Consider the following 71,921-nt stretch of genomic DNA (forward strand, 5'->3'; position numbering starts at 1 on the left):
GAAGTCAGGCTTCCATCACTGGGACTAACTCAGAAGCACATACTACCCACCTACATCAAGCAGCAGCTTTACCCTCATGGGATCTCCTTCAGTGTCTCACAGTCTAGTAACCAGCCTGCAGCAAGGACCAAGGAGCATCCTGGACTAACACCTCGGAATAACACTGCTTGAATCAGGCGGCTCCAAACACACACAAGAGCTTTGTTTTCCCCTTGTCCTGGGTCTGAAAAGAGGAACCAAACACTTGCCAAACAGCAGAACTCAACTGCCAAATATTAACCTACATTTACACACCTCAACAGCAGAAAACAAGTCAACCCAAACTCTGCAACAGCCCACCAGGATCCCCTCTTACCTTTGCTCTTGTACATTGCCTCCTTGCTGCCAGTCCTCTACTTCTTAGCACACCCCAAACCTCTCTTGATGCAGCCTGAGGTGTTAATGGCCCCAGCAAGCACATACCCAGATGAAGAAGGTGCTCATCACCCTTCTTTACAGGCTGAAGTGCTATTAAGCCTCTCCTTTTATAGAAGAGGGACCTGGAGACACTCAGAACTACTAAGCATGGGCACCTGGTGAAGGCAGAAGTAGGCAGGACTATCCTGGATCTGGTTATACATGGGTAGGTTGGAGGAAATACGGGAGGTGGGAGTTTGGCTGATTGGGAATACCAGTTCAAAAATGTGTCTTAACAACTGAGCAGATACTTCAAATTGATCCTGGAAATGGGATTCCACCTGCTTTTTTTGAGGAAACAGGGACATAGGGGTGTTCTGGAGCAATATCCCACATTGCATCTCCCAACTGTACCTGATTTGTTTCATCTGCTTCTTTTGATTGAGGGAAAAAACCCAGAGAGGCCCCAAGGACTTGTCAAGTGCTCAGGTTAAAGTGACAATAAACCTGACAGTCAGTTTTAAAAGGGGATGCTGCCTTTACTTTGCCCTCTGTAATAATCTCTGGCAAAGTAAGATGGTCCAAAAGAAGGAGGTGGAAGCTGTGGAGAAAGGCAACAACAAGGAGTGACACTTGTCCTGGGGAAGTGCTGGCTTCTGAGCTGCAGGATTGGCCAAGGGAAGGAGGGAACAGTCTGCTGTGGATAAGGGCTGGTAGGAGAGGGCCTTTTGCTTATCAGGGCAAAAAAGCAGGGATACAGTGTACAGTATCAAAGAAACACAAGGGAAAGACAAGCAAGAACAATGCCTGGAGAAGTGCAGGATGCTGTGGTGGCAGCTGTCACTTTGCGGGGGGGGGGGGGGGCTGCAGTGGTCCCCAGCCCATATGCAGAGCCATGGCAGGAACAGGCACATTCTGATTTATGCAGATGCTTCTTGTCAATTAAGAGGCAGCAAATGTGCAGATTTTACACTTGGAAGTCAAATGTATTCTAGGGGATTCTCTTTTCATTAGGCATATGATGCACGTCCCTGAATCCTCTGCTGGAATATTTAAATGGCGATTTAAGAGAGTAGTTCTCCTTCAGCATCAAGTAAATGGCAATGAACTGACAGAGGAATAAATGAAATATAAATCAGTCCTGCCATGATGATGATGCTTTTCTGCAGGCAGCAGCTTTATATGGCTTTATACAGCCCCTTTGTGTTGGGAATCCTTTTCCATCCTCAGATCCTTGGGGTGATGGGGAGGAACTGGGTGGCAAGGGATAGGAAGGGGGATTAAGGGTGAGGTGTGACACAAGGGGAGGTTAGATCCAGAGACAACAGAGGGAACAGCGTGAGCAGGGAGTGGGAGAGACAACAGGGAGGGAGATTCTGATGAGGTCAGCCTGGGAATCCTCATGCTGTAATGAACAGGCAGCTGGTTTCTATAGAAACACTGAGATGGGAATTAACACATTAAATGGACACGTTTTCATGTCAGTGTTTAATAAAAAACCCAATAGAGATACAGTGAGGGAATCCTTCTCACACGTGCAGCCCATGGTTTTCCTCCAGTGTGTCAGCAGCATGCTGGAAAACAAGAAATAATAGAAAATGATTTTAAAACCTTCAGCAATTACTCACAACAATGCCCATGGTTTCCCTGGCTCTGCAATGTAAGCATCCTTAAACAGTCAGCACCCAAACCACTCTGTGATACTATGAACAACTGCCCCTCCATAATGTCTAACATCCCCATTCCTCTTGGTGGAGATGTTGAGCCCCCTGAGAGGTCGGCCAGGCCCACGTTGTAAGCACTAAAACAACTTAAAAGCAACCAAGAAGGGGATTTGTTTCCTTTTCCTTTAAAACCCAAGCGAGACAGCAGCTGCTCTGATGTAACTTGTCCTATCGTCTTCCCCAAAGAAGTGCAAATTAGAGCTGGGAAGGTATAAAATGCAATCATCTTGCCTTAGCAATAGGAGGCTGCTTCAGCACAAGGAGAACAGCTGCCCTCTTTAAAGGTGTCAGCAAAGCCCTGGAGCAAAGCAGAGCTCAGCACAGCTCCCAGGGACAGGCAGTGGGCAAGGGACACCCATTAGGGTGTCTCCTCAGGGTCCCAGTTAGTTCTGGGCTAGCATGGAAAAGTTGCAGCCCCAAACTGCTGCTCGTAAGACAGGGAGAGGAGATGGGACCAGCCATCATCATCCTCAAACCCAACACACTCCCATCCAGCTCCTCAAAACAAGGGGGCTTGTGTGTGTGTTTGCCTTGCTCCATCTTGGTGGATGAATCCTCCTGATGCAGAGCATGTCTTTGCTTCTCAGACTGTATTTGCTTTTGGGTATTCACAAACCCATACCACGATACCCTGCATCCTCACCAAGAGCTGGAGGAGGGAACCTCTTCCTCTGGCAGACATATGTGACACAAAGACCTCAAAGTTTCTGAGGACATTGCTGTTTTCTCCCTTATCCAGCAAAGCTCTTCCCATCCCACACCCTCCAAGATGCAGCATCAGGAAATGGGACCTTCTTGCTCCAGGTTCTTCCCTGAGCTCACACCCTTTGGGTGGCACCAAGATCTCCTCTGCAGGCACAAGCACACACGAGGGGCTGCAAAGAAGGACCAAGTAGTCTGAACTTCAAAATGAGATTTGCTTTCCAGCCATGGGCAAAGCCACTTAGAGGGAATAAAAGGAGGGCTAAAGTGGCTCTTTTGCAAGAATCATTTGCTAAATTACAGTATCTCTAGAATTGTCCAGGAAATCAAATCATGCAATGAACTGTTGGCAGACAGCAAATCCCACTCATGGGGATGAAGGTTACAGAAATCAATCCAAGTGAACAACGTTCTTAGAGGTCTTGTCTAGGCAATGGAGCAGAGGAGGGGACCATCCTGGGCACAGCAGGAGCTGCTTCTGTCCCTCATCCCTGGCACATCCTATGGTGTGCATGGGACTCCAGTTCAGCTCAGGTTTGCTATGAGGGTGCTGGGTTCACCACCACCTTCCTCTGATGGCAGGTAAACACGGGAGTGGGACAGCTTTTTGCAGGAGGCATTCCTTTACAGTACAGGTGATCATAAGAGCAAAGTATCTTTTCTTTTCACCATAAAAGTGCTTTACAGCATTCAATTAAAGCCTCTGAGATAAACCCGTTTCTCCTGGGTGTTCTCCCTTGCTCTTCTCTTTCTGTCGGAAGTCATTTCAATATTTTACTATCTGAGTAATAAAAAATACATAATGGCTTGTGAGGCAATATTATTTCAGCTGCTTGCTCACTATATGAAGAAATTCAGAGCAGTCTTTTGCTTCCCTTTATACTGGAGAGAAAAACATGAACTCAAGCACCAAGGGGCTGTGATGGGAAAAGGTCATTTATCCGGGTTGCCACAAAGGCTCTGGGCAACCAGGGAAAGCCAAGCCAGATTTCTGTCCCTAAAGACCATGGGTAAGGCATTGCAAAGCCAAACTTCCAGCTCTTCATCAAAGTACACACGAAACAAAGAAGAAGGGAGGTGCATAAACACTTCTGTAATTATGAATTAAGCTCTATCCTTTAAAACACTATATGCTTAAGTGGTCCCAAGTGGAACGATGTATCTTTCTCCTGGTGTTAAGAGCAGCAATAAATCGACAATTACTTTATTACTCAGCCCTTCTAAAAAATGCATTAAGCCCTTCTAGCAAATTTGAGTTTTATAAAACAATTACTTGATTCTGACCTTAGAATGAGTCCAAGTCAAATGAGATGTCGCTGGATGCTTTTCAGCCCCCACATGTTTCATTTTGAAACTGATCCTCTATTCCTGGTGTCACCAGAAAGATATTCCTTTAGTTAAAAAGAGTGAGGCATGTCTAGGGTGAGTATCAGGAAAAGAACTTACAGGGAACTGGAGGTCCACAAGAGAAAGGCCTGCTTGTGTTCAAGGAATGTGTGTGTGTATGTATACAAGCATATATATGCACACACACGTACAAAACCCCCTAAAACTACTTTTATACACATGTTTTAAAACTCCCTTCTGTTAGATGTAATGGTATTTTCCCTTCTTGTGCAAGAACAAAGGGATAAAGAGCCCCCCAGGAAACAAACATCCCATTATGTCATGCAAAGGCCTTATTAATAAAGAATGAGTGAAAGGGAGGGCAGGAGATGCAGGAAACAGGAGCCTAATTACACCATTCTCCAAAATTGCTCAGGAGGCATTGGCTAAGGTGGTAAATATTTTATAAGGGGAGCTCCCTTTCTCTTCATGCTTCTCCTTAGGCCCTCTCCTGAACAAATTACTTTCCCTTGTAGAGGGAAACACTGCTAATTTTAGCTTTATTGGGCTCTGCATGCAAAGCAAGGGATGTTCCCTGGATGACTGGCAAAAACATTCTGGTTCCTATCTGATAGCAATGGTCTGTGTGATAACCTGGCAAATGTGACGTCTTGGATATGGGGGAATCCCTCATTGTGTGATCAGGGACAGGGCTGGGGATGTGGCAGGAGCCATCCTCAGCAGCTGGGGACAGCACAGTCCTCTCTACTTGTGTCCTCCAGTTCCCATTGCTCAACCACTATCTCTACTGTGCACATAAATCATCCCATCCCATCCCATGCACAGCCTTGGAAAAGAAGAGACAGTGGAAGTAGCTACTGAGGAATTAAAACTGTTAGCACCAAGAAATAAAGAATAAGAGGGAAAGAAGAGGAGGAAGAAATACTCCAGCCTCCCATATTAAAGTCACTTCGAAATCCTTCTGCTCTTCTCCTGAAAGCATTTGCAGCTCTAATGGAACAGACCTGGAGCCAGGCAGGTCGCAAGGGCAGTGCCTGTGCATGGGAACATGAGGTGTGGAGCATGGCTGTACAGGCAGGTGCACTGAGAAGCTCAGACAGCTCTTTCCCTGACCTGCCCACTGCTAATGAAAGGAGTAAAAGGGGCTTAAAGCAGCCAGCACAAACTGGCTATAAATTGGTGTTTCTGCATGTTCCCTGCTGCCTCAGCATCCAGCAGCACCTTCAAGGCCAAGGCCAGGCTGAGGGAGCACGTGTGGGCTCCAGCACAAGGCTGGAAAAGGCTTCTTCTCCATAAGTAGCTGCCAACAGGCTCGGAAGAGGATGGACTCAGGCTCCCCACTGAGCCCCAGCTGCATCTGAACCACAAGGCTGGAGGAGACCGTGCAGGTCTCAGTTTCCTCCCTGGAAGCTCAGACAAGCTTCTCCATCTAAGCAAGGAGCTGGACCAAGGGTCCAGCTGAACCCTGCCCAGCAGCAGGAGTCTGTGGAAAAGTACAGACCAGCAGTGGTGGGTCCGTGGTACATAACCCATCAGCCCACACTGTGCATCCTGGGACCTCCTATTCCCTCTGCTTTTTTCCCTATTCTTTTGACAGCATGGCTCTTTGATATCTATCAAAGAGGCTATCTTACTCTAACAGCAGAAAGGAGAAAGCCTCAGGGGTACTAGCATCCCCCACCCTATCTTGATCTGTCTGCCTTGTCAACAGGCTGACACTTGCAGACCAACACTGACCATTTAGGGCATGATCCTCCCTACATTTTGTTCTGAATCCCAAGAGATAGAGGACACTACACACCAAGCAACTGCCTGAAGCACTGGGGCAAGACACCCACCAGACCCATGGGACTAGTTGCTGCTTGGTAGGGAAAGCTGCCTCAACCCCACCTGCATGGCTGAGAGTGTATTTCAGTTCTACAGACTGGGATTCACCTTCTTATTACCTCTGTCCTGCTTCATCCATTGCTTTTAAGGCTTCTCAGATGTTTCACCTTCATTTGTTATCTCTCAGATTTCAGCACACAAAGTCCCAGCCCTGGGATTGCATGGAGCTGGCAGCATTCCTGTCGCACCCAATTCTTGTCCCTTTGCCATGGCAGGTGCTTCCCCCTTTAGCAACATGGCACAAAGGAAACAACACAAAATCAGCAACTGCAAGAAGTACACAACATTTCCAGTGCATCCAAAGTATATTTTTCCTTTCCTCTTTGAAAAATACTAAGGAAGGAAGGAATTGGGACAACAATTTGATCTGTGTGTGCCCCCCCTTGCCTTTTGTGCAGGGATTTTTGCAGCAGATCTGTCTTGAAGCCTGGCTCATCCAAAGGACTCCCTAACTGAGATGTAACATTTCCCTTGACTCAGAAAATCCTCACTGATCTTTTAACAGGATTTCCCATGGGTTGGCTATAATGTGGATTAAATAGGAAAAACCCATCCAGCTTTTCCTTTTCTGCTACGGGCACTTGCTCAGTCCAGTGTCCTTTTGTGCTAGGGAGGAGAATCGGGAGCTGTGAGGTTGCAAAGCAGAGAAATGGTCTGATCTGCAAATGCACACTGAATCCCTGTAAACTCCTGTAAGTTTAGAGCTTTCTGTGCTAGACTGAAGAGCTGCCGCTGGAGGAGGAGAAGGCATTGTACCTGACTGCAAACTGATATTCCACTGATGTTCCACCTGCCTTTCCACTGATGTATATATGCACAGATTATGAAGAGCAAGCCTTTTCATGCTGATAGCATCTCCTCTTTACTGTATGAATAATAACTCAGTACTAGTAAGAGATGAATTTTGTCTTCCATCCTCATCCCCACCGGGTCTCCATCCGAGCTGCTGTCCACCGTTGCCTGGACTCCTGTCTGATGTACACCCCTTCAATAACACATGGGCATACTTACAGCTTCAAGAGCTTTCAGCAAAACTGTCCTCTCTGCTAAGCCCAGGGCCAAAATGATGGGTCAGAACTGCGTGGTGGGGTGGGATTTTGGGGCTGGAGCAGCCACAATGCCCTGGATGCAGCCAGACCTGAGGGACCCTTGGAGCCTGCACACCAAAGAAAGGCACAGACACACAACAAGAAACCATCCTACTGCACTACATGCTCTGGGGAACCCCCATCAAGCCCCTTCTGTGATAAAGGACATGCTCAGGGCAGGGAGGAGGGCAGGATGTGCTTTCCCCCTCCTTCAAGCCCTTGTAAACCCAGAGCTGTGGAACACAGTGATGCAGAGCTGGCCCCACCAAAAGCATCAGAAATAGCAGGGAACTGGGACCAGTTGTCAGCTGTGAGCCAGACCCAGGATGTTATAAACCCCTCCTGCTTCTGCCCCAAAGCCCACTCCAGAAATCTTCATTTCACTGGATCTACCCCAAAGCACAGCACAACCAGCTGTTGCTTTTACCCCCTGTGTGCATCAATAGCTAAAAATCACCCATCAGCGACAGCCAAAGAGCTCCCCAGAGCACTAATCCCTGTGCTACAATTACACTTCAGGCCAGATGAAGAATTCATCACTATAGCCTGGTTATGCTCATTAATCCCCCCGAAAGCTTTCCTTGTCTCTGCCCCTTCTCCCCCCTTCCCTCTGAACAGGAGACAGAGAGGAGGGCTGGGACGTCACCAGTCATGTTCATTCCCTTCCCTCTTTGAGACAACTAATGAGATCTGCGTAGGCGAATGTCTCCTGCACTGTGTTGGATCTACTCTCACATGGATCAAGGCATGTGATGGGAGCACCGTGGGGAGGGAATGTGGATGTCCGTGTGCTGGATGCGCTCACACTGAGCCGGGGGCTGTGTGCACACAGCAGACGATGCAGCGCTGCGCTCTCCTCCCTTAAAGGTTAAACCAATCCATTATCCTCTTTATTAGGCTGTTGCAGGCTGGAATAGATGTGCAGAAGAGGGGGGGGGGGGGGTGTGTCTCTTCCCCTTCCTGGAGCTGTCAGTAGAATGAACTTGATAGGATTCAAGCTTTAAACCCTCATTCCCCCCTCTCCCAGATCTCTACCAACATGCTGCCAATTCTCTATCCTCCCCCTCCACAAAAGCACCCAGAAAGGAGCAGCAGTAAGAAGCTTTTTTGCACACTGGTGATACCAGCTTCCAGGCTGGGAGCAAGTTACACACTCACAGGAATATGCATCCAATACTGATATAAACTACACATTGCTTCTTGCTGCATTGCTGCCCCATAAAAGCCTTTTCTCAGTGTTAATCTGTCCCTCTCCCCCTTGGCAGGCTGGAGAGATGAGCTCTGCAACACATGAAATGAGCTGGGGAGGTCTCAGACCTTCCCATCACAGACATGCAGCAGGAACCAGAACCCACCAAGAACCTCAGGGAGGAGGTTTGGCATTCTAATAACACTGACTTTATCATATCAGGGACAGGAGGAGATGGACAGCTTAAACCAACTGGAAAAGATGGATACCTGATCCTGCAGAAGAGAGCAGGCTGAACACACGGCTTCTCATTTCTAGACATATTTAAATCAACCCCAGGCTTACATTTCTAGAGACAAGTGGAGAGTTGCTTAGGGCTGATTGGTGGTTTTCTGTCACCATGATTTTGTTTTGATTTTCAAGCTCTCAGCCTCTGCAGAACACAAAATCTCCATAAGAATATTTTCCATCAGTTTTTCATCAGAAAAATCAAAGCACAGGATCAGGTTAACACTGAAAGAAACCCAGTGTTTTCTCCCTTTAGCCCAACACTCATTTGCTGCTTGGAAACCTCATGGACATCTTCATTTGCCAGTCTCCACGACTGCCACTTCATGCATCCCTCCCAGCCTTTGGTATTTACCTGGGGATGGATTTGTTTGGATCAGTACCTATTTCCCCAAACTCTCTATTAAAAGCAAGAGTTAAAATTTTATACTTAATGACCTAAGAAACAGGACACCCAGCAAAATATCCATTTATACAACCCCCCAGTGAATGCTTTGTCTAAAAATAAGCTCATTTCCTGCAGTTAAACCTCATACCTGCTGCCGGAAACCTGCATCACGCTGCCAGCAAGATATCAATCTCAAAACACAAACAGCACCTTTGGCTTTTGAAAGCTATTTGGAGATCAGGGGGTGGATCCTAATAGGTTACATAAACCACGCTGGATGGACCACAAATGAAAACATACGTGGCAAAGCCAGTGCAAATCAGAACAGGGTGGATTATCCGTCTGTGGTCAAACAGCAGGAATCCATTTACTTCCATGGAGCCCTGTTGATTCATAGTAGCTGATCCATGTTTTCCCTTAAGAAGCCTTTAATTTCAGTCAGTGTGAAAACAGCAGGTAGTTTTTAAGTCAAACATGTGGGGTTAAGGGCTCTACCCACCACCAAAAGCTTAGTGGAGGTGAGGCATTAGGTGGTGCTCCTCTTGAAGAGGGGTGGATTTCTCCTACAAAGATTGTCCTTTTCCATGTGCCTCTGGTGGGCTTCTCACAGAACACAATCACCTTCTAACAGAATCAGCTATAGCCTAGCTGGAAAATGTGAACGTGCCATTTCTTTAGGAGGCACAGTACCAAGTTCCTTTACTCAGATCCCAGCACATACCCAAGTACAGCTGCTCTCTTCCCTTCCTTCAGTTCACTCTGTAATTATATCACATAAAAGCAATCAAGTTCACTTGCCAAGATTTGTTCACTTCATCCTCCAGGGTCTAATCTCAAACCCTCTGTGAGTGTATTTAAGGCACCACAGTTTGACTGTTGGAGTGTCGGGCTCTGCACAGCTCCTCGAGGGAGACAGGCAGTGCTGCTGTCCTTGGGCAGCTGGTAGGAAGGAGACAAGAAGGATGTGGTTCCAACCCACCTCTCCTTCATAGATTTCCTCCACATACAAGGTGGCCACCAAAGCCACCTTGTACCCAACTTCACCTGCCTGGTACCCATATGGCTCCTTAGAGGCACCATGTCTCTTCAGGAGAGCACAGAGAGGTGCATCTGCAGTTCCTCCTGGCCTTTATCCCTGGCATGGCAAGGACAGAGTCTGCCATTTTCCACCTAGTTTTTATTCTGTTCAGGTCAAGGAGTTATTAATCACCAAGAAGTTCTGATGATCCTTTTAGGCCACCACTTCTGCTTTTGGTTTTCATCACTGCCCTGCCACTTTCCCAGGACTTCAGGAGGAGGTTGCCTCTCTCCCCTTTCCTCTTGGCAATGTCCAGTCTGATGCAGGTTTACTTTTCATCTCACCACCATCACAGCTGCATCCAGCCGTCAGTCTGGAAATGACTGACATTTGTGAGCCAGTTAAATTAATAGCTCAGGGTATGCAGGTCCACGGTGCTTTATTTACCCTTCTGTAGATCTTGCCAGGTCTTTCCGTCTTCCTTGCAAGAATTATCTTAGAGTTCTTCTCACTTACACACTGCTTCTGATGCCTTGATAACTTCCTCCCATCCCTCACATGGCTGAAGGTGGAAAGCTTTGTATTACTGAAACACAAAGAGCAAAATATTCTCACTGCTGGACATAACAGCTTTGGATCACCGGTTCTGCACAAACACAGCTCACAGATTCCTGGTCATAAATGTACCAAGCTCCATTAGAAAACTAGATTGGTTTCCTTAATTCCATGTTAAGGCCATCCCAAGGTCTTGCTCTTTCCAAGGTTATAAACATTTGTTTAATTCCTAGCCTAAATAACCAGGCCAGCTTTCTCCCACCACATTGCTCTTACAAAGGTTTCCCCCCTTCTTAGCACTTACTCCCAATGTCTTCTGTTACAAGCCACTGTGCCTCCTCAGAGCTCATTTCGGTAGGAAAGGTGTCTTTTTATCAAATCCCAGTGGACAGAAAGATCTGACCCTGGCTGACCTTCCACTGCTCAGCCTGAAATTCCCCTTGAGAGCCATACCCCAGGACTGCACACAACCTCGGGTGAACATCCTCCCACTCCCTCCTACAGTGAAGCTACAGCACAGATGAAACACTTGAGGAACACTTTTGCCTTGCTTTCATCTCAGCTGTCCTTTGCTTTGATCTTGAATAGTGGTTTATATCATCCTTTTCTGAGGAAGATCCAGCGTGCATTTAAACAGGATGTGGGGTGTGTGTGTGCACACATAGCGCCGAGATAGCCAAATAAATGATGAAAGGAAAATAAAGTGGCCAGAGCAGGGTGTCTGAAGGATTCCCTTCGAGGCAGCTTCACCTCAGGACCTGATAGTCAGTTCACTTTCTTCCTCAGCAGGGTTAATTACATGGCAAGTGGAATTTAAGGAGTGTGATGGCAAAGCTTTTAAGCTTTAGCATGATTTGTCCAGGTCAACACATCCCAGCTGAAAATCAGCATGTGTTATACAGCACATCCAATGCCTTACAGCAAAACCCATGAGACAGCAATGGGCATGCTCTCCATGAGGAGTCTCACACCTTGGGCTCTCCCCAGGAGCATCACTCCATGCTGCATCACAGCAGAGGTATCTGGTCTGGTGCTCAGTCTCATTCGTTTTATCTAGGCAACATGAGTACTGTGACTGGAGCTGAGCTGTAGATGGGAGTTTTCTCCTCTTTGACTACACTGTGTCACAGAATCACAGAATAACCAGATTGAAGGGACCTCAAGGATCATCTGGTCCAACCTTTCTAGGCAAAGCATGACCTAGACTACATGTCCCAGCACTCTGCCCAGCCAAATCTTAGCAGTGTCCAGTGTTGGGGAATTCACCACTTCCCTGGGGAGATTATTCCAGTGGCTGATTGCTCTCATTGGCAAAAATTTTCCTCTTGTGTCCAGTTGGAATCTCCCCAGAAGTAACTTGTGCCCATCACACCCCATCTTCTTCATGCCACTCCTTGTAAAAGTGGTCTCCATCTTCTTTGTAGCCACCCTTTAAATACTGGAACACGGTGATAAGGTCTCCCCTGAGCCTTTTCTTCTCCAGGCTGAACAAGCCCAGCCCTCTCAGCCTTCCCTCACCCGGCTTCCCAGTCCTTGATCATCTCTGTGGGCCTTCTCTGGCCTTTTCCAGTGCTGTTTTCCCAGCAGTCCAAAGGCACTGGGCCGTAGTTACTCTGGCATGTCCCATGGGAATTTCCCAGGTGACATACACAGGACCAGAGGCAGCTACCAAAGCACAGGGAGCTCACACAGGTCATCTGCTCAGGCAGCTGCTTCTCAGCCCCTTGCTAAGGATGACACTAGCTGTTACCCACAGTTTACTTTCACACGGAACTGGCCGTTTGTGAACCTCTCTTTGCCATGGCAGACTCTGATTTTTACTGCTATGTGAAGCATTAATTAACAGCAATTTTGCCTTCATTCGAGCTCAAAGAGAGCAGCTAGTAAAGCTTTCACACATTCAGATGCTGCTTTTGCAGCCTGGAAAGGTGCTTGCCTGCTCCCCTTTCTGAGCTGCAGCCTACTTGCGCTGACCTCGCTAACACAGGGGACTTTGGCAGTGCCTTTTCTCACGTTCCCCAACTGGAAGGGCTGTTGGTCTGTTTTCACATCTTACAGTATGTTTCTGTGCTCTTTTTTTTTTCAGTTGGTTTCCCAAGGAAACAAGGCTTACGTGATTATCCTGTGTTTGTATGTGGGAGAGAAAAGAGAATTAGGCTCCTTTTAATAACTTTTAAACCTGTTGGGCAGTTGCACCCAAATTAGGCAGCAAGTTTAGAGATAGCATCTTCTGTTGATAGTATTTTCATGCAAACAGGCTCCACTGAAAGTAAAATCATGGCATTTTATGTCCCTGCTGAGAAAGACCCTCAACCAATGACAGCCCAACCCCACTGCAGACATCAGAGGACCCGCACAAAAAGACCCAGCTGCACAAGCATGACCAGTTACCTGTCCACACTCTGTAAAAGAAAATGAAGTGTGAAGTCTTTATACAGTGACCATATGCATCAAACATACAGAGGAGGGACAGGGACAGCGAGAGAGCAAGGCAAGGGGTGCACAATGCAGTGTACCAGCAGGGTCTGCCTCTTAAACTATCAACTGAAACCCCAGGTATGGAATTCCAAACTGAATCCCTGGAAGTCTCACGCCTTTGACAAATACTAAAACTGCTTCAGACCCCCACACTTAAAAAATTAGAGCCTTCCCGAAGAATTCCTCTTTGTTACCCTCCCAGCACCACCTGAGTGGCTGTAGGAAGCATCCGCAGACAGCGATCTCATGCTGCAATTGAATCTTTAACCAGCTTTCCAAGTATCTTTCAATCTTCCCAATCAAGGGCTCTTCCCTGTCTACCACGTGCTCCTTTTCACGTGGGGCCCAGCTTTGCTGTTTCTGGGGAAGCTGCTGGAACGTGAGGGTTTGGTTGCATGTGTGAGAGGAAACCAAGAAACAGATCCACAGCGAGAGGCAAAAAGGGTTTTTCCAGCTCCTCTTCAGCAGACAGCACACCAGCACAAAGAGATTTCTTTCGTTGCTGATTTATTCTTGGGCTTTCAGGCTGTTTTACTTAAGTTAGATTCCAATATACACTGAGCTTGGATTAAACTCATTTCCTTTCCCTCTGTTTATGAGATGGCAAAGGATCAGGGTGCTACCGGCCGGTGCAGCGAGCAGCAGCTCTGCTGAGCACTTTGCTTGCCCGACACACCCCACTGAGTCCAACAAATTCTCTCCAAGGCTGTGCTAATGCTTTCTGCCTAAAAGGGGATTAGGATGGTCTGCCTTAGACTTCCCCGCTCCTGCCCTGCTCTCTCCTTCCTGGGCCCTGACCTTTCCAATAAGGAATAAATCACTGCAAGGTTTATCCCCACTGCACGTTCTTTTGCAGTAGCGGTGGCTTCTCCTGTTTAGTCATTATGGCCAAAAGGTTTATTTCCAACTATCCTCCTATAGCTCCCGTGCAAACCCAGCCCTTGGGTTTGCTGTGGCTTGATACAAGCTCACTGAATGTCAGCTGCTAAACACACGAAGCTCTGAAACAGTCCCGGTGTTCAGCCTTCAATGCAGGCAGGGAGAGCTGAGGATGCAGGCACAGGCTGAGTTCAGGCTCATGGATCTCAGTCTCGTCTGCCTGGCTCTCTGCCACTGATATTCCTGCTCTCTCCCCCTGTTCCATGTTCCCACTTGGTAAAACTGGGATTCTGCTTGTGAAGTTTAACTTTTTTATTGTGTTAAGAGGGAGTATGAATCCCAAGTCTCTGCCTGTTGATCCTTTTGGCTCAGCAGTCAAGCTAGCAGCAGAGGCCGGCTGGGAGTCCCGCTGTACACGCAGCCCCCATCCTCTGTCACATCATAGGATCTCTCAACTATGATTTCCATGCTATTTTCCCAGAATCAAAGAGCACAACAAGACCTTGCTAGGTATTTTCTGCATTTAAAGCTTCCAATTACAATTCACTACTCTGCCGGCTGCTAAAACTCAAGGACAAGCAGCATTGCTGGTGTTATGATAGATTGTAAATTTTTCCATCCCTGGTTAATCCATCAGCAGGGTGGTGAAAAGTAGCTGCTTGCCTCTGTTCAAAGAAGATTTGTGACTTTATTCCTGCCCTTCTCAGATCCAGGCATCAAGCCTCTTTTCTCCCATACTGACAAAGAGATGAACATCATGTAACCTCAGCGCAGTTAGACTCAACCTCTGTTCAGCTTGGGAGATGGTTGCTTTGATTTTAGACTAAAGAAACCTGTGTGTCCAACAGCTTCTCCCACTTCCCCCCCTGCAAGTATGTGCGTGGTCTAATAAATGATGCTGCCTCTCCCTACAAACCTCGCTGTGTTTTATCCTCATATCAAACAATCCTGTTTCTGCTGTGCTGATGGTGCTCATTTTTTTTAGCTTGGATGGCAGGAGTTTGCGTGGTTTGAATTTACCTGCCAGGTGCTTGCAGTGATGGATAGGTTTCCACAGAGGTAAAGGCTGAGCTAAGAGGAGGGAGAGGAAAGCCCTGCGCAGCCTTCCAAAGTGCACACATAAGGCTGAGCTGTCACTGCCATTAATCAGAAAGCTGTCAGCACTGAGAGCAACTGCTCCAGAGACCTACTTCCATTACAGAGGGGAGTAACAGCCCTGGGGAAGAGCCACAGATAGCAAAGGCATCTGCAAGGGACTCTGTAATTACAAACAGCAGCTCCCTGGTTCTGGTGGAAGTGAAGGGCTTCTTTTTGTAGTGAGCAAAGAGATTATCAGAAAAGGAAAGTTGCACTGGATGGAGCTGATAAGGTCCCTGCACACGCATGGAGATTTAATCCTCAGTTACCACTCATCCTATACTGTCTTAAGTGCCGAATTCCTACAGGGAAAACATGGAAAACTGGAACCCTAGTGCCCATCTATCTTGAAGTAATGGTAACAACTTCATGTAGCCTGTACTCACAGAATGCTCAAGCCTCCCTGGGCTGCAGCAGACGATGGTGTAAGAGAGCACTGCACAGGCACGTTATTATGTTGGTAACACATCAGGGTAATTCTCCTTCAAGCTATACTAACCTACCAGTCTGGCAGCAATAAAGTATTTATGCTTGCAAAATGCATAATTTACCCATATGGAGCATTTACAAACCACACTGATTTCCCATGAGTATATGCATATGTTCATCTAGGTCCCCATGCCTATATATTTAGCTGCATTAAAAAAGACAGCCTTTGATTGCATCTGATCTGTTGAGTGATCGAGCTCACTCGTGTCTATGGCCTTGTTGTCGTGGTTATTTACCACTCTCCAAATCTGAGTCATCTGCATTCATTAGTAATGATTACAGATTTCCCAACAGGTCATTGATACAAGTATTGACAAGGCCCTGGGATAAGAAGCCATCCCTAAAGGGCACACCCTCGCCTACTGCTGCCTCTCCATCAGTGATTATATCCAGAGATTTATCTGCATATGCTAACAAGGAGCTGCAGGTGTTTTGCCAAGGATTTCAGGGGAGGTAAAACTCAGACTCATGTGAGTTGTCACAATTCATTCCATAAATTGGATTGCGCTGAGTTTTTGCTCAACTGCCAAGATATTTCACTGGAGGTAAGGCAGAAGCAAACAGATCTCATCTAATTTCATGGGAAATGTATTTCTCTTAGTGGGTTTTTGCACTGGAAGAAATGCTCATGTATAAGGAACGTAGTTGAAGCAATCAGGACACTCCCAGCACCTCTGTCATTGCCTGGAACATCTATAACCTGGTGAGCAGAAATGACTTTCCAGGTATCGTGGAAAACGTATCAAAATACATTTTATATTGTCCAGAGAAATAATTAACACAAGAATCAATCTGGCCTTGCATATGCTTTTTCTTAGTAAGTCATTGAGCCATTAACCTTGAGAAGGTCAATACACTGTCCTCATTGAATTCAACTAAAGCAACATTTAAAGTAACATTTAGAAGCAAGATCTGTTCACAGTTTCTTAATTAACTATTGGTTCCTAAACTATGAGACTGAATACACCTTTTTGCTTCCCTATCCACCTGCCCAGCATCACCATCCTCCTCTCCCCTTCTTATGGACCGTCAGGAATTTGGGAATGAGGTAAGATAAGTGAAGAAGTAGACAGACCCCCATCCAGAGAAAGCCTGAGTGATGCAGGTAATTTGGGGGTCTCTTTGAGGAGAGCTCACTGGGAAACAAGGCAAATGTGAAGGATGCCCCACTTCTTCAAGGATCAAAGACAAATGCCTCCTCTCCTGTAGCACAGACATGAGTCCCAGGATTTCTGGACCGTAACTACTTCCAAATCACCCTTTCCTGCATGTAGTCAGCTCACCTCCCAGTATCCTCCTGTAGTTGGTGGGATGGCAGGCACTGAGCAATCCACAGATGGTCCAGCTTGATTTCGTTACCGCCTGTTCTTGGGACCAATGCCCGTTTGTCTTCTGTTCCCTGAAAAGCAGAATCAAGAGTGGCTTTTCACTGCACTTCCCAGACTCAAATGTCATCTCCAAGGCATCCCAACCTCGCTCCTCTCCATGGACACACAGGAGCCAGTGGCTCACATGGGTTAAGCTGGTGTTCTGCAGATGTGACAGCAGCATGGTCCAAACTGCTGCAAAACTGGGTTGTTTTGTACATATGGGCAAAGAAAGTCTCATGGGCTGAGCCTACAGTTGAGATACTCTTATAAAGTACAGCCATGGGGCAGGAGGGAGAACTGCTGATGGGTGCTTATGCCATGTCCTCTCACCCACGGAAGCTTTTGCCTTCACATCCACGAGGGATTTCTCCCATTTCAGATGTGAATAGCTGAGCCTGCAAACTGAGCAGCTCTGAATGCCAGAGGGGAAGAAACAGCTTTAGTGACCTGAGGTGCTTTCCAAACTGCATCCCCTGGAAAAATATCCCCTTCCAATCAAGACAAGTACCAAAACTAGAGATCTGTCACGGCCTGAGAATGAAAAGAAATGTTAAATAAATAATTTGGGGCTCTAAAACCACTGTAAGTGATATGAAAATAGGATTCATTTTGATTTAGATGTTTTTGTCATTTCTCCTTTCAAGCTCCAATGGACTCTTTCCTTTGTCCTACATATTTTCAACTTATTTTGAACCCTAAATCAAAACATCTTTTGTTTAAAAAACACAGACATGCTTGTTTCAACAGTTTCAAAGCTTCCCCCAGAAGGAAATGGTTTTGAACTGAGAAATTTGTCAAATCAGCTCCTATCAACAATTTTGGCTTTAATAAATTGTTTTGTAAATGGGAAAGAAACCGCAACAACCAACATTTCACAAAGGAAAAACAATGTGACCAGTGACCAGTGACCAGTTCTTCATCTGGGGAGCTTGAATTTACAAGGGGCACACCTTGCGTTTGAGTGACCTGGCCATGGGTTTCACAAAACACAGTGAGAAGACTAGGAAGATGAATGCAGGGATCTGGATGAAGATTCTCTCTTGGTCAAGTTCCACGTGCCTCAGTCTCCCCATCTGGGCAATGAGAGCAGGAACACTTAGGAGAGCTGGGTCCAGCTGTGGTGAGGATGTGAAAGAAGACAGAGGAGTTGGGAAGCTCCACAGTGAGGACACACTGCTGGATGAACTGCAGGGGATGTAGTTCACAGGACAGATTCAGACATCCATCAGCTGGCTGCTGGTTTGGCAGCTACGGCCAGAGGTGGAGAGGGTCTGGAATGGTTTCTTTTTCTCCTGAACTCCTGTTCTCTCATTTTCATTCCAAGCAGAAAGAAACCAATTTGAAAGCCCTGAATTGTTGAGCAACAAAAGCGCTGGTCTGCATCCAGCCCCACTTTTTGCCCCATTTACATTTTGTCCATTTTGTGGAGAGCAAATACATATTCTAAGGCCGTACCTTCTAATGCCTGGCTTGCCTTGTCGTGCACAGAGCACCACAGGGGATAGCGCTGGGTCAGGGAAGGGCAACCCCTGCTCAATCTTGCCCTTCAGCCCTCACCAAGGACTGAAGGAAAGCATCTTTTACAACACTCTGCCTGGGCTTTGCATTGTAAATACTCTGTGGAAGTGATTCCATCCCTGACAAAGAAATGAAAAAAATCTTTATTTAGGAAAACCAAACACGTGTTTGCTGTCACAAAGGAAAACTGCAACCTAAGACAAGATGTCATTGCTTTGTTATCAGGGCACATAGGTAAAGTCAACAGCAGCTGATACAGCGTTTGTCCTTGAAGGACCCCTCAGGAAAAACTGGAAAGGAGAGGAAGGGACTGCTCTGCTCTGCTTGTCCCCTGGGCATAGGTCAAGAAATAATGAATCCCATGCATGGAAAAATTAGGCAGAAATTAGGACTGACTCCTGTCAAGGGGGATGATGAGGTGTGACAGGATCTGCCTGGAGCACTGTGGGATTTGTCTCTGAGGCTTTTTGTATCAGGCTGCTCCCGTCCATAGGGATGGCTCCTCCTGCCCCAGGACTGTTCAGTCCATCTAAGGACTTTAGGAGGAAGCATAAGGCACTTTCAGCCAGTATCAGGCAGTGGGTGATTAAGGGCAGGGAGAACTCCTGGATGGTAAGATATGCACTGCAGACATTCCAATGCTTTGTCATTGTGCTGCTTTAACCCTTCCACAGCCTGTTCCTCATCCACAACACCCAATGCCTGCAGTGCCTCTCTCTTGCATCTTTTCTGCGTCTTCCACAACTGGGAAAAATCCAGCAGCCACATGAGATCGAGAAATTCACATTTTAGTGCTTCCTTTTGAAAAAAGGGTTTCTTAAGGAAGGAAAAAAATCAAATTACAACATGACTAACTTCACAGAAAACACTGTCATGGAAACAGTCAGTGCCAGATAGGACCTAAAACCTAGCGTGAGGATGGAGGTGGGACCCACTGTATAACTGGTTAATATTTCACAGAGGAGAGAAATGGAGGCATAAAACAAGCAGAAACTTATAAAGTAGAGGCTCCTTATTACCAGAGGGGATCCAGTTTATAAGGAACCAGAGAGCAGTAACCACTGAGGGTGAGAAATAATTACTGTAAAACTACAAAATAATGCTAAGATGAAGAGGCAAAACATGATGCAGCCTTGACAGAAGTCTAAATATATGTTGCCTTTCATAGAAATACATGGGTGACCCCTGCAACTGCAAATGGAGTGACAAACAGCAAACAGCTCAAGAACAGAGGAAACATAACACTGAGGTGTCATTAAACCTGAAGTAAATAGTTGATGAAGCAACTCAAGCAACTGCTTTCTCATCAAGAATGCCACAGCCCTGACCCTGGCAAGAAATCAAGTGGACCTACTCAGAATAATCTCCCTGCTTCACATCCAGCATAATTTGGAAGTTATGAAGTAGTCATGTCCTCTGGTGCCCTTGCTGAGTTTCCATTTATTAAGCAGAGTATTCAGCATCGTTCTTTTCTTTTCATGCCACAGCTTCTTGTTAAAATTCAGAGGTGGATTGGAAGAAAAAGGCTGTGTGTAAAAACCTGGCTGAAAGATCATGACCTCCAGAATAAACATCCATCAATTGAGGAGTCATACAGACTGTGCTCAGAGATGGAAAAGTGCTGTGATAAGGCTGTTAAGAGTGCTACAAAACAAGAAGTGGCACATGTAAGAATTCAGTTATTAAGAGAAACACTTCCCAAATGCCTCCCTGGAAGGAATGACTTATAAGGTCTTTGGCAGATGTAAGAAATAGAGAAGGAGCTGGGCAGAGAAGGAGTCGGGTGTGTACAGAGCCAGACGGGCAGCCACAGGACACAAACCTTGGTGTTGGGATGGAAGCCTGCCCCAGGCAAAGTGTGGCTGCACAGGCTCCTCTGCTCATACAAGGAACACAGCATCCTACTCTTGACTCCATGCTAGACCCAGTCTTAGGGCTGCCTTTGCATTTGATTCTTGGCCCTCGGTGATTTCCAGACTGCAGAGAAGACATACATTCACGTATCAGGAAACTGAGGTCTCCCAAAGTGACTGCAAAGCTTGTTTCATTAGCACATTATCAATGGTTTTCTACTTTTCCACTGCTCCACTAATGAACAGGGCTATCAGTATTTCAATAATGTGAATTAACAGCATCAGAAATTAAATGATTCAATCCACAAGTGGTTTTGCAGGTTCACGGTATTCTTGCTCATTTAAGTAAAGCCATTCCTCCTGAACATATTTGGGCAATGGCATCCCTACTGTAGCAGAATAATTACTGTAATTGTCCCAAGTTGTTAACTCAGTGGGTGACAAAGTGAAGCACAGCTCAGTCAAAAATGAGATACATGAACCAAGCAGCCCTGGAAAACAATAGACTCCTCTGAATAAATGTCAGGGAAAGCTTTACATTTCATCCTGCTCTTAGTAGCTTAGCATGGCTTTAACTTTAACAGCTTGGCATACAATTAGTAAGCCACCTGCCTGAAGATGACTGGGCACAGTCAGTCATCCTGTCTGCAAGGCTGAGATTTGAGCTGGAGCTACCTTTCCTTATGTGCTTCCCCTGTATCTACATCTGTGCTCGTTTAAGTACAGGAGCTGCTACAAATGTCACTCAGGCTTTGCCTTGATTGCTGTACTCATCAGTGATGTCTTGCTAACACCGATAACCTTCCTTCCCCTGCTCTGTGTGTGCCTGCACTCTACAATACGAGACACCGGAGCAGCCGTCACTACCTGGATTTCTCATTTGGTCAAACCATCACTTGCACTTTCCCATTTGGTAAAGTCATTCTGTAAAATTAAATGGGACGAAATCTGGAAAGAAAATCTCCGTATCTAAAAGCCTTTTCTTTAGGGAAGGTCAACTCTGAGTCTAAGCAGATGGGGCCCTTTTCCAGCTAACACTTCTGGGTAGCAAACAGATAAGGGTAACAGCCCTTAACTGATTTTACATCTCCGGGTGCATGTACCTAAGGATTTCCTGCAAGCTCCTTCCACAGGCAGTGCCTGCGGAAGGCTGAAATTTGTCAAGGTGATTTGCCAATGTTAAATGTTATTTTATTTCCCACCTGAAGTCAGACATTTCCATTCTGATGGAATTTTTCTCATTTTCTGATTGCTTTTTTAGATATTGCCTCTCCCCATTTCAGTTTTCTTCTCTCATCACTATTTCCAGAGGACAAGGGGGATGGGTGACTAAACCCAAATGAATATATTCTTTTCTAACTTACACTCTACTAAAGGAAGGAATATCTTTGTAATTCAGATCACCCCAACCTCTTTTACCTGTGAATTGTTATGAGCTTTGATAACTTCACTGTGACAGGGATCTGCAGACCAAATTTGACATTTGATGCAATCACACACAGATGACTGAAGATTCCCTATTTTTTCCTTTATGATGGCTCTGAAGCTGCTGCCCTTTAGTTGTGATCATCTGAGACACAAACCTGAATTCCCAGTGAGTCTGGAAAACCTCCTGCAGAGTCTTAGAGGTGGTGGCTGGTTGGAAAAGGGCTAGGGGGAAGAGCTAGCTCTAAGGCAGGGGAAATTCCTTGTCATTTTGTCCTCTTTCCCTGGAGTTGGGCTGGAAATAAAGCAGTGCTCTTCCTCCAAAAGCAATGTGCTTTTAAGAAGCCAGCCTCATCTGAGCTAATCCAGGACCCACACACATGACAGGAAAGGCCAAATTCTCATTACCAGGGTAAGACTGTTATATCCCAGCCAGGCACTAATGACACGAGGTTTAGGGTTTAGGGCTTGTTTCAGGCGTCACCATGCTTCCCCTAAGATTCCTACAGACACTCTCCCTGATAATTGCACGGACTATGTCTTACAGTAATGATGAAATATTGCTTTTGAGAGTGGTGCTTTCAAAAATAACAGCAATTGTGTTCAAAAGAGCAATCCTGAGGCTGGCTGTGCAGGTAAATTACCCGAAATACCTGTAAAGACAGTCAGATAAAATAACTGGAACACCACCAGGGCTAGTATGATGCTCTGGGGGCAGCTAAAACACTTCTTCCCATAAATCCTTTAAGTCCAAGTGAATAACTTCCTCAGGGAGCTGACAGCCCTCCCCACAAAGCCTTTTCCTTTAAATTTCTTAATGTGCAAAAGTGAATACTTGATTTCCTCTGACAACAGCAAGACAGATGTTTTACTAAAGGATGGGAATGAGTCAGGTTCTTCTCTGCCTTCTTTGCAATCTGTCCTTGGCTACTTATGACAGCAGTAACAATCCCTGCAAGCACACACTCAGAGGTCAGCCGGAGGTTGGGGATACAGCACCACTGACTAAATGCTATCTGGGCAACTCCACTTGGTTAGACCCAGGCACATTAGTTTATAAAAAGGAGTCAACACAGCTTATCCAAAAGAGAAGGATGAACTCTATTTAAACAGCTGAAAGCTTGTCTGATTTCTATTGCCTGATGCTTCATTTTTACTGGCTCTAAGCCTTCAGAGAAGCCCAGCCACCAGAAAATGAAATAATGCTTCATTCAGGAAAGTCATTCAGACTGGAACATTTGCTTCCAGTCCTGCAAAACTGCTACTGCATGACCAGGGAGTACAGACAGCCTGTTTTTCAAGAGAAGAAATAAAACACTGCAAATGTCAAAAGGGAAAGGCTAGGCACAGTATAACTGTTCCCTGTATCATGACTGGGTGCATAGTGAACCTTCTGTAGGAAGAGTCAAAGGAGTTAAATGACTTTAGACTTAGTCTGGGAATTAGAAAGTTTTTACCCATTAGAGGAGTGGATTTTTGGAGAGTCTCTTCACAGCAGTAAGGAGGGCAGGCTGTCAGATGCCTTTATGGACAGGTTTATGTGACATGGCTGCTTGCATTAGCTGGGCTTGGTCACCACAACCCAGGAGGACTCCTTTGGTCTCATTGCTTACATGCCTTGCGCTGGTGGGAGGGAGCCCAAGGAGACTGTCTACTCACAGTCCTCAGTCATGATCTGTGTGGGGAGTAGAGTCAGACTCCTGCATCTTTCATATTCACTTCTGAGAGCAGAAAATATGGTAAATCTTAAATATTATTACAATAAGGATAGGGAAACAAAGGCAGGGAGGCAGGAAACCTTGTCAGATACATTTATTCCCTGCGCACTCTGCCTCTTGCTCTCTGGTTTTGAGCCTACATGGACACTCAGGGAGAGGAAATGGAGTCACTGCTGTGCTCATGCTCAACTCCTTTATTTCTGACTTCATTTCTATACAGGAGCAGGAGAAATTTGTGCTCTCTGCACTTTTCTGGGCTCTAAATACACCATACACTTCATTCAAGCTGCAACAACCCTCAAATACTGGTGTGCCCCCATATCAGTGCCAGTTATTCTGGGAGAGAGTTCATCTTGCTTTGGACTTTGCTTTTGTTTCTCTTGGAGCTGCATGACATTGCACAGCTTTTCTAAGGATAAGATCACAGACTATGCACTGTGAAGATTAAGGGGACTTATTCATGGGGATACTGTGGTTTTGTTAATGGACAAAAAAGGAGATTTTTGTGAGCTCAACTTACATACAAAATGAATGTACATTACTGTGTTCTAATTGCAAATAGCTTGGCTGGGGCTTTAAAAGCCTTTCATTCCAAGTCCAGTGTTTGTCAAATGTCTTTTAATACTAACCATGGTTATAAAGTGCACATTATTATTGTTAATACTTCCAGGAGCCTTTTCAGCAATCACCCTGCTCCTGCCCAATCCAGTGCAAACACTCTCCCTACCATGGAGGACTGGAAACAACATGAATTAAAGGGGACTCAGATAAGAGGAAAATAACTGGTTTTGTAAAGACTGTGAAGCTTGAAAGAACTCTCAAAAGGCTAAAGACCAAGAACTGCCTAATCTGAGTGCAGACACCCCCTTCATCCTCCATCCCGCAGTGCTGAGCTTGCAGAACTTCACCCTTACACTTCTTTTTTTCCCTATTTATTGTGCTTTGTTATGCATTTTAGGTTTAATTTTCATAGGAGAAATGAATTTGCTTCATTTCACTCACTGCATTTCATGCACCAGAACTGCAGGGGAGGGTTTGTCTTTTCAGTGCTGCCAGGGAAGATTTGTCTTGTCTCATTCCACCCAATGGTGGGCAGAAGACCCTGGATGAGCATCTTGCAGCCACCCTTCCCTGCCCACTGCCAGCACATTTGTGAAATGCAGGACTGCTCTCAGCCTTGGTCTACAAGCCCCCCATGTAACTTGGGATAGTGAGATCAGTACATCCAGAGATCAAGACAGAAATCTGGATGAAATTCAGATGTCTCAGTCTATGAAGGATTAGGCCTTAGGGTAATGAATCCCACTGATTTCCAGTGAGACTTCAGTGAACTCTGAAGTGTTGACATCACTTCTGAAAGTATTCCCAAATTGCTGCAGGACTTTATAGTTTGAGTGACTTGACCAAGGCCATGAAGAAAAGCCTGTAGTACTGCTAGGCATTAGCTCAGGTCCTCTAAATCTCTGTGTAGTCCTTTAGATCCTAAAGAGCTTGGTTAATGCCATGCTCCATACAGGCCTACAGCTCTTTTTCTTAAGGTTAAGGCTTAGCCCACTAACTTCTCTTTAGGAAGCATTATAAGGTAACCAAACAGTAACATGTGGAAAAAGATTAAAAGCCCTCATTGCTGTTATGTGGTTTTAATTAGTTGTGAAACAGTTGAATAAGAAATCTCATTTTGGCCTGTGACAGACAAAGAACATTGATTACCAAGCAGGTGATCAATGTTCTTTAGGAAGCATTATATGGCAACCAAACAGTAACACGTGGAAAAAGATTAAAAGCCCTCATTGCTGTTATGTGATTTAATTAGTTTGAATCAGTTGAATAGAAATCTCATTTTGGCCTGTGATAGACAAAGAACATTGATTAACAAATATTTACCTGGAGATAGTTGTGTGGGCTCAACGGGAGCAGCAGAGAAACAGATGGAGGCAAAGGATGAGGTAGAAGCCACTCAGTGCATTACAAGCACAGCAGATAACATCCACAGCCCTGTTCGGTCATGTAACTCCACCACAGAACAATTAGAAATGGAGCTGAAATGAAATATAAGCCACACATAATGTCATTCAGCAAGTGTGATACAATGCAGTGTAATAACCTGATACTGTATATTAACCCTGGGAATTAGAAACTAAATGTCTTGTGCTGACAACAAACAAGTATATGGTCTGGAGGGTTGAGAGAACAGACGTTCTTGCTATGCAGAGTCATAATGCGATCATTTTGCAAGACACTTTGGAGATAAACAGTCCATGAGAAATGTCACTTTTATCTACATACATTAAGTGCCATTTCCATAAATTACATGCTGTGAAAGATCAATATATGATCTTGTTCATGGCTCATATGTCTTCTTCTCCTGTCACCCCAGAAGTGAAGGGGGGGTGATCTGGGTGTCAACGCATGCACGGGCTCATCTGGCCAGGCTGATGTCAGCCCTCAGCTCTGCCCCCTGCCAAGACTGGCCAGGCTCCAATCTCAGCTCTTCCTCTGGGCATTTAACATGCTCTTCTAACCCAATTAGAAAGTCTAAATTCGTGCTTACACTACACTCAGAGGCTGTGTCTGCAATCACTGCAGCTGATGCTGTCAGCCATGACCTCTTTCCTCAGCTGTACAAGGGTACCAAGGGCAGATGGAATTCTTCCGCTGTTCGGTGTTAAGTTAGGGAAAAAACCCCAATGTCTGGGAAATGTGAGATGCTGCAAGAAACTGTGTGATAAGGTTATGAATGACACAAACTGTTTGCATTAAGTGCTCACAAGAAACTCTACTTCATTGTTTCTCAGGCTGAGAACTCCTCCTAATTGGAAATAGCCTCTCCCAGGCTTGTCCAGACCCTAATGAGAACTGATGAATCCAACAGGAGCAGGGGGAAATCTCCAAGCCAGTCCAATCCTCTCCCTTCACATATTCAAACATACCAACCTCTACCTCAAAACACGTGAGGCTGCAGGTACACGTTTCCTTCTAGTCCTTAAAACTGACAGCCCCATTTGTCTGAATAGTTCTTGGACTCCAGAGAGATGAATAAAGCAGTAACCTGCATGTCAGCAATTTCTGGGCTGTCTACCACTGTGCCTCTCTGCTGTAGCAGCCGTTGTGGAGAGTATGTTAAGCTGTGCCAGAACCAACCCACCTTTCAGATGTGCAGAGATTTCTTCTCCTTTTTGAAAGCCCTAAATCCCCTCCTTACAACCCAGACTCCCTTGGCAAAGTGTTTTAGCATAAGGTCCCCCTCTTGACTCTTGATCTAGCAACACAAACTCTTGTTTTACCCTGAACCTTTCTTTCTCCAACCCCCTTAAAAATCCACCAACAAAAAAAGCCAGATGGCACAGAAATGTCAGTGCTAGTTTAATGGCAAATGTGAGAAGTAAAACAGAAGAGGGTAAAGCAAAGAAATCTGTAAGCAGTCCCTCTCCATCCAAAGCAACCCAAGGAAGCAGGTTCTCCAGAGACATAGTTCTTCTGGAACTGAGCATATGGCAAATAGATTTTCTATTTTAAATTCACAAGTGAATGTTGGAATTTTCAAGCCAAAATCAATACACATTTTTCCTTCTTTCCACCCAGCAGCAGTTTGGGTCTTCTACTGTGTTTCTGAAAGGGCCAGAAGTGAAAAGTGTGGCCTCACTGAAATCAATAGCAAAAATCCTCAACTTTAACAGAAGCAGGGTTTCAGTTTGACCCTGGCAGACTTACACACTGAGAGCAGCTGCTCAGTTTTGGTGTACTGGAAGCAACAAGATCTATATAAAATCCTGGTGGCATTACAACCACATTCCATAACCCTACACGCTCCACTGGCAAGCAAAAGTGACAGGTTACTCTAATTTTAGGGTAAGTTTACTGAATGGACATTCTTGGGATTCAAGAGCAAACTCTTACACACTTCTACCAAAAACGCCCCTTCTGCTCCTCCCAAGTTGGCTACAACCTGGGATTCCAGCACTTTGTTCCACAGGGAACAAGTGCATGTTAATGTGTCACTTCTCACGTGCAACCTCTCAACTAACATCCCTCTCTGTCCAGTTATAAGTGTGATCCTCTTTTGTACCAGGCTCCTGTCAGTCAGTATTTATCAACACCTTCCTTTCCACAGCATAGACAAGCTCAGAGCAGCCCAACTGCCGACTTATCCAATAAGCCAGCGAAGTGTGGGGCTCTTCCTCCATCCCAAGAGCCCAGCAGCAAGTCCTCCATGCTCCTTTTGCACCAGGCTTTTCCTTTCCATCAGCCTTTTTCCAAGCCAGCTTCCACTGTGAAAATGCTGGGACTGAGCTGCTGGTTCCCCCACCCTAGCAGAGGTTGTGTTTCAGCCTTGGAGAAGTCATCATCCTCTCTGCTGGCTCGAATCTGACATTTCCTATTAAAATCCTTATCAATGCATTTGCCCTCAGGACTAGACCACAAGTTATAACAGAGTCTGGGGTCCTTTGGGAAGGAAAGCACTTTTTAAATGTAGGATGGTGTTATTAACAATAAGGAAAGCATTACAATATATAAGATTGCCCTGCTGGAGACACCTACCTTCTGTATAGTGTGACATCCTTACGTGTCTCTGCTCGTATCTGCAAAGAATATAATTTTGTTAGTAAATTAGAATAACTCCATGTGTCCTAAGTAGTCATTATTTCTTATAGCTTGTTAAAAACAACTTAGATGCTTAAAAATGCACTGAGTAAAACCAGAGCCAGGCTTCCCCTCGGCTCTGTCTATCCTGTGTGCCTTCCATATAGCCCTCCAGCTCCACCAGCAGCGGAGCAGCACTTATCTGCAGCCCAGCCTAAGGACAACCAACCTGTGGCCCTTTGTCAGCTGAAATATCAGTATTCATTTTTAAGCTGCAGGGAAACAGCTCCCCAAGCAGATCCCAGCCGCACATGGGTGTCCCCAGGCCTGCTCTGGAGCAATTACCAAGGAGGGCAGTGTCTGACTGGGATGGAGGAAGGGTCAGGCTGGTGTATGGAGATGGGGATGTTTTCCAGGTTGGACTGATGGGAGCACAATGACTGCCACCCTGTCATCATGCCCAGCCTGGCAAAGTCCCCTCATGTTGCAGGCAGCCAGTCATGTCTTCTTTTACAGCTGCATTGGCAGTCTCTTTCCATTAGGAAGGGGTGAGGATGCCCAGGCCTCACTGGGGCTCACGCAAAGCCTTGTTACTAAAGCCCCCACTCTTTTAAAACATGCAAAGCCCATTTCTGAGAGAATTTGAAGGAAAAATGGGCTTTTGTTCTGCATCCCATAGACAGGCTGAGGAGGAAGAGGTAGTAATCCACAGGGAGAGGAAATAACCCAGACCATGACTGAAAGCCACACCTCGCAGTGTCCCTACAAAATAGCCACTCTGCTGCCTCTCAGTCCCCCTCAGAGCTGAGCGCCAACGCACAACCTGAAGCCAGGAGCAATGAAATAATATCCCTGCCATTCTAAAAAGAGAAACCAGAATGAATTAGCAAGTGTTCCCAGCAATTCCAATCCCAGCCCATGCCTGTCTGGATCTCTGCCTGCTTCTGAACACCCAGGCAAAAAGAAAACAGGTCCAAACTGTGATGATGAGGGCTGAGGAGATTCTTAATGATTTTCTGCAGAGGAAAAGAATGAGCTGGTGGAGTGAGACAGGATTATATTCCTTTGTAAGGTTACAGACGTGAAGCATAGAGTTCATTGCTAATGGGGTTAATCCTTCTATTGGAGAGGAAAAAAATCAGATGGTAGCACCTTTAAACTGGCCCTTGGCAAGTACTCAATTATTGCAAGAGACCAATTAAATAAAGTCGGGTCAGAGTGTCTCAGACCGGGGAGAAGGAGTCCTCAACCTCGCCTGGCTCATCTGAAAGATGTCGGGGGTTAGGAGTCTGCTGTGAATGAGGTTCAAGTCAATAAACTCCTTGTAATTAGCTTCATGTAGTGTTTGTTTTCCTTGAAATACATACAATTAAGTGAAGAAAAAGAAAAGTGTGAAGAGAAAACAAAAGCATCCCATGAAAGCAGAAATAAGGCAGGCGGGAGGTGGGCATGCTACTGCACTCTCATGCAGTGGGGCTCCCAGCCTCATTCATGCTGCTGCTCTCCTTGGGGCAGACCTCACCCCAGGAGACAGTCAATGCTGCAGTTACCTGGAGATGAAACTCAAGCTCTGTCCAAAGCCCTCTCCATCACCTGAGCGCTATTTAAACCCCTGTGTTGGGGATTTACAAATGCTTCACTAGTGATCTTTAGATTCGCTGTCTGTACTGGGGAATGCAATTGAGTCTTCCCTATGAGACCCATTTAAAGCTGCCTGTTTTTAAAGACTCACTAAACCCCTTAAACACTTGAGATAAAACAGTACCTAAGTGGGATTCTCATTACGCTGAGACACAGGCACAACTGCCTCATTGTCTTCAGAGGGATTTAACTGCTGCCTATGGAATACAGCACCTGGGTCACTGCTCATCGTCTGGACAGAGGTAACTTGGCTGTGACCAGAATGTGCATGAGTTTTGCTCCAAAGCAGGCCAAGGATGGACAACTGGCCAATGGCCACAGTGACTTGTGCATTAACACAGGATCTGTCTCACTCTGAAACACTTCAGTGGTTGCAAAGACATAACAAAGAGACTATGACAAATCTCAAGCCTTTTGAGAACTGCTCTTAGAGACCTGAAACTACAGGTCACAAATTGATTTGGGTTTTATTCTCTAATAGCTCAGAAAGATTTCTCCCGCATTGGCTTGACAAAAGCCTCTTCATCATGCCAGTTGGATCAATTGAATCCTGCTGGTAATGCTGCACTCTTTGTTACTTCCTCTACTCTTTACACCTCCATGTAAAGAAAATGTGAAATAGGATCCTCTCGAGATACTGGGGAGAAAAGTAAGATATTCAGTATTAACATGCTTAGACATTATCTCAGCAGCTCAGTGGGGATTCTTTTCACCTGATTCTTAATTTAGTACTTTAATACTTCTCCAGATGAGGTTACACAATTAATAAATCCTCCGTGTTACACAGAATTCTACTGTGCAGAAAGAATATCACAATAAAACAATCTTCTATTTTTAATAAACACCACCCTCCGATAGAAGAACATTACTCACATAACCTGTGTATGATTGTTAAATGTCTGCTGCCTTTCAAAGGCAGTTGGAGTCATTAAGAGTATCTATGCAAGCCTGGAGTATAGGGCAAAAGCAGGTTGCAACAGAGTTTGGCTTTCAGAACAAAGAGCATGCTTCTGAATTAAAAGAGCAACAGAGCAACAACAAAAGAAACAAAGGCAGTATTTCATAGTGAAGCCATTACTGACATTAGGGGGAAACTGAGACTCATGTATGCGGGAAGCCAGTGGCCACAGTCACATAGATGCACTGTTTTCACTCCCCAGGCAAATACTAGATCCTTTATGATTTACTCCATCATGAAAGGACTACTCTTAGGATGGGAAGGCTTTATTTCAGACAGGTTGTGGTGCACTCAGTGAGACTATCACTGTTTCTGGCAACAAATCTGTGAGAAATCTTCCTCCTCACACAGATCCCTGACCCTTTGTCTTGGCTTTGGCCTGCAGCCACTGTCATGGCCAAGGGTGACATGGGTTGGGTTTGAGTCCATAACTGCTTTATGGGGCTTTCCATCACCTGGGCATCTGTAACTGCATTACCTGCATCTGGTAACTTTGCTCAAATAGGCTGTAAATCTCTTCTTTCCCTCTGTCCTTCATCAACAGTACTTTTGTCACTTGCTTTTACAACTTTTAACCTTTATTTTTCTTTTGGCCATCTGCTTTGTTAACACTGCATCAATGGATAGCACCATGCAGGCTTAAAAATAATGACAACTCCTATAACAAATGGATAAATAACTGCAAATCATTGTGGATTGCACCAGTGTTTGAAAAGGTGCTTATAAATAGCTTACAGTATGTCAATCAGACATGAAGAGATGTTTTAATAAACAGTTAATCAATGATGGCCATCTTATATATTTATAAAGTGACAGCACTGGCTCTATTGCTTTTCACCTTTCTGATATTTACTGCAGATTCACAGGATGGTTTGTGATCTTCAGGAATATGATTTTTAATTTATACCATTTATTTAATACTTATTAAAACATCTCTTTCCATTTATTACCAGTTTATTACATATTCCTGGCATGAGAAACCTTCCCTCTTGCTCCTGCTCTTTTCAGAACAGAACTAAGGATGTGTATCACCTTTCTTGTTTCACATTCCAGTCGCAACAAAGACCAGTGATTCCTGATGGTGCGTTTGTCTCACTACCTTTCTAAAATGGCTTTCTGTGTTAGCAACACTTGAACTAACACGTCAGCTGTCTGCCAAGGATTGATTGGTTACACACAGTTAATTGGTGAGACAGAGTCACTCAGCCCATTAATTCAAGTTTGGGCTGTTCGTCTTTAAGACATAATGGGCTCTTTTGTAGACCTGGGGCAGGATGGGCTCATCTGTGCTCTGTACCCAGCTCCTGCCATAACAACCCATGCTTTGGGGCAGTGCCAGAATTGCACAGTGAGGTAACAGGCCCAGTTTTGGGTATTTGCCTTGTGTGAGTATAATCTGTGAAATGAACTCCAGAGCCATCACGCTGCAGTGATCGTTTAACAGACTTGCTGGCCTTTGGAATCTGATCCGGAGAGACAATTGCTCTTGGCAACAGATCACCCCACTGACGGCTCTGATCTTCAACCTCCAGATGTACTAGGAGTAACTGAATGGGATTATGATGAAGTTAAATTGGCAGAGACTTGTTCTCTACTCCATTTCATCCGAAGATGGAAATGAAAATAGCCCAGCCTGGCATCGCCCTGCACAATAACCTGACTCTATTGCAAGTTTTCCACTCCTGCAATCTGCAAATGCTTGCTTTGCTCAGACAGATGACCTTGGAAAGCTACTGATGGTGACAGCTGACAAAGCCAACATGTTTTCTATGGCTGTTTTTCCTCTGGTATTATTCCCCTCAGGTAGTGCTTTCACATGTTATCTGTGTCCTACAGATTTCAACGGTCCCCATCAGGAGCTATTTTGGGCCTCTTGAGTTGTACAGGTTGTCTTTCTGGGGTAGAACACACCCTCCTCTCACCTCTGCAAAGGTACCTTCCAGTTGCACCAAAGACAAAGTGCTGACCTGGTTTGATCTCTCCATCTCCATCCCCTTTTTTCAGCATTCCAAAGATGTCTTATTTCAGAACCAGAACAACTAGGCATGCTGTAGATGAGAGCTTTATAAATGCACATAGCTCTTCTTGGTATCAGTGAGAGGTTTGAATACATATTTAATATCAAAGGCTTATAGCTTAAAGAAAAAAAGAGTGATGATTCTTGCTGCCCAGCTTTGAGGCACATGAAAGGAACCTGATTCTGAAGCCATGCTGAGCTCTGAGAATCAGGCCAGCAAGTTACATACCCCCAAACACTTGTTTATTTTTATAATCCCAGCTGAAACATGGCAAAAAGTTCTTAGGGAAAGAAATATGCAAACTATTTGTTATCTGTGTAATGTTTGCAATGGCAGTCCTCTGCTTTCCCTAATTTCTTCACAATTTACATATAAATGAGACACTGTATCACTGGGTAGTTTTATTTCTCCAAAACACTGACAAGAATGTTGACAAAGTTTTGAGGGTCTTACAGTCATTATTTTCACTAAACACATAATGCATCATTTGGTTTAAGAAGGAACTGATTTAAAGAGTTGGGAAGTGCTCTGAGAGCACACAGCACAGCAGAGCTAAGGCCTGGAGATTCCCGCTGTGGCTACCGGTCTGCCTGAGAAAGTAGCACCACCTTTTTCCACAGCTTCCCCAAATGCAAGGTGGCGGCAGCAGAGCCTGCTCTGTGATCCAGTATCTGTACAGAAGTGCTGTTGTTTCTCACAAATGGAAGGCACTACTGTAGGGTCCTGTGAGGTTTCAAAGCGAACCCATCCCTGGGCCCAGTTCTGCCCACATTAGATGAAACCTGAGGTCTGCAGCACATTGTGTAAAGCGACAAGGCAAGTCTGTCAGCTGCAGCAATGGTTTAGGCTAATTTAAAGTCATTTAACATCTCTTGCTTAGTGTTCAGCAACACATTTTGCCACTTAGGTACTACTTAACTAACACAGGAGATAAAACCCTAATTTTGCTCCATCTAAAGGAAATCTTTAAGGCAACTTACGTAGGATGAAAGAACTTACGTAAGACAAAAGATTTTTTTAATGGCTGCAGATCTAATCCTTTCTTATTACCCCTCTCATTTACTTGCTGCTTGTTGCCAGGGGTATGGGCAGGGAAAGGCTGGTGAGGGGCTGCGTGTTAGCGCTGCTAATTGCTTGGCTCATCTTGATTAGCTGCATCTCTCCAGCTCTCTGGTGTGCTCATTACTATTGCTGAAATCAATTCCCTCTACTTGAAGTAGGGTTATTGCTGATCCTCTTCTCCTTTCTTGAGATGATGATTCATGGGCACAGAACCTGCCTGGGTGCTCATGAGAGAGCAATAGCAGCTCTGGGGACAGTCCTTCATGTAAGATGGAACAGATGGAGACCATGTGAAGGAATTTCAGTCTGCCTAGGACCCAGCACATCCCTGCACAGATGAATACAGTAAATCCCTGTGTAGCGCCTACTTGCAGAAGAAAGACTGTCAGATCATGTTTACGCTTTGAAGAGATCCTAAACCCAGAACACAACCAGCAGCATTTGCATTTTAGGTTTTGTTTTGATGCAAAGAACATGCACGAAGCATATGGTTAGTCACCAAGCCTTCCTGAGAGCTCCACAGGCAGAAGGAAGAACAAAAAGAAGCACAGGATCCATTTAAAGCACATGATGAGCAAAAAACAGTCAGTTGCAGTGTTAATAAAGCATTGCTTGCCATCAAAGCTGGATTATTTCAGCAGCTAATCAGCTTCAGAGCATAAAGAGACTCTGGAGCAAGAATGATTGATGACTGAAATTCTACTTGCGCTGTTGTAATGAGAAGGGATATCTGTAATTCCTTCTGTGGCTATACCCGAAAACTCAGAGGCGCTGGAACAAGCTGGGACAGACAGCAAGTATGAGTCTGAGCAACAGTTATCTCTGCAGACCCAAGGAGCCTTTTGTTTGCGTGATCTATGTTTTTTTCAAAAGCATGAGTAAGCCTCCAAAGCAATCTCTGCCAGACAAGACTGAATCTCAGCAATGGGTTCTGAATGGGGAGGTGCTTTTAATATTCAGACTGAGTATCTGAATCCATCAGTGCCTGTGTAGTTCAGGAATCCTGCCCACACACCTACCTTAACGTCACTGGCAGTTTCTTGCCTAACTCCTGCCATCTGTAAGTCAAGCATCTCATCTAAGATGCTGCTACAGGCTTCCACAGATGTTAATAAAGATCAATATTTCCTGAAGGAGACTAAACCCACCATTCTTGGGCACCTAGGTCCAAATTACTTACTCCATGGACCTACATTTTTCTGCAAACTCTCTGGAAGGAGCCTTAAGGATAGGCTTTAACTAGGCACATACAGCTGGTGAGATGAACCCATCCACCATATGAACCCATCTCATATTCTGACTCTGAGATGTGGCAGAAGTGTGGGGCTGAGGTGGGAATGAGGGGATTTGCAAGTCCACACTGTATATCACCTGCCTTTCCTGCATGACAGTTGGAGCCTGGAGGCATGGGAGAAGGAGAAAACAGGCATGAGGACGGGCCAGAAACTTGGAATCAAAACAGCTTTCAAACTTTGCTCTTTATAAATCAACAAGATCCTAATATATCGTTGTTGACTGTATCTTCCTGGCAGCTTTTAATGCCTATTTCTTGCTACTTACACGTGGTTTTTTTCGTGTTTGTATCTGAGTCACTTAAATGCTTCCCCTACTCCATCATGTCTAAATCTCCTTCTGGATTTCACTGAATAGTAGCTATATTCAAACTAGAGGGGAACAAAAAAGAGTGCCAGAATGCACGCATAAGGCCAGTTGCTGATGGATTCAAGCTGATTTATTACCCATTGCCAGAGTTAGAGGTTCAAAATTATGTTAAAAACAATTTACAATGACACTTAGAGCTGTGAAAGAGAATTCAGGGACTCTTGGCCAAATCTGTGTACCTCATCTATCATCTGTCAGTTTGATCCAGTCAATCACCTAACTTAATTCGCTGCCTTTATAAAGGCAACTATAATTTTAAGGTCTAAATGCAACATCTCTATAAAATTGATTCCCATGTTTCAGTGTTGGTCTGGCATGGATAAGTAATATTAGGAGGACTAGCATGCTAGAATAGTTCTCTACTCATTTTACCAGGCTATATCATCATCTTCCATCAGTTTGGCATATGAACTAACTGTAAATAACTTAGATCAGTATGTATAACATTTAGAGAAGGAGTATGAGGTTGGAAGCCAGTGCAAATGAAGCAGAAATACATCCCAAGCTAGGAAGTGTTTTTCCAGTCTGATAATGCATATACATGCTAATCACTTGTGACTGTAGACACCAAGCTATAACACAAGGGCTGGAATAGCTCAAAGCGTTCACAGCTAAGCTTCCTAGGGCACAGAGATTTCCCTCTTTGCTGAAGTTTTGACAGGGATGGAGGAGGAAGCATCTAATTTTATGCAAATGAAGACTCTGAAATATTTCACTAGTGTTTGTTTTTTCATTACTATGGATATATAGCAAAGCATTGTCAAATCCAGACCTCCTAAAATCCAGATTTAAGATAGTCTTATTACTTGCACAAATTGGCTTCTGGATACCTATCAAGAAGCAGGACCCTTGCGCTCGGTGCTGTACAACTCCTCCCGTTTGTTGCAGACACCAATAGAATCATAGAATCACAGATTGGTTTGGGTTGGAAGGGACCCTAAAGCTCCTCAACCTGGCCTTGAACACTGCCAGAGATGGAGCAGTCACAGCTTATTTCATCCACAGTAATCACAGCGAGGTTCAGGTGAGTGCTGGGTATTGAGTACACACCAGGTAAAGCAATCCTTTCCCTGAAGATTTTACACTCTAGATAGAAAAGATAAAGAAGGAAACATAGAAAACACGTTCCAAGGGAACAGTGAATTAGCAGAACCACAAAAAAAAACACCATTCAAAATACACTTGCCCCTTAAAAGCACATCCCCTCTGTTCCCTCACATATGGAAGTCTCCATGCACATCCACAAGGAAAAGCTTACTTTACCCGACATTTGGAGTAAGTATTTTGTTACGTATTTTTGCCAAACACTAGATCTGCTTGCAGAGGAGACAGATAAAAACTCCAACTGTTTTCAAAGGACTGGATTTGCTCTTCCCAGCCAAAAGCCAAGGTGCAAACAAATATCACCTGGATTTCCTGGCAACACTGAAGCTAGAATATGACATTCTTAATGGGACCCCAGCTCATAAAGCCCAAGATGATGGCTTGTGTTTACTCCTTGGGGTTTGCTACAGAGGCTCCACTGGGGCTCCTTTTGCAATCATGGAAAGGATTCCTAGGCACATGGAAGGGAACTGTATCAGACCTCATAAGGATAATGCTGCCTTTGTACTCCTACAGAAGAAAATACACAATAGTCTGCCAGTGTTTTCCACCTGTTCATTACATCTTGTCTAGCTTTGAGAGCTTGCCAGCTATGCATTAACCAACTAGTTGGGATTATCTTGCAATACTGTCTTTATATCCCTTTAGTGGCTGAAGGGAATAGCCAGAGAACGTCAAGTACAAATTCAGTGCTATTTAGCAAGAGCTCAAGGGCACCAATAGAAAGCTGAGCTCAGGGCAATGCATTAACTAGTTGTTGTAAGTGCATATATTTCTGAGTATTTTACATGCCCCCCTGTAGACACACAGCGTTCATTTGGAAAGGATTCACCTCTTTGGGAAAATCCCCAGCCATTGCATGCTGCCTTTGCAAAGAGCCAGTCATATTACACTACACTGTAAGTGATCACTTTGGCTTCAAGTGTTGTGATTAATCACCAAGCAGTGGGCAAACTGCGTGGCCAGATGAGCATTCTTAAAGTAGGTGTTTCATTGCAGCTAAAGCACAGATGTCTTGGTAGATGAAGTTTTTTCCCTCTTCTGTTATCCAGAGTAGCCTTGCAAAGACCTATGCAGCAAAAGCTGGGTTGGACTGACTGTCTTCAGGCCCTTTCAGGGATAAAGGGTGAAGAGCAGAGAACTTACAGATTGACTTTAGGAGTATTTGAAAGAGGTTATTATCGTGCTTGCCCCCACCTTAAGACCTCTGGGAAATGTACAATAGGAGAGAGATGTTTTTGAGTCCTTGAAAAGTACCAAATTCTTATGGATCACAAAGTCCAGAGCAAATTAGCTAACAGGAACCAAGTGACCTGTATTTGGCAACCTGAAGGCATGATACAGCTACTTAATATCCAGGAATTTAATGTGCCGTGTGTAGAAAACGTCTGTAGTGTAACAGAGATGGCTCTGACCTTTCCCAGCAGGTCAGCAGAGCTCCTTATGCAAGGGCTTCATCAAGTCATAGAGAACTGTGACCAACAGGAGCTCATGATCCACACATGTGACTTGCAGAAGACTCTCCTCCAAGGCACTTAGCACAGTTATCGCTCCCATTTGGCAAATGGTCAGGAATTACACTTGATTTGATGAGGTGCTGGGAGATAAATTTCCTGTCGCCTCTCAATATAGATGTGGTTGCGCAGCAATCAGTGCCAGCAAGCAGATGCCGGGTGTGCTGCTAAGCCACCAGCTTTGGGAGCAGGGCCTTCAAGAGCAGGGCCTTCATGAGCAGTGCTCACTCCGAGCTGAGCTGAAGGACCTTCATTAGGTTATTTTACCTGCAAACATTCTGCCACACAGGGGCTTTCCCTGGCTTAGGCTCTCTGTGGAAGCAGCTTGTCTTGCAGTCAGCTTGCATGGCCCACACTAGGTCTGCAGGGACACGGCCTTGGGAGCTGTTTAATCCCAGGAAAACTAATGAAATTCACTGCACTGGAATGATATCTTGAGGGGAGAGATTAATTTCCTCATTTTTATCACAGTATTTCCTGTAGATAGATGAATGCTGGATGACACTGAAATACATTCTTATTTATATGATCCAAATCCCACCAAAAGACCTAAGTATCCAATTCATCTCCCATCTGGCCCAAAGCAGCATCCTGCATGCAGGACCAGCATTTGCAGCTTTTAACCTCCGGCACCTCAGCCACTATGTAGTGCAGCCCTTTCCATCACAATGCTTTAAAGATATGATCCTGATTCAAGAATAGCCTGCCTGTTTGTTCTGTACATTGTTCTTTGTGCATTAATTAGTGTGATTCCACTAGAATAGTTTCCAAAAGCCCAAAAGCCAGTGAGACTATTACTGAATTTAATGGAAATAGATTGTTCTGGTATTATTTGTTCTGTAGTGAAATTCTTGAATAATGATTTTTCTTTACTGAAAAACCTGCCTAGCACACCTGATACTCAGCTTTTCCATCAAAAGATTCCCCTTTGTCTCACTGTATCTGTCAGCATTGCTGACTATACCATCTTCTTCCATAGCATCCACTCTTTGGTGTTGTTACTTATTGAATTTGACATCCTAAAGGAAGACTGCTATGTTAGATGAAGCCAGGATGCTGGGTGAGTGCTGGGATGGATGTCATGCTTGCTAAGATGACTAAATTATCTTGTCGAGGAACATCATGGGATCAAGTTGAAGTCACTTCTTATGGAATGTAGGATGCTTTGTAACGCACTTCCACATAGCTAAAACTTGAGTGCACATCTTTGTGATTTCAGTTTGCACTTTTCTACAAGTCCACGTGCCCTGTGGGTTGCAAGGGGAAGGGTAGAGGCCCAGAGGAGCTATATATATATGCAGAGGTGATTAAACCAAGAAGTGAGACTTCATCTGATTTCATGACTGAGCTGATTTATTACCTCACTGCTGTCAAGGGAAGCTCTGGCATCTTCCTCCTCCGTCTGCCCTGGTGCTCCTGAGACCCTTCACTGAGCTTGTTCATCTCACTAATCCAGCAGGAAACTTCACTGGCTTTTCCACTGAGGGGTTTATCTGTAGCAGAGCATGAGCCTGTAGGCAGCCCAGGGGGGACAGAATTGCAGGCAGAGGGAGTTCCAGAATTGCCCCTTTCAACAACAGTGAGCCCTGAGATCACTCTGACAGCCCAACTCAGCCAAACTCCAGTTACAGTAAGCCCCAGGAAACTAATTCAGTGATCTCAAAGTCTTTAAGTGGATGCCAGTGATCATGTATAATATCCTTAGTGTGCTTGCTGCTAAATCACACTGGTACACTTATATATGCAGTAGGGTTTTCCCTGCTAATAATCAAAGGTGCTAATTTGCATATGCTCTTGGTTATGTCTTTAAAATATAATGAGGGTAATAAAAGCAAAAGTCTTGCCTGGAATTATAAATGAATAGTTATCTGTCTCTCCTGTAACCTGTCTGTGCTTTCCTCATTTGGGCAGAATTAAATCTACACCGTTTAAGAAATCTCCAGATGTAAATGGATCAGAAAATAATAGCCATTTATTTCCCAGCAGCGGATGGTTCCTTCTCCTCCTACCCCAGTGGTAAGCAGTGATTTGTAGCAGGGATTACACTCTGCTCCTTGGAAGTGGTGGTGAACAATGTTATGTTGTGTTATTGCCCTCCTGCAACAATGCAAGGGCATAAAATCATAGAATCCAGTCTAAACCTCCTCTGATGCAAGATGAGGCTGTTGCATATTGTCCTATCACTTGTTACTTGGGAGAAAAGACTGACCCCCACCTCGCTACAACCTCCTGTCAGGCAGCTGTAGAAAGTGATAAGGTCCCCCTGAGCCTTCTCTTCTCCAGACTGAACCCCCCAGGTCCCTCAGCCGTTCCCCATCACATCTGTGCTCTGGGCCCTGCACCAGCTCTGCTGCCCTTCTCTGGCCCTTCTCCAGCACCTCAATGTCTCTTGTAGTGAGGGGGACCAGAACTGAACACAGGATTCGAGGTGCAGACCACCTGTCCAGTACAGGGGATGATCACTGCTCTGGTCCTGCTGCACACACTATTGCTGACACAAGCCAGGATGCTCTTGGCCTTCCTGGCCCCTGGACACACTTCTGGCTGGTATTCAGCTGCTGTTAATCAACACCCCCAGACCCTTTTTCATGAGCAGCTTTCCAGGCATTCATCTCCAAGACTGGAGAGTTGCATGGGATTGTTGTGACCCAAGTGCAGGACCCAGCACTGAAGCAGGTTGAACCTCATTCAACCGGCCTCAGCCCTTTGATCCATCCTGTCCAGATCCCTCTTTAGAGCCTTCCTACCATCTGCAGCCTACTACCTACTGCAGGAACAGTACAACCATCCAAGCTGTGACACGTTTAAATTGATCTCTATTCACTCCCAGTTGGGAAAGTTCTAGAGCCAATCCTGCAGAAGCCAGCAAAGCTGTCTGACTGTGACTGACATGTTCCCACTAGAAGAATTTATGCCACAGACATGAAAGCATTTTACTACTGGACATTGTCTCTGAACATGAGTAAAACTCTATTATACGTGAGTGTGGGCCAGTGCGTATAACCATCATCGTTTGGGGGAATTCATTCACTTGTATGTCCCTGCAAAGTACTTTACCTGGTTACCTCTGTTAGCAGGAGTGTATTGCTCTTCATTTGCCAAGAGAATTAGATTTATGAGAGAGGTGTGCCAGGGACAAATTGGAGACAGCACTGTCTGGCCAAGCATCAGTGTCCGGCTATGAGCAGACAGAAAACAGTTCAGAGTGTCTAATGAATGAAACCATCCTACTGAAACTCTGCTCTCCAGTTTCACAGGCAGAGGAGGGGATGTCCCCCAGTACCATTCCCTGTCATGGTGCCTCTCTCTTGCTCTTGCACAGCTCTTTCAGTGCCTGGTGAAGCAGAGGATGCAGGACAAGGGGCTGCCTGCGATGGCTGCTGTGGGAAAGCACAGATCCTGCAGCCTGGTAATGTGTGCTCTTGCCTGCCATGCAAATAGGGCCTCTGGCTGTCATGTGTCCCCATGCACTGACCAATCCCTCAGTCCTTCCCCTGTAATACAGCCTGATACTGGCATTCCCAGAACCCTAGGAGCAGCCCTGGTTTTGGAATCGTGTTCCATAGCAGACAACAGCTTTGAAATGGGTCTGGAGGAGGTGTGGGTTTGATGCCTTCCCCAGGTGCTCACAAGGAACTGAGACATCTGAGTCAGATGTAAAGACAGGGAACAAATGGGAATCCTTCTTGTATTGTGGGATCACAGCACAAGACAAGAGAGAAACCTGCTAGAAGGATTGATGGGCACGAAAGCCAAGTGCTGGCTGCTTCTCCAGAGGGGGTTGTCTGCTAAAATCCAGCAGAGGAAAGATGGAGAGGACACAAGTTAACAATAGCTAAAACAGGCCAGGCCAGGCAGGCTGCCTGCTACACCAGAGCTGTGGATGTGAGGCCAGCATGCAGCTGAGCAGGCACAGCTCCAGCCACCACACAGCCAAAGCAAGCAGTGGTGAGACGTGTACTGTCCAAGAGGCTGCTGTACATCTGTGAGAGCAGAGATGAAACTGGAGCACAGGAGCTGGCAGGCAGCTCACCCACACCAGTGGGGATGGACTGGAAAGAGGGGGACACAGAGCCTCCATCCCTGCCTTGCCTAACAGAGAAGAGTTAAAAGTGATACAGGCTAGGAGAGCATCATCCTGCAGGCTGGGTACAGCCCAGGGGGAGAGGAGAGGAAAGAGGGTGGAAACCAGCTCCTGAAAGCCCCTTGCAGGGCATTTGGTGTGAGAAGCCCTTTGTGACGAGACACTGGAGAAGTGGTGGGCAAAACTGGCCAGCCAGTGGAGCCTCAGAATTGCTGGAAATAGTTGTCTTAAGAGATCACCTGAGCTTTAGACACATGGTTTGCCTACCTGTTACTATTCAGTGCGTGTTACACAAATAGGCACTAGAGACACAAGAGCAGAGGAGGAAGAGGGACAGAGGTGGGTTAAAGCTCGCTCTCTTGAGCTGTTTGTTCCCAGACCTGCCATAGAAACTCTTGTGACACCACTTTCTGCAGATCTGTGGGGATTTTCTGTGCCCTCACCTGCTGCAACATGCATGCTCTGGGCTTCAGCTGGATAAATAATCATGTATTTTGGTTTCAGCAGCTTGCAGTGGGTAACACTGGCAAATCAGAAATGGAGGAGTATGTAACAACCTGACATCCTGCCTCCCTTCTAAGCACTAAGCCTGGGACCAGTGCTATGTGTGTGAACCAGCCACAGCAGACCTAGATTTCAGAGATTTCCTTTCCTCCCCCTCCCAAGAAACAAGGAAACAAAGGGCTTTATCTAACATTAAATTAATGGGTTTTTTAAAGCATAGATTAAGAGACTATTTATGTTCAATTACCCATTTTAGAGCAAGGAAACAGCAGAGAGAGGTGGCTAATGTTGTAATCTATATGTTCAGCATTCATTGGGTGCTTTGAGGGGTACAGTAAGTATCTCTGTGCTTGCTTTGCAATGAGTCTCTCTTTTTTTGCATCTCTCCCATCTCACCAAGGTTTCATTCTGCACTTCTCACAACAGGGGGACTTGCTGATTACTCTCCTCTGATTGAGTTTGGGTAATGGAAGTCACTAAAAATCTCTTTCATGTCGTATGTTGTCATAGATCTCATTAAGCCATTAGATTTGTTCTAGACCCCTTACAACAGAGGCCAGGGGAAAAAAAGGGGGAAAAAAAGAACAAAAAAAAAAAGAATGATGTGCTAATATTTTTCAAATGTTTCCAGAGAAACTGCTCAGCATAATTACAGCTGCTCTTGCATTATTTAACCTGCCTACACACCCCTGGGGCTTCCAAGAGAGAAAGAGGCAGACAAGATCCCAAAGAGCCGTTCCATCACACACAGTTGGGTTGGATCACATTACTGAAGGGGCCAGAGATTTAAAAACTATTCATAAATGCAAATTTTCCTGGGTTAGTTCAAGGTCACCTGGGTACAAGACGGTGCCAACAGCAAAATCAGACCAGACTGGGACTGCTCCAAAGGGATGTTATATCTAGCTATCCCCTTACCGCTGTTTGCTTTCACTAGCTTACCATTTTTAGCACATTTTACATCTTTTTGTGCTTTCATTTCACTTGTAATAATACTATTTACTACAGAAATTGCTACAGCTAGTGAAGGAATCTCCTCCTTTTAAGGAGAAAAGATACTACATGTTGCTACAGACCCACAGCCCATCGCAGCCAGCCCACTAAGGTATTTATTCACCACCACTCAGACCTGTGCTTTCATGTGGCTGCGGAATGGCACAGCGGGTGGCTGTCTAGACAGAGACCTGCTTGGGTTGCAGGTACAGGCACAGGCTGCAGCAGGGAGGCTTCATGCTAAAAGTTGCTTTTCTTACTCTTCACACATCCAGAACTGCTGTAAAATCATTTGCATCTGACATTGTGGCAGAGACCCGCACCCTAAAACCCTTCTGAGCCCAGCTTTGCTAGCTGCGAAGTAGGGATGTGAGACTCAGCACTAGCCAGAAAAGGTTTTGAACAAGTTTACAGCCAACACTGGCGCTTAGCTTTGAAGAGATCCCATTCATGGGCGTGTTGTGCTGACCTGCTATAACAAACACAGAGACATGACAGCGTTAATGTGTGGTAAATGCTCCTTCTGGTGCACAGGACCCCAGCAGGTAAAGGCAGGAGCATGAATATCTGAAATTTAACTTTTCCTAGTATCACCCCATTTACTTTATGTCAGACTGTGTTTATCTTCCACTGCTCACATTTAAATGTCAGAGTATCAGCATGTCTAAATTCCTCTTTTCACAGATGGAAACTGTCGATTTTTAAACACAAAAGGCACCCGGGAATGTGATGTGCATATTACCCTGGCACACAGTTTAACCTTTAAAGTCTGTTCTTTAAGAACCAGCTTTAGGATGAAGCCAATCACTCCAATAAAATGATCATTTACTGTTCTATAACTCCTGGATCCTGAAGAAACCAGAACTACTTTGCAAAGTATAAAAGAAGAATAGGTCAGGCTCTAAATAATGTGCAAGATAATGGAGGACTACAAGGTTTTGCTTCCCACATACCTTGGGGTCTTCCTGGCACTGCAAGGCTATGAAGCGGAGGAGGGCTCAGGCAGAGCCTGGGGAGTTGGCCCTTTGCATTCCCACTTTTCTCCTTGAAAGATCAGAGCATCCTCTTTGACTCGGCAGCGTGGACATGGGTGCTATGGACACCAGCACCCAGCAGTGCGAGCCCAGTGGTGCTCCCAGGGAGCCGATACAACGCTGCCCGCAAGGACACCCACAACCAGGCAAAGTAAGCTCCAGAAAGGCTTTACAGACACATCTGGTGGTGGTGGATTATTCAAGCACTCCTCAGTTTTAGGCTGTGATTTTATGAAATGCTTCAGAGCATAAGATTCAGAGACACTTGCTGGGTTTTGGGCACCTACCTTTGACTCTCAGATCACTGCCCGTGCATCTACAGCATGTTGTCTATCCCCTTTGGAGTCCTTCAGTCTGGAAGAGGCAAAAGAAGCACCAAGTCAGACTCCAAACAATACTTTAGGACCTGTTTTCAGGGTGTTTCTGTATCTTCTGGACCCCAGCTAGAGATGTGACAAATAAAATAAGGCTCGGTAAATCAGAGAATCCCAGACTGGTTTGGGTTGGAAAGGCCCTTAAAGCTCAGCCAGTTCCAACCCCCTGCCATGGGCAGGGACACCTTCCACTGGAGCAGGCTGCCCCAAGCCACATCCAACCTGGCCTTGAACAGGTATTTGAAAATGAACAGAATAATCAGAGCCTGCTTTGGGCATTTTGTGAAAGATGAAAGCAATTTTGCTGTCTGTGGCCCAAAATTGTGTGTGCCTTTTGGGTGACCATGGCTGCGTATTAAACCAGGTGAATTTGAATGCAAATTTGATGGCAGGAGTAGGGAGACAAGGAAGCTCAGGGATGTTAGTTTAAGACAAAATGTGCTTTAATTGAATGTTCTCCACTTTGTTGGCTCTTCGCTTAACCAGTTCAGGACATAAAAGCAGTGCTTGCCACCTCAGTGTGTCATGGAGCAAAGCTAGGTATCAGGTAAGCAAGAATAGCCATAATGGAGAACTTTTCTCCATGTATTTTTGACCCTCAATCCACTCCAGTGAATTTGAATCCTTCCTTGCCAAGAAGCAAATTCCAGGGATGCTTTTCTACCACAATCGCACCAAAATCTCTGAGCCATTAAAAGCCAGCACTCAAAGGAACAAGGTGTCACTGGTTTGGACATCAGGTAGAAATCTATATGGATTCCTTTCATTTGGGTAATACATCCCTCTTCTTCTGAAAAATATGCCTCTAGTTCATGGTGAGAAAATCTCTTTCTCGCTTTCACTTATGGAGCCCTGGAGATATCTCCACCAATTACAACGTTATTAGCTCTTTTAAAGGACAAAAACAAAATGGGCAATTGAAGTTTGATTGCATTGCAGAATGGTCTTTTTTCCTCTGTTTATTTTTGTCAGCTCTGTCGAGGTAATACATTCCAGGAAATGAGACAGTGATGCTATCTGGGGACAAGTTTAGCTTAGATAGGTCTGCACAACCTTTTGGTCTCAGCTCTGTGGATACCCTCTGGAGTTTCATACTCTGCCCTGCCGTGTTTGAGACTTGCTGCCTACCAAGGCTTGCCTTTGCTTTCATCTCTGCCAAATTCAGTACAAAGCTGTCTGAGAAAATGCCGTTTTGCAAGGCTTGCTCGTATACCAGAGTGGAAACAAGGTCTGGGATCAGTTCTAAACTCTTTGTATTATGTTGGGTAAACTGTTTCAGAGCCCCTCTCAGCACTGTGGCTGTCACCCTGAGGTCTCCTCTGCACCCACTAATCCCAACCAGCCCAACGAAAGAGTGTTGCATCCCCCTGTGCTGCTTTTACAGTGGGCTCTACGCTTTTCCATACACTGGAGGGATGCTGAGTGCAGCAAGGCTCATGCAAACAACCAGGCATTAAAGGTAGGACTGGCACGATTCATCCCTTACAGATACGGATGCTAATCCAGCATGCAGCATTTTCTACTGATTCCTGAAAAGCATTCCCATAACCATTCCTTGATGTCTGTGTGGCACAAGTAACTGTTCAATTAAATCACAATTAAATGGTTGTTTGATACCCTTCTTAGAACAAAGCTACTTGGCAGGGAAAGGTGAAGAATGGGTAAAATAGTCTATTAATGAATTGCATTACATTTCATCCTCCAGCACTGTAACCTCCCCCTTATAATTACAGGAACTCCGAGCTAGAGGTTTCGTGGGATGAATGGGATGAGAAGTAGAGAGTATAATGCTGCTGAAGAAGCAGTAAGTTAGTTATGGTGGTAACAGGAGAAGAGCTGAGTAGGACTGATGCCCAGGATGGCACAGTGTCACTGAAATGCCGCTGTCAGCACAAGTGCAGAGTCCTGCCTGCACGCAGCTGTGGCCACCAGATGCTACGTAAGCTGATTTGCTGTGTAATTTTATGGATGGGCTTTAAAATATGGCTGCTGGGCAGCGATAAGCCTACAACTTTATCTGCAAAAGAGAGCTGTTATTTATCAAGATTGATTGGATTATAAAGTCAGGCCCCTTAATTAAAGAGTCCTGTAATCCAAAAGGAAAATAATACAAGTTGATGCCCAGCACATGGAGTGGCTCTTTCTTAAAGCACCTGGGCTCTGTCTGCTACCACAAGTTCAAGCACACTGTCAACAGCTTCTGTCCAACTCCGTATCCTGACTGTTTTTTTAATAAACTCTATGCTATTGAATTCACCAGCTCACGTTTGTGCATGCTCAGCAGATGGCTTTATGAAGAGGTGATAGCAGTTTTCCAAGCATCCCGCTGGAAGTCACCCTAAAAGGTGGTTTTCCCCCCTCCAAATGCTCAACATTCAGTGGGAGTGGTGTCTGTTCATGTCCCAACAATGGCTTGTCTCAAGGGTTCAACCTGAAAGTGCAAAATCGACTGGTGCCTGTGGGGAGTGCTCCAGCCCAGTGCAGAGCTGGTGCAGAGCTGTCTGGAGCAGCTCTGTCCCACCACAGGCAAATTCCACAGGGGGAGAACAGCAAATCCCTGACCCACTCTGAGCCTCACATTGGGATTTGAAAGCTGGACTACTGATGTTCACAGCAAAGCAAACCATTGCCTTGCTTTTAAGATGAGGAATATAATATGGTTTTTAATACCTCTTTTTTGAGCAGCTGGAATATTTTAGCCAGTTTCATTCCTTTTCTTTTTTTTTTTCCCCTTTTAATTTAAATGTTACAGAGGAAATTTCAAGCTGATTAGTTAAAGTCTGGTAAAGTAATAAAGTGACTGGGAATAGTATATGAAAGCAGAATTCCCAGATCAGTAGCAGTTACGGCTGCTGAAGCACTCAGAGGTCCCAGGACAGGCAGGAGCTTCGCAGTGCCCTTGGCTGAGCTGGCAGGAAAAGGTCAGGGACTTCTCTGTGGAGGTGAGAAGCAATTCAGGCTGAGGTCACTGGAAGAAGCTTTTGATTCCCCTGAGCACTGAGCAATGCAAAAAAGCCCAGCAGTAAGTGCTCAAAGTCCAGCTCAACCTGGTGGAACAAATAAAGCCCCAAACCTCTTCTGCAAGATGAAGGTACAGTGCAGCCACTGCCTTTGTCAGGATGAGATCCTTCCTTCTCCTCCCTGTTTCCCCTCCCCAGCCCTAAGATGTGTTTGCTTTTCCTTCACTTTGTTTGTAGGTCCAGGCTCTGGCAGGGAGCGTGCTACCTTCCAGATGCCAAAATGGATTATTGGATTAACTCCTCCATCAGCTGTTTGGCCTCGCAGAAGCTGGAGGTCAGGGAAGTTATTAATTCACAGCCTTCTCCATTTGCTCATTGCAAAGGGATGGAGCTATTGACTTTGCAGATTCAGTGGGATCTTATAGACATATTACAGAGTGCAGTTCTGTAGGCAATAAATCAGTATACATCTTTTGATGTCTCTTGTTACTAAATGAAAAAGAAGCATCTGCCACATTATAGATGTGTTCACGTGCCAAGGGGAAAAATGGAGTGTGTGAGAGATGCTCCAGCCTCTCCAGCAGTAGAGTGTCAGCTTTAAGACTCATGCCTGCAGGGCAGCTGATGATGGTATTGCCAGCAACGGAGGTAAGCTCATGGCTGTGTGTGACACCCTGGGAGGCAGTGCTCCCACCCAGGGGCCTGTAGGGAGGTGGGTAGCAGTCACAGAATCACAGAACGGTTTGGGTTGGAAGAGACCTTAAAGCTCATCCAGTTCCAACCTTCTGCCACAGGCAGGGACACATTCCACCAGACCAGGTTGCTCCAAGCTCTGTCCAACCTGGCCTCAAACACTTCCCAGTGCCTGCCTGGGTGCTGGCTGCACTCTTGGCCCTGGCAGCCATTCCTTGCTTCCTCCCGTGCAAGGATGACAAGCCAAAAGGGAGGTGGAGAGCCCATGACCATGACAAACATGTCAACGAAACACTGGGCAGGTGGGAAGCCAGCTGGCCAGGCAGGGCACAAAGCAGGAAAGGTTTTAATTACCAGTGATGGTGCTAAGGCAATCCTTGGTAGCAAAATGGGTTTCCTAAGCCTCTGCAACCTGCAGCATGGCCATGCAGCACAGCAGCTACCTTCAGCCTTTGTGTGCTCCCAGGCCTCTGAAATGGCCCACGAGCATATGCATGTCCCAAGCTGCAGCTGAGCTGCCTCACTCAGCTCTGCAAGGAGATGTGGCCGAGCAGCAGAGATGGTTACTGCCAGCAGGGCAAAGGGCCAGCATTTCTCTGTGAAGATTATACGCCTCAGAAACCATGCACAGAGGAAGTCTTTGCTGGTACATCATCACAACAAAGGGAACATGCATGCAGTGTTGTTTTCTTCCACATCCAGATGAACTGGTGCCTGGCCATCACCAGCTCTTGCTGGCCAACACCAGCTTTTAGCTTGCTCCAGCACCGTGAGCTGTGCCAGATCCAACCCTGGTTTAAGGAGTTGTCTGGAGCTTTCAAGTTGCTGGGACGGACAGTATCCCCTGGAGACAACAGAAGGAGTTTCTGTGCATCTGGAATTTGGCTTTAACTTTATTCTTCAAGGAAGATGGATTTTACTGCTGTATAATCCAGAGCATAAGAGCTGATCTAGTCTTATAAGCTTATGAATAGAGAAGCCTCACCTATGGCAACTTCTGGCCTCTAAAGGGCAAACCACTCAGCAGATAAAAGTCCACATACCTCTGGATGAAGTCAGTGGTTTTCTGATTTCTACTTATGCTATGGAGAATAGTGATAGGATGGAAATTTAGTGCCTTGGAGATGTGAGTGCCCTAAAGAGATGGCAGGAGGGTTGGCTCAGCTAGGACAGGGTCCAGAGCATGAGCACTCACCAGCTAGCAGAGGGAGCTGAGCCTGCACAGGAAAGCCAGACCCTTTGCAAGAGCAGGGTTTAACTGCAGCATTTTCTGTTTCCATTGTATCTGACCTTTCTGACTGAGAAGTGTTCTGATTTCAGTAAATTAATGTCTATACTGGCTGCTCATCTGCTCTTGAAATGCATATTCCTATTAGTAAGATACACCATCCTATGCTTAGTTAACAATAAAAGTAGGGACTATTGACATGTTTCTCTGTCCTCAGACTAGACAGATTGTTAAATATCATTATATTTCTAATATTACTATGTGGCAACATGAATCAAGTGGCTATGAATAGATTAAGATGGAAATCAGAAGTGTAATTCTAACCACCAGAGGCATGAGGTTCAGGAACAGCCTTTTAATGTGATTAATGAAGCGAAAATCTAACTAGTTTGAAGATGGAAGTTTGATAAATATAAAAGAGTTCTGTGACATCCTTGCATATGGAGTGTCATGGGAATGTCATTTTGAGCTGGTGCTGCTTTGTAATCAATAAAAATAGAATCTGTCTAATATGTTCAAGAAACCACTTGTTACAGCTTTTTGTAAGGGAACTGTGTACAAGAGCATGAGGAACATCAGGAGCAACAGAGAGGAGCAGTGCTTAGTCTAGCCATGAGCTCTGGCAAAGCAAACGGTTTGGGGCATGAAGCAAATAGGTTTGGAGCAACTGGTGGTCTCCTGGGAGGAAGGTAATAACTGATGTACCTAACGTGGGTTTTTGTCCTGCTGTGCTTCTTCCCGAGCCACCTAAAACTTATGAGAATTAGTGCTTTAGGGTCTGGCTGAGTATGGACAAAGTCTGGATACCATGAGCTCACTTTGGCACTCTTTGAAAATCTATTAGTAATCCTCAGGCAACAGATTTTGGCCAGAGAGCTAATCCCTAATGAGGATTTAAGGTTGCAAACTGAGTTGGTATATCCCTATGTGATGGTTCCCCTCTCGGTCTTATTTATCAGCACAGAGCTTTTGCTAAAGAGAGATACTGAGGTGTAGAAGGATGTAATAACATTTTGGGTTTGTTATAAATGTTTTTAAAGCTTTACTTTGCCTGTGAACATCCACAGGCTATGGACTGATGATAGTGAGGAGCACAGGATGTGAAAATGCCTGTGTCTCCTGGATAACTCCACACCTCACCAACCATGGAGGGTGCTGCAAGAAAAACAGCCTCTCCTTCTGGAGCTGGTGCCAGTGCCAGTGCCAAGAGGATAAAATAACAGCTCCCTAGCAATGAAGCTAAGAATTGAGAGAACCCATTTAACCCCTTCTGTGCATAAAGGCAGAACCACAAGGAGATGAGACAGGAGACAGGAGCTTCAGGGCCTCTGAAGAGATGCTGGCAGAGCAAAAGGGGAAGAAAAAGTGCAGCAGGTAGGATGTGGTTCATGGTTTGAGACATGGAGCTGAGCATCCAGTAAAAAAGAGCCTAAAGAGTTAAAAACCTCTCTTCTTTCTCTCATATACCTGATAAATAAAATAAAATTTCCATCTCAGAGATGATCCAAGACCATTTTCCAATAAGAAACAAACCTAGGGCTTAGAAAATGCACACACACAAAGTAGATGAAACTTAAAAGCATTTTCCCAGCATAGTAGTTATAAAAAAAGAGGTGACCTTTAAAGAAAGGCAGTGAGAGTTCATTTGCTGTAAAAAATAAGTTTAAAAAAATCAGCTGGGTTAAGCCAAAAAGCCCTCCCTCCCAGACACTCTCCTGCCATAGGTTAGCGCTCTTTTTAATAGGTGCTTCAGCATCAGGATTTAAAAATTCATTTTCTTTTAGTGTTGGAATAAATGGAAGTCAAGGATTGAAACATCTTCTCCTTCCCCATCCTCCTCTCTTGATGGCGCACAGCCAGAGGCAGTGGCTGCTCTCTATCTTTTCCCTGCACATCACTTTACCCAGGAATTTAAGCCCTTATTGGCATCCAGGTGGTTAAAAGGGAAGAGATGGAACATCTCCCTCTCTCCACTCTCCCAAAGGTCACATCCAGAGGTGAGAAAAAGTGCACTAATTCTGTCTAAGACTTCTTTGAACTGGAAAGAAATGCCAACCTAGAACTTTGCTCCACACATGGCAGTGCCCTAAGCAGACATTGGAGCATTGCAGGAAGATGTCTTCCTCCTGGGCAAGTTCTATGATGCCCACAGTGAACCTTCTGCTCACTCCCTTCAGGAGATATACTCTTGGTGCCCGCACACATCAGCCATTTCTGTGTTTCACAATCCTTCAAACAGTAGGATAAAGAACACGTACAACACAGACATTTGGCACAGACCTGTCAGATGCTTGTAGCTGTGATGGTCTCTGTGTCCTCCTCTGAGATGGTGCTCCTGCAGCAGCAGTTCTGGGGTGAGCATTGCATTCTCCTCAGGACCAGGCCAAAAATGTTTATTTCCTATGGGAAAATATAACCATCATGGAGCAATACTGCTGTAAAATGACTGCTTTCAAAGTCTCCGAGGTAGTGGCCAGTCTGTCTGCCTCTTTCCTGATCTAAAAAGGATGTATAAAAGGACAACAGCTAAATTAAAATGCCAAACTGAACAGTTAAGCTATTATCTTTACAAATAATACACAGGGTGTCCTTGCCTTTTAAAGAACAGGCAAGGGTGATACAGTTTGAGGTTCCTCACATGAAGCATCAGCTTCTGGTGGCATGTCAAGGGCTGATGGTCTCATCATTAAATAACTGAGTCATGGAAAATAAAATGCAAGCTCCAAGTGAAGGACTGAGCTAGGATTAAAGCTCCTGTGCAATACCTGATGGCATCCCTGTAGGTAAGACTGGCAAAGCAGAGTAAATACGGAATAATCCTGGTGTGGTCCAAAGAACTGGACCACACAGCAGGGAAAACCCAGCAGGAGATGAGGAAGGTGTCATCCACAACACAGCTGTGAACACAGCTCCTGCTCCCATGTGGACCCCAGCACACCTACGCAGAGAGAGCAGACACTCGCTGCGGGTGCTGACTGACACTGCAGCCTGAAGAGTCTTTACATATGATCATCCTTGATGCCTCTTATGAGTTTTATTAATTTTAAAAGCTTTCTGATCTCTTCCAGTTAAGCTTTAATTACTGTTCTTCATTTGCAGCCCCTAGAAAGATCAAAGCCAGTTTAGAGGAAGAGGCTTTTTATTCCTTACCAACCCTGCCCCCTGTCTTCACTGGGGATTATATTCCTTCCCTCTGCACATCCATGAGATCATTAAGTATAAAGCAGCAGTCAGACAGCAACATCTATACAACAGTACTCCCATCGCCTGTGGCAGGATGCCAGACAGTAAATACAACTTTAAGGCTGTGCAGTTGGTCTTTTGAGCTTTTACAGTTTCTAGCTGGAGGGGAAAAAAGGAAGAAAAGAGACCAGCTGGTGCAGTTACTCTTGCTTTCAATTGCCAGTTATGCAACAGGCAGATACATGGATGTGCTCTGTACCCTTCTGAGTTGGTGTGAAGGCCACTGCCACCTTCATCTTACAATAGCAAGTGGCTAAAAGATGGCACAGGTTAGAGAACTCACTGGCTGCTTTGTCTGAAATGCAGAATTGCTTTCAAAGGGTCAGGTTTCTTCCATCTGTGCCCAGTGGCTCTGAAATTTGACTTTCTCTTTGCACCTTCTTACAACCACTTATATATTTATCAGCTCAACAGAAGTTGTCTGCAGCTGAGCTGTGTTGTAGGCTCACTAAGAGCCATACGTGAGAACATGTCCATGCACAACATGATGGCTACTCCTGTGTGTGCTGGACATGGGCTGATATTTGGCTTGCTGGACTGACCTGCTGAGCCAAGCTTCAGCTCTGGCTGTGGTGTTTAAAGCCTGAAGACTAAAAACTAAATCTAACAACTTCCCAAATCCCTAAACAAGCCACTTGCTGTCCAAGGGGCTGGAGACCCAAGATGCTGCACTTCAGACATGAAGGGGTCCATGCTGGACCTCCTTCTTCCTTAGATATCATTTGGAAAGTAAAATGTTAACAGCAAGACACTTATTCTCAAGCGTGCTTTCTACAGTGGCTTGTCTGGGATTCAGAAACCTTTTGCTCTGTTCTCCAGCTGCTCTAAGATCTTTCAACAAGGAGTCCCAACTCTGTTCTCCAGGTATCCCCTCAGTCCAACAACTGCAATAAAAAGAAAAACAAACAAGCCGAGAAGTGTTCTGAGCAAATGTGGGGAAATATTTTTGCAGTAAAGTCTAAGCAGTTTTGCAGAGCTCTTCTCAAGTGCATTTACTGAAATTTCCCCAGAGCCTTCCTAATGTAAGTACTGTTGGAAAGATCCTAACTAAGAGAAACAGCTCCTGCCGAGTGATAGTCCAGAGCTTTATTAGTGGAGATCAAAGAGAATAAAACAATTACTGTAATTTCCAAGGAATGGTTTTTCCAGGGGCACGGAGATGAAGGCTGTGAAAATGGGCCTCTGTGTGTTTAAGTAATGGGTAGGCATTCTGGTCTTTAATTTTTTTGCTAGCAGAGGGAATCACCTCCTATTCTGGGATATCCTAATGCAAATACGAAGCAACATTTTGGCTTCCATGGAGAGCTCACAGTCCCTAGAGCTCTGTGCATGTGTGTATGCGAAAACTGTGATGCAGGACACAGACTGCAGCCCAGCAGCGGGACACGGACACCTTAGAGTCCAGTGGATGACAGGATGCCCTCACATGTCCCTGGGTCAGGCCTGATTCAATCCTGTGCTCATTCTTGGAATTCCAAGAGACAAATCCTAATGCATCAAATGCTGCCACTGTTGCATTTGCAGGGGAGCACCCCCAGCATGGTTGGAAGAGCTGTGGCTATGCATGCTGTGGAAACCAGGTGCATTACCCTCCATAGATGTACAGGGCATGACTCCCAGACTTGCTCTGCTCTCGCTTCACAGGCTGCAATGACCCTGCTCTGTGCATGGCAGCTTCTCCCCAGCAAAACAATTGTCATTTATCCTATTACATCATAACGTGTGATTTAGAGATGATTCATCCCTTTTATTTGAGCCTGGACTTGGCTATTATCCTGCATTTCAGCCAAATATTATTAGGAATGTTGATGTGTCTACACAGGGCCATTTTCTCCAAAATTAATCTAAGAACTCTTAAAATGAACGAGCATATATCAAAAATTTCTCTGGAACACAAATAGACTTAATTTGGTTTATCTTAATGCATTTTGGCAACAAATCACAACAAACCAAGGAAAGGTCTCTGTTATTCTGTCCACACAGAAGCAAATGCAGCTGAATGAATCCACTTGAAACTCCAGCCTTCAGTTAGTTCAGGTTAATTTTCCCATGCAAACAAGCCCTAAGTCAAAAGATGAACAGTGATGTTCTCCGCTTTGAAATCTGCAGATCTGGGAGGCTGCACATTGTCTTTACAGAACAGGGTATGCCCAAGCATCGGGGGCTGTCTCCAGACTCTGAGTTCTACTTCACTCATTTCAGAGTAGCTTAAAGCCAGCAACAGCATCCAGGTTGGCAGGTCTGTCATGCAGAAAGCTTTCTGTGACTTCAGGTGTTGGAAAACATGAGTGTTAAGAGCTGATGAGGGAAAGTGGCACTGCCTGGAGATGATAACTGCATGTGATCTGAAGAAGACATGAAGCAGGAAATCTCCTTTCTCTGTGGGAGCCCTACAAACAAGCTTACAGCTCCAAAATCTCCCTTTTGCCTTAGGAGAGGAATAAATGGACTGTACAAGTAACTAGGGTTTCCTGAAGAGACACTGGTGTGAAGACTGAGGAGGCAAAGCAGACCACTCACTGGGAGGTGGGCAGCATCACATCCCAGGTTTGGAAATGGAGGGGGCACATGTGAGACAGCATATTCTCCATGGATGTCCATTACGTTGCTCAGCCCATTACAAAAGCAATATTAAGAAGATTAAACAAATCTGACTAAAGGGAAAGAGCAAATTCACTGCTAATGAGGGGAAAATCTGCCAAAGCCTCTTGCCACAAAATGGGTCCTTGTGTATAGTTATGGCCCAGGGAAAAGTGCTCATTTGGCACATGTCCATTCACCTGAGAGAATCTGACGACACTCTGGCCAGAAGCTCGTCTCTGCTGAAAGAGTGAAGGTGCCTCAGAGAGCTGCTGCTGCCGGTCAAAACAGCAAACGAATGGACTCCGGGACATGGACCTGGCAGGGCAGAGGATGCTCTTCATTCAGAGAAAAAGCCTTTAGCGTTACAAAGGATACAAACATTTTAAGATATCACTTATGTACTCTAAAGCAATGGGAGAGACTGATCTACTTAAGAAGAAAGAAAACTTTTCTACCAAGATGTTTTTTCACTTAAATCTTTGCACAGCTTGGAAGCAACAATTTGCATGGAAGGTGCTGAGCAAATGTAATTTTCACGGAACGAAAAGAAGCATAATTTATCTTATGGATGGTTACCTAAAAGTATCAGTGCCCTTCATCAACAAGCAAAGATCCCAAAATCATGTACAACCTTTTCTTAAGCACTTCAGGGTTTTTTCTGTTTTGTTCTCAATTACATTTTCATTTCCCTTGCATTAACACTTAAAGAGTTGTTCTGGAGCAGCTTTCTGCAGGGACAAGAGTCTCTCTCAACCACTTCCAGACAGAATATTCATTATTTAGTTGAATGAAGTCAAAAACAAAACCACCCCACCATGGCCAGGGCCACACAGCAATGCAATAACTCAGCTGGGAGTGGATCCAAGCCATGGCTCTCGGTCTCTGCTCATTCCTAGGACAGACTCTTCCCTTTGAAGGCAAAAGGGGAAATGAAAGTGATTGTAGGACCCTCTCCAGGGCACAATCACAAGCTAAATAGGCTTTGTTTATGTAGACAGCTTTCTAAAAGCCAAACCATTGATAATGGGGAATCTTAATATCAGGCTGTTGTCTGGGATAACCACAGTGGACTCGCTGGGGACTGCTCTTGGAGGGCGTACAGCACACTGTATTTACACTCATACTCCAGCAGTCAAGATCAGAAGCAGTTTTGGACTCAGTCCTAGGAAATGAGCCAGGTATGATAAATAAGATATATTCTGGGGAATATGTAGGGCCAGTGAATTACAGAGACAGGCTTGGTATCAAGGCTGTCTTGCCTCTCACCGCTCCCACTAGGAACACAGCCCAGTGTCATCCAGATGGCTTTGTAAATCCTAAAGGAGCACACTGGCCTCCCCAGAGCATCCAAGACTCGGTCCTTCTCCTCTGCCACCTACAGTAGCTTTCCAAGCTGCAGTGCCAACTCAAGACCAGGCTGACTGGGTGTCATTCGCAGAGAGAGAGAGACAAATAGCATCATTCTGGGTTAGCTCATACACGCATGACTTGTGGTTTGAAAAGAGACCTTGAGCTTTGCTGAACCCAATGTACTCGTCTTTAATTTTCACTTTCCCAGCAGAGATACACCCACATTCCTCCAAAGAATTACAGTTACTTTGGGCCAGGCATTTGTTGAATAACTTCACTTCTCATTGCCCCTGCTTTAAAGCGTCTGAGAGAATAAGCTGGTCTGGAAACACATCACTTTTTGTTTGCTCTTTCCTCAGGGAACATGATATTATTAATGTTTTGTCCTAAGTATCTGGAAGTTATGGAAAATGTTCAACATTCCTCCATTCAGGGCTTCTAGAACCAACATTTTATCACCCAAAACAACATGTCAGAAAGTCAGCTGCTGGTGTTAGCCAGCAATGAGGGAGCAGAGACAAGTGTTGGCAATTCAAGAGACCGATCAGGCATCAAGAACAATAAGAGAAAGATATTATGAAGGAATGATTCATAAGAAAAGAAATAAGCTGATGGCCTGATGCTGCTGAGTAAATATTTACCAACGAGTAATAGCTTTGCAGAAGATCTGTTAATGTCAAATTCGCTAATAAGAAGAAGAGAGTGAGATGTATTATGAATATTGCTCAGTTACATAGTTGAGAAAGTTCCTTCTAGACAAGGACATTCCTTTCCCATTTTCCTTGCAGTTTATGGAGATAAACTCAATGGATGAAAACAGAATCTTAGAAGAGAAACACGCTTCAGAAATTTTAAGTTGTCCTTAAACCCAAACCACTCATCCATTTTAACTGTGTTTTGAACCTTCTCACCTGCCAGACAATGGTCTGATGGAGCTGGAGCCTGGCCACCCAAATACAATCAGCCACCCACAAAAGACGGGGGGGGGGGAAGAAAGCTTTTAGTGCTGATCAGTCAAAACCCTGATATAAATGTAACTTTATTACACCTATTCCACTTAGTGACTCTGAAAGTCCTGCCCTATCCCTGTGAATTTTCATACTTAATACCTCTGTATTAAGTGTACTACAGTGTACTCTGTAGGAATAGGTCAGTAATTCTCAGCTTCCTAAAAGGAAATCTGGTTTGTGGATTTTTTTCTACGTATTTGAGAAAATGACTTTCAGACCCCTCTTCACATTCACATTCAGGCTTTTAATTTCTAATTCCCCATTACTCATCTCTCTGCCTGGACCTGGTTCTAATGAGAACATTTGAGGGAATCATCTTCCACACATGGAAATTTAATGTGCCTTCAACTTTATTTTCAGGAAAGTAGAATAAAAGTGAAGAGTTGGAATGGTTGAACTGTGCAGGGTCACTGTTCTGTTAGTCTGAGTCTTGATTTCTGGCAAAAGCACTGGCCATAACCTGAAATAGAGATTATTTGTGCAGATATTTTCCCCACTGTGTCCTGGCCACCATGGCCTGAGTCGTGCTTTTGTGTGACCCCAAGGGCTTGTTTGCTGTCCCCTTGCTCAGCTCTCCCCTGCTCAGAGCTGCCCCTTCCCACAGGCTTCAAGCACTGAACATTTCTGATAAGAAATAAAATCTCAGCAAAATGTGGCAGCTCAGCAAAAGCCATTTCCCAGGGACTCACTGCAAGGTGCTGCAGGAGGTGAGAACTTGCACGCTTCAGATTATCAGCTTTCTCTCCTACTAATTCCCTGACATAAAGTGAATTTCTCAGACCACATTGTGCTTTCGATTAGCTCCGCCAGAGATATGGAAAGCAGCAACATGTCCACACTCTGACAGCAGATCCCCAAGACACAAGCCCATAGAAACTACCTGCAGCAAGAGTGGTTCTGCCTCCAGTAACGAAATTCGGCTTGAGCCCTGCTCCACTATGTGCACTCTCTACCTTCAGGACTTAAAACCTCCAAAAGTCCAACCTGAAGCTTTCACCACTTTCCTTGATGACCTTCCTGTGACTTAATGCAGTCTCGCTGCCCACACAAGAGCTGAGGGTGCTTGGAAAGCCCAGGACATACACTTGTTTGCCCAGGGAACATGGGCTGGTTTGCCCTAGTGGGAGCAGAGACTGCTTTGGGAGTGCATTTCAGGAGAAATACTCAGCCCTGCAAGGGAAAATCCTTTTCAAGACTATTATGCGCTGAAATTCCCACCTACCCAACTCACTGCTTTTGAAGACTTTGTTCTTCATCCCCCCGTCTGAAGATAACGTGAAGAGCACAGAGTGCAACCTCAGCTGGAATTGAAACACTTTTCTACTTGCATTTTCAAAGACCTTCAGGCTCAACCTTTTATATGCTTTATGGATCTGCAATTTAATATCTTGACTGTTTTACCTATCATTGTTTTACTGTTGGAGCCTGTGAGGATCACGCTATGGAGCACTCCAGGAGATGACCACACTCACATTTAATGGGACTCTGAAGGAAACACAGAAAGACCCAAGAGAGAAATTGTTTTGCTAAAAAACAAAGTCATCTCCTAAGTTATGCAACTATTTATGTAGATTTTATACCAATGTCTCCCATGCTGTTGATACACTCTACCCATCCATCATACATCTCAGGCACTGCCTGGCTGCGGGGAGCTCATAAGGAGGGTGGATGGTTGTGACAGGGCTCCATGCCAAAACAAGGATCTTCCCAGAATATCTCAGCGCAGATCAAGGCCCTGGTTTGTACCAGACAAAACTCTCAACAGGCCTGAGCTTGTTCAAACAAAATCCCTGCTTTCTGCTCTGCCTGCAGATGTACATTTTGGCTGCAGAAAGAGAATGAAGCTGAAGTGGAGACTTTGTTTTTCAACTACAAAGTTGGAAAAAGCGGGGAAAACGAAGCTAACTGAAACGAATGGCCCATGTTCCAAACCACAGCAAACCTCTGGGCTCCACGCAGAGAAAGCAGCGTCCTTGGGTGATAAATTGATTGTTTGCCTCTTAGCTGTGGAATTTATTAGTGCTGTAAAGCTGCTGCCCATGCTGAGGAGTCCTGTTATTCTCTTGAACCGAGAGAATAATAAAAGGCTTCTCTGGAAATTCTTTACATCTCTGTTTTAAACAGATGGCTGCTGAACTCCGTAAGGTCAGCAGTGCACTGGCTGATTATTACCACGTGGCTCCTTTAAGCAGAATACATTAGGAAAAGTGAAAAAGAAAACACCAAAAAGACAGTCCAAGACTTGCTTTCCAAGCAGACGAGCTTGGTGCAGCCACACATGGGTTTCAGTTTTGAAGAGTCACAGGACACATGTCCCTGACCGACAGCAATTGTTGGAAAGCAAAACTAAATGTGTGTTTAGTTCAAGTATTTTTAGTTCAAAACGAAAAATCCAAGTACCTTTAGTTCAAAATGTATTGTTCAAGCAGGTCTAGGAGACAGAGTACTGATATCCTTCAAATGGGAGGGCAATTTGGTGAAGGAGACTCAGCAAACCCAAAAGACTTCATCATGATTCAGTGCGGTGCTCCACCAGAGGACCCCACACTCACATGCTGATGTTTGATTTGGGATGAAGGCATTCTACAAAGCCAGCCATCAAGATGTTTGGATGTGCATAAGGGAATCTAATAAGACAAAAGTGTATCAAAAGAAAACAGTTATGTGGAATTTGAAAGTCAAAAGCTGAGAAGGTTTTAAAGAGAGAATATCCTGTCTTGCTATAAGCATGAGATGGAGATTTTTGCTGGTAAATGTCAGCGTAATTTCATTTACCCACTGGAACTAAACCAGTTTATTCCATCTAAGGTCTGAACAACCACACTGCTTTCTCTTCTCAAACAATGCAAGTGCTATCTCTGCCTGTGCCTACACAGGAGCTGCCAGCAGCAGGAAGGGGCCTGGCAGTACTGGGCAAGGCCAGTATCGGGCTTGTTTCAGCAGCTCAGTGCTTGCGTTGCCAAGCCAGACCCTGACCAGGCACTCATCAGCTCCTGCTTTCAGTCCTTCTGCCTGGCAGCACACAGCAGGCAGCTCCTCATCAAAACAAGTCCTACCACAGCCCATCTTTGTACCAACACTGGCTGGAGAGGAGAGGAGCCTGGATTTTAGCTAATTATTCTCAACGTCCAAAGTGCCACTACGATGTGCATTATCAGCTTGACATCCGTGCTGTGCTCTAAGCAGGAATGTTCTCACTTTTCTCACTGTTGCACAGTCCTGGCTTACCACCACTAGGAAGACGGACACGTGAGGGGGTTGCAGAGGTCTCTACTTGCTGTCCCTCTCCCTTTTGCCCGGTACTCACTGCTCTCCATCTGACTTAGGTCTCTTTACCCATGTCTGGTTTTAATCAAACCTGTTGGTACAAAGACAATGAACCTCTGAAAAGCTTCAGTCCCTGCACTATAATTAAAATGATTTCTCTAATGCTTCCCCACCTAGATGGATTTCAGGAAGGATAAAGTGCAAACTCTCAGAGCTGGTGGAAAATGCAAATAAACACAGCGTGGATCTGGCACAGAGAGCTGTCACTCAACCTGATCTCACCCGCTGGAAGGATCTAATCAAACACAGTCTGCCTCTGAGATCCAAGGCAAGGAAGTGAAGCTTTAAATGGTGTTTTCATCCCTGCTGGAACAGCTCAATTTATGCTTTGTTTTGTCTGCGAAATAGCTACTTTTTAAAAAGAAATGCTACTGCTGCTACAAATAATTCATGTTATCTGAATCCATTGAATTTTAGGAAGGGGTGATGAGATTCAAAAGTGGAGACATTTCTAATCTCAGTGATATGAGACAATGCAAAGGCAAAACCTATGTTCTGAGATAACCTCTGGTCTTAGTCTTTTGCTGAACAGTAGAGATCCTGAGGCTAGCTTATGTTTATTTCTTCAGCTGAAATGTAACACTTTGCCCATATGTCAGTATTAAAACAAAAATCTCACTTCTGAACTCTTCAATGTTTTTATTGATGTGTTCTGTTGTTCTCAGGCAGGGACTGGGAGTACCAGACACTGCCTTATGTAAAATAATTGACTGTATTTTGTCTCCTCTGAACTAATACGCCACATTTACTCCCCATCTATCATCTAGCTGAATGGACTGTGTTTTTTATCTATCACCCTGCTAAGGTACTCATCACCAGGGTATGCACCCAGCAGAGAAACAGTATAATGATGCTCCATTAAATAAATAAAATCAATGTTCCACTAAGAGTAAAACTGAGCCAACTTCTGACAAGTGGGTTGCCATGAGAAGAATGCGGCCTTCTGTTTCAAGCAGAGGACATTTCTGGAGCAGCACTCCCAGCCCATGACATTCATAGGCTTTTCTCTGCAATGCGACATGGCTTGGGTAAGCCAGGGTTCACCTCTCATCCTCCCTCTCCACCCCAGCCCTTCTTGCTGGGGATGACACAGCTCTTCTTGTCAATACCCAGTTTAAGCCCAAGATTTCCTGTCCTGGTCACTGGGGACATGGAGATCAGGTGTTGCATGCACATGAGCCAAGAGAGGATATGAAAGCTATGAGATCTGAGTCCTGCATCTAGTTTCTGGGCCTGAAATGGGTCAGACCTGGCCAGCTTTTGCTAGCAAGCTCATCTTAGTCAGAGTCTGGATTAGAAGCTGCATTTCAGAAAGGCAGACCCTCTCAAAGGCTATTAAATGACTCAAGAAACTGAATCGCTCAAACAGCAGCAAATATGACAAAAATGACATAAATTTTGTGAGTATCTGCCTGATTCATAGAGGCAAGAAAAGCAAATCAGGATCCTTGGCTGCAGGGGTTCTTCCATGTCAAACACTGCACCACTTGGGGTTGTTGGCGTTAATCTTTAAGTGATGGGAGTAGTCCAAACTGCAGGACTGGGGTCTGGGATCTGAAATGCAGTGCAAGCAACCCCTGGCTGCCTCACGGTCAATTCGTCATGACAATGTCCTTTGTGAACAAAAATGGGAGATCAATTTTGCAAGCAAGTCTGGCCTGAGAATGGGCAGCTCAGACTAATGGCCCTCTAATGTACAACAGAAACTTTAATGTACTATCACTCCATTTCAGCTATGTTTTTTTTCCCCTTATTGCAAAATGCTGAATGATGGTTAAACGCTAGATGGTATTTCCTGACTGTGTGACTGACTGCTTGCCTTTGTGCATGACTGGTTATTTGTTAGCAGGGAGCACTTCAAAGACTAGCAGCCAGCCCAGGAAAGTGGTTCAGCTCTCTTTGCCCACCCTACTCTGGTAGCTGAGAGAGAGGAAACATCTTTTGGCACTTTACAACAGAGATATGAAAAGTGACTGCACTGCTTTTGATGCAGAGGCACCACATCTCCCTGACAGTAGCACATCCAGATATTTTTCTCTGTGGAAAATGGGAGAGAGAGTGGGGAGGGGAAGAAGAGTAAATTATATTTATGCTTGGTGATCAGTCAGAGACCTGTTTGCAATATATCTCTTTATACCTGGCCAACTATAGAAGGTTTATGATGTGCTTTCCCTTCTTAACAAGGCTTCCCTACATTAAACACGAGAACAAAGCCCTTTCTTCCAAGAAAATCTATGTCAGGTGGTTTTGTTGATCTCGTTTCTGATTTCTCTGCTGATGGGACAGTATTTAATTAGTCATTATGTTCATTAATTCCAAGAAAACAGCCATGATAGAGCCGTGCTGTGCTGAGATTTTGTTCAGCTTAGAACAACAAAGTAAGCTGGCGTTGGCTGCCTCCCTTCAGCAGGTCCCCATAGGCAACCCCCAAAGCATCAGCACAGCTTGAAAAGCACATTTTCAGAACACTCCATCATGCATTGGCCTGTGCTTAGAGGGATATTTGGATAGAAGTGGGTCACATTTTCAAGCTTTTGATTGCCTTTATGGGGAGAAGGAATACATCAAAGGACCCACACCTTCGTTAAAGAAAGGGTTTCCAGTACTTCTGTGCTATGGACAAGACACAAACATCCCAGCTGCTGGGGTGTGAGAGCAAACCTTTCCCTTCTCCATGTACAAGACCTGTACTACTCCACTGAGCAGTTTGCAGCCTGTCCTGCAGACAGCAGCATGGAATGATTTAGCTGCAACAAGGAGATTGGATCCAGGTGACAACATTGCTTTAGCCACTTACACTAATTTAAAAACAATCAAACAAGAAGTAAGGAAACAAAATGAAGCAGCAACAACAGCAAGCCAAAGAGCTCACAAGGCACCTGACATAAATAGGAGCATTTGCTGTAAGAAGGGGAACCAGTTTCCTGTAAAAAGGATTCTAGCCAAAATTAATCTACTGCATGTCAAAAGATCTGAGCTAGAAAAAAATTCTGTTCTGTTCTTCCAGTATGTTTTGTCATCTTGTGCTCTGGGAACATTTTGAATAGCTGTTAATAATTTATATGTTACAGAGGCATATTAAATCACTCAACTGGCAGAATGGCTTTGAAACACAGGGGCCCTGGGTCTGCCCTGGATAATGAAGGGAACTCCTGAATCTGGCAGGTGCCAGTAGGTTTTGCTTTTATTTCCTGCAAGAATGTGATATGCAGCCTGTTAGGACACGATGTGTCTGTGAACACTTGAAAGCATGCTTAGACTGACACAAAAAAATCCAAACAAAACACAGCCTGATGAAAACATCTGTCTGGTCCTTGGAAGTACTGACCAGTTGGGACCCCAAAACTGCTCTCTGAAGTAATCCTTGTACCAGATAAGAAAGACTTTACATGGTTTTTGTGCAGTGTTTCCCTGTTGGAAAAGATGATAATTTACCAGTCACATTTAGGGCCTAGAACTCAGCTAAGTTTGCAGCCTTAGCCACTGACCCACCTTCAGAACTGCCTGGGTGACACTGAATGGGCTGCGATAAGATGCCACTAATAAAAGCTCTTCTGAAACCTTCAGAGAAAAATGCTGCTTCATAGCAAATCATTGCTGCCCTTATTTTGAAAAACTGTATTTTCCATACCAAGGACTTTCACTCTGAATAGCTCAGCAGGGTTTTTCCTTACTGTACTTTAAAACTGCAAAATTTGCATAGATCACCATGCAGAGAAGCCCACAAGCAGAGGAAAGAGAAAGAAAAGTACAGGCTGGGGGTAACATAAGGAAAGGAACAGACAGGACAGCTACAGTTAGTGGGAAAATGCAAGAAAAAGGAGAGAAATGAAGTGTGAAGGGAAAGCAAAGCGTGTCATTTCTGAGACTTCAGCAATGCAAAGAGCATCATCTACTGCTGCTATTTAAGTGGAGGGCCAATTATAATATTTGCAAAAGGGAAGGTGAAGGATTTCTTATCTCTGCTGGGATTGAATCTCCTTTTTCAACACTGTCCCTATGGAAAAGGGCCTTTGCTGGACATGTGCTGGCAGCTGCAGCACAGGGCTGGTGGGCAGCAGCTTGCAGCCCATGCACAGTGCATCTTTCCAAAGCAAGCTCTCCATCAGGGACAAGCACTTGATCTTTCTAAAGAGTGCAAGACCCCACTGGAAAATTGACCATTGACTGACTGTGGATTTAGAGCAAACTCTAATAAAGCAAAGTGTCCCCTGCATACGTTTGTGTGGTGCAAACAGCATCTCTCAGCAGGCAGGGAGTCATTTCTCCATGCCGTGGTGTGGTTGTACTACCTGCTGTGTTCACCTCGATGCAGCTCAGATACTGCTCTCCTCCAGCCGCCGATCAGCCGGGATGACACCGAGCAAGCTCCAGCGCACGTGGCTTTTTCTTCCCATTTTCTACAATGAAACAACATTGAAGAGTTTCTGTCGCAGTGCAAGGACGAGAGTGCCCCCTATTGTCACCGTGCTGTTCAACACCTTCCCTCCTTCCTCCAAGAGCTCTGGAGACGCCTCTGCCTCGAACCCTTCCTTTAATTTCCTTTATTGCTGCTCATTGATGGCATCCCCCAAGACTTAATGTAATTCAAGCACAAGCTACATTTCCCACGGGAAAATTCACCAGGGGATGCCACAGCAACTGAATTTCACATGCACCTGACCTATGACAAGGCCACAGTCACTCAAATTGCCTTAAGGGTGAACATTTTGGTATAAAAATGGAAGGAGGTGCGAAAACGGATTAAACTGAAGGCCCTAAGCCCAGGGGATGCCGCAGACCCCCCTCAGGCCTTGCCCCCCACTCAGGAGCCATCCCAGAGGGGCGTGCTGCACCTCCTCCTCGCCTCCAGAGTTTTCTGGGCAGGAACCTGGCTGAAATCCTGTCAGGACTCTCTTCCATTTCCAAAGCCAACACCATAAAGCGCTGCTGCGCTCACGCGGCGGCTGGAAATGAAAAGTTCCTTAGCACAAAGGGGAGCCAGAACGCAACGTGGAGACTTCAGCGTACCTTTGTTCTCACCAACACGGCCGCACACGCGGATTATGAACACTGCGACACGCTCCAAGGCCTGCGACGGGGAAACCTCCCGCCCCAGAGCCCACCATCACGCCGCCATGACACCCCCAGTACCCCCACCGCGCCCCGCTGCCTCCCGATTGGACATCCGGCGTGCCCCTATGAGGCGCGCCCTCGGGGCGGATCCGCGCTCTGATTGGTGGACGGGGGGGGCGGGCTGTTCCCCGCTGCCGCCTCGGGTTTCCCTTCGCAGCGGGAGGAACCCGCCTCCTCATTGGCTGCCGCCGTTGCCCCGGCGACGGCAGGACGCGGGGCCTGGCCCTGCGGGAGGCGGCGGTCCCATGGCGCAGGCCGAGGCGCTGCTGGCCGAGGAGCCGGCGCCGCAGGCTGTGCCCGCCGCCGAGCTACCCAGGAAGGTGTGTGAGGTGGCGCTGAACACGGGGCCCCACTCCTCCAGCCGCCTGACCGCGTCCGGTTTCCGTACTGCCAAGTACCTGACCCACGAGTGGCACCAGCGCCACTCTGATCTGTACAGCGAGGCCTTCACCGGCTGCGAGCGGGGCGAGCGCAACCGGGCCGAGTCCAAGGAGCTGTGTGCCCGTGCCGCTGCCACTGCTCAGCGCGGCCAGCAGAACTCCACAGCCGCCCTGGGCCAGCGCCTGCAGGACGTACACTTCTGGAAGTCTGAGCTGCAGAGGCAGATTGAGGACCTGGGTGCCGAGACAGGCCTCCTGGCAGCCCAGAAGCTGCGGCTGGAAAGGGCGCTCGATGCCACCGCGGTGCCCTATGCCATTGCCACTGATAACCTGCGGTGTCGGGAGAGGAGGCAACCCCCGGACCTGGTCAGTGATGAGGTGGAACAAGAGCTGCTGAAGGTGAGCAGGATGTTAGGGGTTCTTGGCAGCTGTCTCTTAGTGCTGCTCTACTCTCTAAAACGATGAACAGCTTGGTCAGTATGTGATAACTGCAGATATCCTGTGGCAATGCCGAGGCCTAGGGCAGCCTGGACTCTGTCCACTCCTAGGTTTAAGAAGGATTGTTTAAAATCCTTCCTCTGTTTAAAAAGTATTTAAAATCACATGAGGATGATTACAGGAGACCAGACCCCTCACCCACCCACCCACCCCAGACGAAATCCAAGCAAAATCAAAACAGGTTTCCTGAGCCAGGATGGGCATCCTATTGTGTTGTTAAACTTCTTCCAGTCTCAATTTAGTCTCCTCATCTCCACAGGTTACACTTTAAAAATGCAATGCCCAGTAAGCAAAGTACCCTTAATAAGGACCAGTGAAATGCCCCTTGGCTGTTCCCATGCTCAAGCTGTCCAAATCTGGCAGACTCTGCCATTACCTTTTCCCACTGAGGCTAATGTAGTCTTGCCAAGGTTCATGACGAGGTGGTGATCCAGCACTGTGTGGCAGTGTCTCAACACAGACCATCATTTCGACATCCTGAATGATGTAGTTGTGTGACACCTACACAAGATAACAGTTCAAGGCAAGCAAAGGGCACAGACGGTATTTCTGACAATGTGACTTCAACAAACCTGAGATTCTCCTGAAATTTCTTTTATCCTTTTCCTCCTATAGAGGATGCTGTACTTCAGCTGACAGTTGTCTGTCACTGAGGTCCAACACGGTGTGTAGACTGCCATCAAAGCTGGTGTAATTATTGTGGCTGCCCATGTTATAGAGAACAGATCCCAGGGTCATTTTTCATTCTGGAATTACACCTATTCGAGTGTCCCATAAATAAAGGAATGAGTATTTGCCTTCAGTCTCCAATTTACTGTGAAAGTTGATTCATGATGGGTTACTGATTAAACCAGATGATTAATACTACTTGTTAGAAAAATATTGAAGAGACTTACATGGTTGATGGCATGATAGTGTTGAGCATGATCGCATTTAGCAGTATTTCAAATAGGAATGGTGTACAGTTGCTGAATCTTAATCAATATTTAAGAGGTTGATCCTGTCAAAAATATAAACATGTGAGAGTTAATGTATAGGCTATTTCAGTGTGTGAATTGTTACAAGATTCAGATTACAGGACAGCAATTCTTTTCATCAGCTGCTGATGTTTTAGAGAAATCATGGAATGTAAGATATAGTAAAAGAAATCATTGCCTGGCAGGATTTCTCTCGTGTATTTCTTTCCTCCTGATCTCAGGGAATAGTCTGTTTGTTGCTCAGAAGTGCATCTGCTGCTGCTGCTAACTCTTCACCTGAAATTGGGATTGTGTGCCTGTGATGACAGACAGTCAACAGCCAAGTAGGATGTCATCAAAAAGGAATGATGTGAGCTCAGTTGAGGCGGGTGTGCCAGCAGCAGATGGACTCTTGAGAAATGAAGATTTTGTTGCCATGCCAATGACCTTTGCAGTGCAGAAGGAAGAGAAGTACACAATATCAGAGGAAATCCTTTCCATTTTCACAAAGGAATAGATTTTATGGCACAAACGCTTGCAAATAGGTGTTAAAATGTGCCCTCTGTGGCTTTGCCAGCTCTTGAAGTTGCAGCAATATTCTTACCTCTTTCACTGCAAGAAATCAGATTGTACTTTGTACTTCTTACTCTCTCCAAAACTAATAATTCTTGCCACTTAGCGCTGCTCTTCTGTGAATTCTGACTGTTCACTGCACAGAATGCCAAGCTGATGGCCCAGTTCCCTGGTAGCTCTGTGATACAGCATTTGCCGATTTGGAGGAGTTCTGCAAATTTTATTACTAAAGTACTGACATACCATTTCTGAATGTTGCTCACTTTTCCAGTCACTTTCTAATCTTTATTCTCTCAAGAAATCATAATGCAAGAGAGATCCAGCATAATTTATTCTCTTCCCATGCAAAAACTGAGGAAAAGAAGAACTAGTTTCCAAAATTCAGCTATGCTAGGAAATAGATGTTCCTCTCATTGCAGTTTTAATTACACAGCTAATTGATATTCTACATCATTTTCCTTTCTTTGAAATTCTTTTTCACCTACTAGCAGCCCAGGTCTGTGTTGATATCATTCTCTGGTATCTTTGCTGTGTTCCTGCTGGCTCCAATGGACAGACACTGGGGGAACCTGCAGCCAGGAGAAGAGGATGTGTGGATAAGGGACTACCTTTCCCATCATCATGGAAAAGCTTTTCATAGCACAGAGGTTTTGTTCCCCCTGTCAGTTTTCTGCAGCAGTGAAAAAGATTTCCCAGTTCCCAGAGCATCCTGCTGAGACAACCACATTTCAGCAGCCCCTTGGCAGATGACATTTGAAGAGATGACATCAAATACACAGATACAAGCAGTTTTGAATCCCTGCATGTAATTGCACTTTCATTATCTGTTCAGATGGCTCACAAAGAAAACAGGTATTTCTGATGGATGTTTTATGCATCCAGATAACATTCTGGGGTTTCCTGATGGTTTTCTTTTGGCACACTACCTATTTCTTTTAGGGAGTTTTGGGTCCAATTCATCTGTTCTATTTCCTTTGCAGCATGGAATCACATTTAGATCACCTATCGTGATAAATTCCACCACTAAGTAGCCACGTCTGGAATGAGAGATGAATGTATTTAAGTAAAAGCTCCTCACATGCATAGTAAAATCATCTGCTACTCAGAAGTTCATTGACTCCACTTAACAGCATATTAATCTCTTTTTAATGCAGTTCTGGTTAAGAAAAAGAAGCAGAAACACACAATTATTTCTCCAGTAAAGAAGGATCTTGATGACTAAAAAGAAGATAAAATCTCTCAAATAGAATAATTTTACTTTGCTGCTGCAGTGGAAATAGCTGAATTTAAAAGCAGTCAAGCCATCAGTTTTGTATGAGGTTTTTGTCTTTCAAAAGCTCTATGACATCTCCTCTGAACCCCCTTTGCATCAGTTTAATGACAGTTTAGTAAGTTTATGTGCACACATTTAATTTTGAAAATGTAAGCCCTAGCAAAGGACTTGCCACATGGTGGTGAACTGTCAATAAATCATGTTTCAGCTGCGTATATACTGCATTTCAAGGTTATTTCCACTGTCCAGACTCATTAGCTGAGTGCCAGATATGACTGTGGAATAAGTGGATGTACTTACATTGACACCATTTTTCTACCCTAGACTCAGAGTGTTGATTTGTTGTGTGTTTGCTTCAACAATGAAGTCAGCCCCAGCTATTCCCTCATGCCAAAGACAAAAGCTTCAGCCAAGATCCTGTCAACTGTGTAAAATTAAAGTTTAAAAAGGTGGAGAAAGGATTCATATGTATGCATTCCTGCTAAGTGCAGTACTGGGGCAAGGAAGACAACAGAATACCATTTCCAGACACTTTGCCAAGTGAACCAGTTGTACAATAGAACACTCCTGTATGTAGACAACTCAGTTAAGAGTGCAAGTGCTTATTTTCAGTATCTGAAATAATTCAGAGACCAGCAGGAAAGGGGCCAGTGAAAGAAGTAGGATTTTGAAGATGGTACCTGCTTTTACTCCCACTTGTAATGAAGAACAGGCTTCCTCTTACACACTGTTTGGAGGTCAGAAGCTGGTGAGATCTGTGAGCTCGCTTGCTTTTATTTGCTGTGCTGATGTGCGGAACATCTGGTGTCACGTTGTTGCTGACGGATGGATGGATGGATGGGTGGGTGGGTGCAGCTGGGTTTGAAATCAAGGGTGACTGCACAGCCTCTCTCACACGGTTCTACCAGTTCCTCTTAGCTGCTCTCACACTGTATCATGCTGGTCCTGGGAGCTGTATTTAGACTTTGCTGACGTCTGCAACTCGCTGATGGAAAGAAGGCTGCAAAAGACCTGAGTTTGTAAATTCATGGAAGTCATAAACATCTGCTCTTAAACATTTTCTTTGCACCATTAATTAGACACTTACAAAGTCATGAACTGGGATGGTTTTATCACAAGATTTGGGGAAAATTCAACTTCTGCATCATAAACATTAAATACTGTAATAAAACCAATGGCTGGGAATATGCTGAAGTATCAAATGTTCCCTCCCTGTTAATTGACAACCATTTATAATAACAGAGAGTTATTATTAGTGTGAACTGTGGAGAAGATAGCTAAAAAGAAGCCAAGATCACTTCAGATTTGACAGTATTTCATTTTAATAGCACATGATGACATGTATGGGAAAACGAGGAGAAGAAAAAGACATTTCAAACGCAAATGTCAGTTAATGTTGTTCTCTGAACCAGAGATGCTGCTATCTTGTAGAACTCTTCCACTTGCTTTTCCTCTCAGTGCAGACTGGGCCTTCAGATGGATTGCCAGCACAGTTTTGTGAACCCACCACAAAAAGGTCATCTCTTCTGCCACTTGCTGAAACCCAGATCTGCCCTCAGGATTTCAGCGGGGAATCACCCACATGTTTATGGGTGAAATCAATGAGTCCAAGAAAGCTGTGCTCCTGGCTGCAGGTTGTTGGAATTTACTCTGCAAAGAACATGTGAAGGAGCAGACGTGGCCTTTTAGAAGTCCTCCACATGGTGTCTGAGGTTCCCAGGTCCTTCTCCTCTGCAGGTAGTGCTACCTGGAAG

The 71,921-nt window shown here is 45.1% G+C and overlaps 1 protein-coding gene and 2 long non-coding RNA genes across 4 annotated transcripts in view; 1 reads left to right on the plus strand and 2 right to left on the minus strand.

Annotated features, from left to right (window-relative positions):
• Positions 1 to 1,865: 1,865 nt before the first annotated feature.
• Positions 1,866 to 52,261, minus strand: LOC133279512 (uncharacterized). Of its 2 annotated transcripts, XR_009746913.1 has the most exons (9): positions 52,140 to 52,261; positions 44,892 to 44,958; positions 25,334 to 25,488; positions 23,189 to 23,452; positions 20,276 to 20,430; positions 16,849 to 16,964; positions 6,116 to 6,281; positions 4,107 to 4,213; positions 1,866 to 1,970 (listed from the first exon to the last, which is right to left on the minus strand). It is a non-coding gene; the product is annotated as an uncharacterized LOC133279512 (long non-coding RNA). The 2 variants fall into 2 exon arrangements; XR_009746912.1 differs by lacking the exons at positions 1,866 to 1,970; positions 4,107 to 4,213; positions 6,116 to 6,281 and adding an exon at positions 7,417 to 8,766.
• A 4,236-nt stretch (positions 52,262 to 56,497) lies between these two features.
• Positions 56,498 to 66,470, minus strand: LOC133279611 (uncharacterized). The gene is made up of 3 exons (XR_009746927.1): positions 66,383 to 66,470; positions 65,678 to 65,772; positions 56,498 to 56,594 (listed from the first exon to the last, which is right to left on the minus strand). It is a non-coding gene; the product is annotated as an uncharacterized LOC133279611 (long non-coding RNA).
• Positions 66,471 to 66,709: 239 nt separating this feature from the next.
• The window catches only part of TEKT4 (tektin 4), a 12,568-nt gene continuing 7,356 nt past the window's right edge, over positions 66,710 to 71,921 (plus strand). Inside the window, exon 1 of the mRNA XM_061473159.1 lies at positions 66,710 to 67,266. Within this exon, the coding sequence (XP_061329143.1) occupies positions 66,733 to 67,266 (534 nt within the window). The 5' untranslated portion in view covers positions 66,710 to 66,732. The remainder of the gene's footprint in view (positions 67,267 to 71,921) is intronic.

This window comes from Pezoporus flaviventris, unplaced genomic scaffold, assembly GCF_033815535.1.
Source record: "Pezoporus flaviventris isolate CSIRO_AGI_PZ_B2104156 unplaced genomic scaffold, CSIRO_AGI_Pfla_v1 ptg000078l, whole genome shotgun sequence".
Taxonomy (NCBI): domain Eukaryota; kingdom Metazoa; phylum Chordata; class Aves; order Psittaciformes; family Psittacidae; genus Pezoporus; species Pezoporus flaviventris.